The following is a 72,089-nucleotide window of genomic DNA, read 5'->3' on the forward strand; positions in this document are numbered from 1 at the left end:
AATTGTATTTTTTGCACTCAACTTCACACTTAAGCCATATAATTTTTATATGCTTTGAGAGCTCATATAGCAAGGCTTGTGTGTGAAAAAATCCAATTAATTCTACGCAGTAGATTTTGGTTGGTACCCTTTTAAATATGGAAAGGAATAGGCAGCATTTTCGACATATCTCACTGTTTTACTACAGAAAGGGCAAAAATGCTGTTCAAGTCAGAAAGAAATTGACCGATGTGTGTGGAGAAGGTGTGTTAACAGTACTCCAGTGCCAGAACTGGTTAGCTAAATTTTAATCCGGTAATTTTGATGTCGAAGATGCACCACCCTCGGGAAGGCCAGTTGAAGCTGATAAAGGCATTGGTTGATGTTATTAGAGAAACAAGATATGCAGTGTAAAACATAAAATTGTATTCTGTTTAAACAACCGTTACTAAGTAACTGACATTTATTTCTTTTTCGGTATATTAGATTATAAACCTCAATACCGCCCCTTAATCTTATATACGAAACATGTACAATTATTTGGACAACCCTAAGTCCTTAACAAATTTCTCATGTTTAACTATACAGAGAGGCTTAGTTAAAAGATCTGCAATCATTTGGTCCGTTGGCAAGAAATTAATTTTTATATGACCATTTATATGACCATATGTAAACGATTTCTTAGGAAAAGGTAGTTTAGTAGCCTTACCTTCTATACAGGAGATGCATTGTTCATATGACGATACATTATAGTCAATGCCAGTTGCCATACCATTCTTGAGTAAACTCATGCTGCGACTATTTAAATGTCCCAAACGTCGATGCCAGATACCTTGACTTGCTTGGTTTACGTGAGATTGAACTTCATTTTTAATATTTGAAGATTTACTCACAGACATGACTGGACTTTTTACGCGATCAACGGAATTTACAAATGCAGACCCAGTTTGTAATTTATATAAACCAGAATTATCCCGCTTTGCAATCGCTGCTAATATATTATTTTTATATATTTTACATAAATCAAATTCAAAAATTACACGATATTCTCGCTGTGTCAAAACATTGACAGACATTAAATTACATGACAAGTTAGGAATATAAAACACATCACATAGAGTTTTTATACCATCCTTAACTAAAATATCTGTATCACCTCGACCGGCACTATTTATTTTATCTCCGTTCGCTACTGTCACATATAAACTATTGTCCTCGACGTAATTTTTCAAAATTTGCCGATTGTTGCACATGTGACAAGACGCACCAGAATCGACATACCAACCCTCAAACTTCACATCTGCTGATAGGACCGACAGCATTATTGCACTCTTGGCTGCACCAGAGCTGCTGCTCGACTTTGGTTGCTTATCTTTACCTGATATTTTCTTACGGCAGTCCTTGGCATAGTGACCAACCTTCTTACATTTGTAGCATATAGGACGTTTTGAAATTGCCAGAACTTTTTCCTCAGGGCACTCGGAGCTTGTTGTACCATCTCGTCTCTGTGATTCTTGTAGCAATTTATTTTTAACGAGATCACTAGATAGATTTAAGTTTGCATTTTCTAGTGTCATTATGAGTGGGTCGAAATCCTTCGGGAGTCCACTAAGCATTATGACTGCGACAAAATCATCATCGAGAGGAGCATTCATGTCTTGGAGTTGTTGAGCGATATCCATAATTTTTGTGAGATATCTATCCATATCCTGAAATTGTTCAAGCTTCAAAGAGAATAATATTCTAAGAAGACCTAACCTTCTACAGAGACCCTTGTCTTCAAATGCACGTTGCAGATTTCTCCACGCTTCAAATGCTGTTTCACAGTTTCTAACATTTGAATAGACGGCAGGAAGTACGCTTAAGCATATCTTCGCTAATGCTTTTTCTTGCTTTTTCCTATCCATGCATTCGGGTTCTCCATTTTTAGTAGCAACAACGCAATCGTACAAATCTTCATGTATGAGTGTCATTTTCATCTGGAATTTCCAATTGCCGTAATTTGCCATTCCCGACAATTTATCCATAGTTAACGATGAAGAAGTCATTTTGAAGAGTATTTGCGTGTATGAATCGTAATTGTTACCGCTCTGCTACCATATTAGAGAAACAAGATATGCAGTGTAAAACATAAAATTGTATTCTGTTTAAACAACCGTTACTAAGTAACTGACATTTATTTCTTTTTCGGTATATTAGATTATAAACCTCAATAGATGTGAACCAGCGAATAACACAACACAAATTGGATTGAGGTTAAATTTATCAAAACTAACAAGTTACTTAATTTTGATAAATTTAAGTTAGGAAAAAACGAAATTACTTTCCGAACAACCTAATAGATTACTTTTTCTAATCTTCTCTTGTAATTGTTGTACAATATCCTGTCATGTACTTACATGTCTTATCAAAATATATCTTATCAAATATTGATTATATATCTTATCAAATGGTCACAACAATTGCATGTATCTGTATAATTTTAAATTTCTAAACGTTATATAGGTATGTCATTATTTAATACTCATTTTCTCGTGGTTGCAGCTGTACTATAGTAGTAAAATTATAAATATGTTAAAATCTACATTTCTCATAATTTAATAAGCCAAATAGTGGGACTGCTACATTATAAGAACACATTACTTAAAACTGTACTAAGATAAAATTAATACTTTTTTTAATATAAATTAAAATAATAAAATACTCACTACAAAGTGTTCGAACCTGGTTTTGTACTCGGACGGGTGGTTTTTGTAACTTTTATTGAACTTTTCCAGATAATCATTGTACCGAGCCAAAAGAATTTCTTCTTCGTCTCCACTATAGGTGATTAGTATTAAGAGAAATAATAAACATAATGTTGCACCAAACAACCAGGGCCACCATTTACTCATAATTAGTTACAAATCATCAAAAAAGAAGCAAATCAAAACAAACACGAACAAAAAATATATACATAAGAAGTTAAATTACGAGAAGTGAAAGTTCAATAAGTTCATTCATACCTTCATAAGTAAGTGTTCATAAGTTGACGACGAGAAAAATTGACATATAAGCCAGGGTTACCAACCTTAAAAGTTTTGCTTAGGGGGTTCAACAGTTACCAACACAATAGTTATAATATAACACAATAGATGTTAGTCATAAAATCTGTGGTATAACGTTCCCTGGTTTATTATTCTTCTCCTTGATGATTTATCCCCGGATATAAGGGAGGTCAAAAACAGGGCCCGTTCCCGGGGCGGCATGTTCAGGGGGCGACATATTCGAACTTGCAGATGAATACACAACTCATCAATAGAGTACCTTTTGGACAACATGACCTTGATTTGCATTTGAAAATGAAGATGTAAGATGTAACTGTTAAAAATTCACATTAGTTAACAGTAATTGTCAGCAATACTATTTTTACAAATTGTTTGTAATTAAATAATTAAATAAATCATTCTAAAAATGTTGGCCAAACTAATAAATGCCGCCCCTACGGGGAGTAGGGTAGGGTAGTAGTAATTTATTAGTTTTTGTCCCGCGTTGAAAAAAATTAAGATCGGGGCTGATTAGGCGATTTAAAGCGGTCGCCATCATTCAAATTCAAATTCAAATTCAAAATATCTTTATTCATGTAGGTCTATTACAGACTCTTATGATATGTCAAATCTACCGTCAGTTCGGAATGATTTCGAGATGAGAAGAACTGACAAGAAACTCAGCTCGTATTTTTTTTTTAATGTTGTACATATTTATAATAATACTATTTCATTTAAATTCAAATTTGGGAGAATAGAGTTACCACCAGCATATGCTATATAAAAAAAAATCAAAAAATCATTGATCGGCGATATATACCCCGATTGTTCCATATGTAACCGGAATGTTCAATGAACACTATTTAAGTGCCATTTTCTTTTCATTCCATAACTATAGGCCCACACCTTGCAACCAAATGAAATAAATCAAACCAAGTCAAATATATCCAAGGACGGAAAGATCGATATAATATAAAATTTTTTAGTAAAAATTATCTCGTCGCTATTAAACAATAGATGGCGGTTGTTCATAATCAGGTTTCATGTTAGTTTTATAACATGGCATTATTCTAAAAGGAAGTACATTTACGAACTTTTTGCATTGTATGATAATATTATCAGTTCCTAACATATTTACAAAATTGTTAATATAAAAATTTCTAGGAATGGATCGTAAAATCTATTGTTTCAATATAAATATAAAATTACGCTCTATAGGAAATATATTTACAGTTAATAGATAATAAAAATTAAACTAGATGGTGTAATTCCTTAAATTAATTTATGACATTGGATTAAGAATCCGTATAAAGAATAGACTGGAATTTATTTTACAGGAGAAAAACGACTTCCACACTCCAAATACCCCAAATATAACCGAGCAAAATTCGTGAGCGAAGTGAGCAGAGGTAGTTGTGAGTGCTCGCAATGACCTTTGCTCAGTTCACCCATAGATTATTTTTTTTATGTATTATGTTCTGTGCTTTTATTCTGACGTCAACGTGAAGTTGAATGACCACACACTTTAGAGTATGTTTATTTTAACAATAATGTGTTTAAATAATTTTACTATTTCGAAGCTCTAAAGATTCTTGTAAAAATTCTAATTAAAACATAAAACTTTTTATATAAGTGGGTACGTAATTTTCGTAATAGCGCAGGTAATAACCAGTGTACTTCAAACACCTTTTGCTGTAATAAGCGAGCCAGTATTACAAGCTGCTAGAAATACGGAAGGTGGTTTTGGTGTTATCGTAGAGATATGGTCAAAAACTAATTTTACGACTGCATGCAACTGCATGAGAATGTTGAGGTGGATGTGTGGTGTGACAAGAATGGATAAGATAAAGAATGAATACATTAGAGGAAGTATGAAAGTGGCACCGGTGTCAGAGAGGTTGAAGAGTAATCGTCTATCATGGTATGGACATGTACTTAATGCGTAGGAACGAGGATAATATTTTAAGAAAGATGTTACAAATGAATGTGGATGGTTATAAGGGCAGAGGAAGGCCAAAAAAGAGATGGATGAACTGTGTGAAAGATGATATGGTAAGAAAGGAAGTAAATAACGCGATGACTGCGAACAGGGATGAATGGAAACGAAAAACATATTACGCCGACCCCAAATAAATGGGATAAGGATGAAGCAGATGATGATGAACCTTATTACACAGTGTTAGCATACATATTATGTTATCTGTGCTATTTGTTTATCAATAACATAACAACTAAATGGCGCAATTCAATATTAGAATCTCGACAGACATCACAAATCGCAAAATATTTTAATTTTGAATAATCTAATTATCCATTATTGACTGTCTGGCTATATGTATGTTAATATATTTGAATATTGTTTAAAATATATATTAAATTTTAACTATTATTTTGTAACGCTATTAGCAAACATAAAAATCGGTTGTTTAAAATTTTATTTCTTGTACCTAAAATATATTCATCGCCAACATATCTTGACATCCACATTTATGAACATTACTCTTGTTCGACCTATCGTCTTGCAGTAAATCACAGGATACAGATACCGATCGTCTACTCGAAAGTAATTATTGAGACCTCTGTTTAAAAAAATATGAAAAAGATGTCTTTGCTATTTTATATCTATATATTGTAAAAAATAAGATTTTTTACTAAACAGTAATTAGTAATCAATAAAACATAGTAAATACTTTTATTCTAAAACTTACGCAACCCCTTTTGGTATATTTACTCTGACGTAACGTAATTATATCATTAGTACTACTACTCGATACTAGATGGCTCTGTTTCGAATAAAGTATTTTAGATTTCTAAAAAAAACAATACATTATTGGGCGCAGGTCCCCAAGGCATTTGCCTAACCTACCTAATGCTTATCCGACCCTTGAAAGCTGCTGCTGCTTATGTAAAGCATGACATCGTCTTCCACCAAGTATGACCATTTAGAGCATCACGTTGTACGTGGTATTGTTCCCGTATGCAACAGTTACCACTTACCATCAGGTTGGCCGTCAGCTTACTCGTCATTATATGTGTTAAAAATTGTTATCCTTGCTTTTGTCAGTTGTCCATATGATGAACGCAACACTTGAGACATCTCGCTCGGTATATAAGAATACAACGTTGCAGGGGCGAGCGTACGAGTGTGGTGTCCTCTCCGGTCCAAAACTGATCTTTTGTACCGGAGAGTAAATCTATACATATAAATAAAATTGGAGTGTCCGTTTGTAATAATGGTTATTTCTAATAACCATAAATTAATAAAAATTGTTATTTTTAATAACCATTTTTTATTACATGCATATGAATATAAATACGGTACATACACCAAAATAACATTTTTCACAATTTTTGTCTGTTTGTTCCGGTTAAACTCTGAAATGGCTGGACTGATTTTAACGGGACTTTTTTTGGCAGGTAGATGATGTAATGAGGAATAACTTAGGCTACTTTTATTTTAGAAAAATAAAGTTAAATTCCACGCGGATGAAGTCCCGGGAACAGCTATCAGAAATATAAATAATAAATTGACAAAAAGTACTTTTTATGTTGGCTAGATTTCAACACACCTTTTAAGAGTGATTCAGAGTAGTAAACCAATAGGTCTCGACGATCTTTTTGACATATTTTATGTAGGTAAAGAAAACAAATATTTTGACATACACGAAAAAGATTCAAATAAAAAAATGTTTTAATTTAATGTATGATATTCCATTAGTTATTTTTCCTTTTTTATTATATCAAAGGTCACAAAGGTCCATTTTTGTTCAATAGAGGTTCCAATCCCTGAGGTGTTGCAACTGAAGACATCAGGATATTTCTGCAGTGTTTCGTGTACAATTACATGGTTCACGTACGGCAACATGGACCTTAAATATGAGACGATATAATCTAAAGTGGCACCAAGTGGATGTGCTGTAAGAAACATCGTCAACATACTAATTAGTTTCACTTCTGACATTGAAAGTCCAGAGTGCGTCGATGATATCATGTCATCTGGCGTTGGGGGAGGCGGTAATGGTTTATATGTAGCGTTAGGGGTTGGCAGGGGTGGTTGATTATATGAACTGCTCGAGTTCGATGCCGAAGACTGCAGTATGTGCGTTGGAACTACTTGTGCCGGCAGAGGTGGATAGACCTGAGAAAAAATATACAGATTAAAAAATATATTAAATAATAGGGATGTTAAATATAAAAAAAATATCTATGTAAAAGTATCGATGTCAGAATACATTGATGTTAGTACCATAATAAATTTTGGAGTTGTAATCGTAACGATAAATGTATAACCCCTTTTGTTGTTACAAAATGTGTCCTTTTTTATATACGCAAACACTTCTTAGTATTTTTAAAAAAGGAACTGCTTTGTTCACTCTAGATATGGCTATAGTCTGTTTTAGAGGCTTAAGAGGCTTATAACCCAGCTACCCGGGGTTTTCATTTTTAATGGGTAATTATGGAATGTTAGCGCAGGCGAATGCACTCGCCTGCGCTAACGGTTTATGCTGGCGGGGTATCAGTGAAGGATAATAGGATGAGCATGAGGTCAGGTCAGTTGGCCCATCGTGACAAATTCACTAGGAATTTATCACGATTGTTTCCAGGGGGAACCGCGTGGAGGTCATGCTGAGTTAGTTAACATTGCTAACAATCCCTTTCTTCCCCGTTACCCGAGGGTTGTTGGGCTCGGAGTTAATGCTGGGGCAAAGGGATTCACTTTGAGGGACTTTCACCCTCCTAGGAGAGTGCGGATGATCAGCAACAGTAACCTTGGAGCCTATATGGTCAGGTGTAAATGTTAAAATTAAAAATAATGTAGTGTATGCTGTAGCGGGGTAGCATGTAATCTTTTTATTCTTATTTTAGACAATTAGTTTTAAAATTATGTACAAACTGTCTATAAGATATTTTTTTAAAATTACATACGTACACTAGTGTTTACATTATTGTCTTTAAATTAAACAACAAAAAAATACATTTTTGTGATTTCTGATTTCCAAGTTGGCAGAGATAAATGATGATTATTAATTACCGGCTGTTTGTTTTGTAGAGCCTGTTGAGCGATGAAGTGGGCTTTGAACTTCTCGAACTTTCTCTCGGCCTCGTCTTTCGCCAAGTGAGCCTCATTCTTGTAGCCTTCTAACTCAAACATCAGATTTTCATGTTCCAGCTGAAATAGTAATACGTTATTATATACCATACTAGTTGTTAGTACGGACTTTAATCACTTTTTTGAGATAAAAGATACCTTATTCATAGGTCAGCTTCGTGATAATGTATATTCCTGATATTTTTTGCAGCCGGAGTAGCAATCGGACAGAATATTATTATAGATTGCATAAGTACCCCTTACTCATAAAAATCAAACATTACATATCTATTTTAGCAATTAACTTATCCTTTTTTTTGAGATGTTAATTTGAAACAAGAAGTGAAAAAGCAATAAAAATAAAATAATTTATTCTTTTTAATAAAAGGCATTTAAGAGGATTTATCTCTAAAAAACTTTAAAATTAATCGAATAAATTGGAGAAAGATTCTGACTACAAATAATATAAAAACTGTACTGTAGAATACTGTACCTTCAATTTCTCATATTTCTCCAAAGAAACAACGGATTTCCCTATTTTTTCTACTTCTTCCTCGTCGAAGTATAGATTAAATTCGTCCTTCATGTTCTCCACCTCCTGAAAAATAAATCGGTGAAAATAATATTAATAACTATCATTAATCTTTCATAGTCGTTATTTTCGTTTGTTTGTGCATGTTTGTTGTGCACCTTGTGGCATGATTTAGAAGTAAGCAAGCAAACAGTTGCTTACTTCTAAATCATGCCACAAGGTTTGATACAGTTTTCACTATCATTTTGAGAATATCTTCAGAAAAGTTTATGCATATAGGGAGTAGGGGGGTTGTTATTAATCGGGACTGGTAACCCCCTTGCTACTAATGTAATATGTGAGGTTTCCGCGATTTCCCTCTTCAAACCATCGTGGTCAATTCCCGGTAACGCTGTCACAATGGGCTAACCTCATGCTCATTCTATCTATGTATATTATGTACGTATGTATGTATAAATAAAACTATTAAAGTTAATTTAAGTTATCACTTGTTAAGTATAACTAGTACTATAATAGTACTATGGGTACTGAAACAAGTGATAAATAAAACAAGCTTGGGTCTAGATGGCGCTGTATGAATTGCCCAGTATATTATTATTATTACTCTTCTGTATATCTTCGTGAATTCTTAGTTCATTTTAATGATTCTTTATACAATTAATAGGGTTTCCATGTTGGTTTCTTTTGTTTGGTTGGTTTGGTAAAACAATAAAAATAGTTTAATTTAATCAATAAATATTGAAGTATTTTTCAACTCAGAAGCATCTTACAAGATATCTCTGGATATTTGGTTTCCATAACATCATAATATATATAATTTTGTCGGTACATGTATTTATCACCCAACTCCTAAGCGGCTGTAGCAAATGACATAAAATTTGTCTATTACAATTAGTTCCTGGATTGTTTGAAATCATAATTGCATATGAATGACTGACCCATTCTAAACGTCAATTGAATACGACTTGCTACATTAAATCACAACCGACATACGCTAGAGACAAACCTCGTATTGGAAACTTACTACATCACTTGTGACATCCAATTCTATGATCATCTGCAAAATGTATCTATTACTTTGTCACATTAACAACCAGTTAAAAAGTGTATGCAAATAGTTAGTGTGACAAAGTAGTATACTCATCGCATATTCGCAACGCGAAGACACGAAAGATTGATGGTAGCATTATACTCGACGCCTTGCACCCTGCACCTCAGTACCTCCATATATCCTATTGCTGTGATCATGTATTCGCTGTACCTGTGTATTTTTCCTGTTGCTTTAGTGAGCACATCTCCAACAGCGTGGTTTCGTAGTTTTCATCTTGACACGAAGACAGTTGGTAGCTGCATCATTCTGCTACTCGAGACGATGCCGATGTAATGGGATCCTACAGATTTGTTCCTATATTTGCCGTACCTGTTTAGTTGCCACGTTGCCTTGCGAGCATAGCTGACGTATTCACCGTTGACCTTCATCACACAGTGTTATGAAGTATAAGCTAAAATATCTTACCTGGCGACGTGTTCCGTTTGATTAAACAGTAGGAATGTGAAAGTGAAATGTTTTTCATGTTCTTGTCATTTTATTACTATATGTAACCCTACCGTTCACTTCTGCCGGTTGCTTTAGTAATGAAAAACTGGCAAGCAAATTGTGTGCTATTGTTTATTTTTAATAAGACTTTACTACCGGTTTTGCCGGAGAATATAACACACTTCTCATCTTCAGTGATTCATACGATTATAATAACCCCTAGCGGATTGAATTCAGGTAAGGCTGAAGTTGATCTTCAGCTGCTCGATAAGTCCTTAATGAAGCTGTGCCAGCTACGACTAACACTATTATTATTATTATAACATTAGAATAGTTTGAAAAAAGTGTTAAAAGTATCGGCCAGCTTCGACTTTTCGGCTTAAATCGGGGTAGTAACCACTAGGTCACTACGCTCTCATGAATCGGGCGACATCATGAATGTTCTTCATTCATTTCATACCCGATTTTACCCTTTCTTTCTTTCGCAATCGGGTGAATAGAGAATACTAGCTATGCTCCAGTACGCACCTCTGTAATTTTGAGCCACATCTCAATATTCCGGCGTTGCTGCTTACTGAAGTGATCGGAGACACGCTGGTGCCTCGCCGCCGCCATTATACTTGCAATCTGCTCGACTGTTGTTCACACATTCGTTACAATAGGACGGACTTTATATTTCTTTTATATATATGTATGTGTATAACAGATAGCAGTCTGTATATTGAAGTTATAGTTAATATGAGAAATAACTGTTATTGCGGTTTTATCGATATTATGGAACATAAAACTTATCTGAATTTTTGTCTGTTTGTCTGTACGTTTGTTGTTTGAGATTATCTCAGATGCCGGTTAACCGATTTGGTCGAGGTTTTTCCTGATGTATTGTGTAAGTAAAGTAGTTATATGGGTACAAACTCGCACGTACAGATAAATGAATTATCAATAATTTTGTTACAAATTGTTAAATGGAATATAAAGTCTCGCCATCTTGCAAAAGAATATTTTATATCTTATTGCTACGCATGGGTGCAATTAATGTAGGAATATCATCTTTTTTGCAAATATAATACAATCCATGTTGATAATAATGTAAATTATACATTGAAATTAATTATACGTGAAAGAATCTTTTAAATTGGTCAAGTATTTTTTGTGTATCACAATTAAAATATTAAATCTTTCTTCTTTATATTCCTTTCATAGGAAATCTTGCTCTATTATTGTGAAGTCACAGATTGTCTTGGTATTGGTAACATAACCATTATGTGGAGGAGTGAGGCCCATGTCTTTAAGAAAGTCATTAACATGAAAGTGGATGGATGCAAAGAGAGAGCGACCGAAAAAATATGGATGGTTTGTATGAAAGATGATATGTATAAAAGGTGGTAACATGATCATTGTTATGCGGAACGAGGACCATGTTTTAAATAAACTATTTATCATGAACGAGAGACAGCGACCCAAAAAAAGATTGATGGATTATGTGAAAATAAGGCCGATAAGGATTCAATGGAAAATTATATACTGCGCAGACTCCAAATAATGGAATGAAGGCAAGGCAATTAATGAAGATGAATGAAATGATCTTGCTATAATTTAATATTTCTTTATAGAATTTACTACGAATTTCATTTTCTATAAAAACGTGTGTATGTGTACTTGTGTATTTTTTTATTTCAATTCCCATATACGACTAAATTTTACTTAAAATTATCGTCGAGTCACTTATTGCCATCTATTAATTAATCGATTTTAAAACATAAGAACTGCTCAATCTCAATTGATTTTCTGTGCATTTTTAAAATCGCCCAATTATAAAGCGACTATTTTAATGTAATTAAATTCAAATTTGTTTTAATGAAATATAAACCTTAATCTGTGTTTATAGCTATTTTTATTATGACTAAGTACATGGATTGTATTACATACTTATCGTTATGTACGTCACACACTGCTTCAATAATTTTTTTGTTCGTGTATTAAATAATGACTCTAGGTAGACAAAAAGACCCGTTTGCCTATGTTTATATAAAAGTATATAAACCAGTATCACACGATGCTCTCTGTCTACCCCGTAAAATGTAGCGTGAAGTTAAATGAATTGTACGGATATCTTCCAAGCATTAATAACCAGAAATAGCCTCGACTGCTTTTTGTATAATGACGTTGGGATATCGACATAGCTTAATTCTGCTCTGATGATGGGGCTGATGCTCTAGGATATGCTGACAGCTGCTGACGACTGGTGAAGGCAACACGGTGGACGAGACCAGCAGAAACCGTACCTCATTATATCATAACGCACTTAAAACGATTTTGATAAGAAAATTGGTTTCATAATATTTATCTTGAGCGACTCGCTTCAGTATGATTTAGATTTAGAAGCAATTATTGTTTGAATTTTTTTCAATAATCATTAATAGCTGCTTTTATTACTTGCTGATATTAATCCTAATATTATTAACGAGTGGACGATAGATTTTTTATATATCGGTTATTATTTTTCCCGGAATAGAAAATAAGCTGACTACACACTCAAAAGTAAGTGGTAACCGTCGTCTATATAACTGAAGAGCGGCTATCATGTCTTCATATGACATCAGTACCACACTTTATTGCTATTCCGGATGACTATTACATGACTATGTCAAGCTTCAATAATTTCACAGGTAAATCTCATCCAATCAAACCCTTCTTACAAAGCAGTTTCTTTTCGACTCTTTATTAATAGACAATATAAGTTTTAGGTACAACTCTATTTGAAAATTATTCAAAATCAATAATTGCATGGCATTCCGCGGGAAAACATATTGTACAGAATAATTGACATCATGACATCGTCTAAGTGCATAAATGTACCTGATAAAAGCAATCGACAACGTTTCTGTTATATATTTAGTGAAATAAATTATATACTTGGAAAATATCTGCCAATGAAAACTGTACGGCGATGTTCAACCTTAAAACAAAATACATAGTAAGTACTTAAAACATTGACTGTATTTAAATATATAAAATATTCAATTTTAAATTACTTTATTTCAATAATTGTAAAACATCGTCTACTGTTTCCACATTATACTTACTAAACTCGTAGTTTTGCAGAAAAATGACAGCAACAGAAATGGACCCCCTACTTTCATAATTCAGAGCAAATCGAATTGACTGTGGCATATCATCAGATCAATGCATACCATTAGTAGCAATATAGAAAATTATTCACTGATGTCTGCTGAAGACTGCTAAAGCGTGCTGAAGTCTGCAAATACGCGCTGAAGTCTGCTGAAGCATACGAACACCTGCGGCAGCTCCATGGTCACACCAGCACCTTTGACGATCGGGCTATATAACTTTAGCCACTGTGTAAGGTATGCACTGACATGCGATTTAAAAAAAAAATTAAATATAACTGAATTTAATTAATAAAATTAGTTTATTATTGTCACACTTGCATTCGTTTTGCAAAGAAATTCAGTATTGCCACTCACTTTCTTCTATAACATTACTATTAAATATTCGTTTTTTAGAAACACTAATTCGAAAATGTAAAATCTTACTTAATGCTAAACACGAATAAATGCACCGTATTAAGTTAATTTTGTTTTTTAAACGTTTATTTAGGAACAATCATGGAATCTTACCAAATTTTATTTATATTCATTGACTTAATAACCGCATCAAAAGTCTATTTTCTATTCTATTATATTTATGATCTACCTATGGGTGCCCCAATCGTATGTGCAGTTAAAAAACTCGCCGTCTGCTCCTATCCTTACGTAAACCTAATAATTACTACAACTAAGTGAATGGCAACCCTGAATGAAATGTTACCTATAGAAACCAATGACTAACCATAACCAATCGGCTGTTTCGAGCCTCCAATCTGCTTGCGAAGCAGCGTCTCTCAGCGCGTCGCTTGATAGAACAATTACTGTTAAAATAATTACTTACATTGCACCAACACACTAGAGAATTTATCCTTTACGGTAGTCTTTAGGTTCTGAAACTCATCATCAAGCAGCATCTTCTCATTTAAAAGTCGCCGTATCTGATTGTTGCTCGCTTGTATCATGGAGTAAAAGGAACCGACATTTTTCTTGTTGCACTCGCCACGTTCCAACCAGCTGAGAAGGGTCTGTGGACGGAAATAGGAATGTTCTAGAAATTTCAGATGATTTCAGATTTATACAAACGACTAAATTGCCCTGGACAATTCACACAGCGCCATCTAGTCCCACGGTAAGGAGAGGTTGCGTTATGAGTACTAGACTACTGATTTAAATACTTAGATATATTTCTTTTGTAAATACATGCATAATATAGATAGAAAACACTCCAATACAAACAATCATACTCATGAATACAAAAGTTTGCACCGTGCAAATGTGGAATCCGTGGAATCGAACCCGCGACCATCGGAAGCAAAGAGAGGTCATCAAATCATTGGAAAAAAAAATCAATGTCATTTACGATAAAACTTAGTTTGAATTTATAACTGTACTTCTAATTTGATTGTCAAGTCATTGTATTTATTCATATATAATATTTATCTGTGTATTTATATATGTATTATTTTTTATAAAAATGTATATATTTTACACCATTCATGGTTCACTGGTAGATTACTCCGCAAAGTAATTATTAAATAAATAAAAACCATTTTAAGAAAGAAGCCGAATAAGAAAGCCGAAGTAAAACTTACTGGGGCTGCTTCAGCAAACTGATCATCACTCTTGATCTTGTTCACAACGCTGGCAAGGTTGGTTGCATTGAAAGCCTCGATACGAACCGGAGCTGTATGCTTATACTTATTTCTTTCACTCTCAATCTGATCTTCACGATTCTGTTAGACAATTACATTATTTTAATGTATTTTAACTTGAATCGCAAACGAGCTAGCGTCGTATCCAAATACTTATTATATACCGCCTTAAAATTTGAATTTTCAACATTTATAACTATCCTTGCCATATTCTTCATTATGGGGTCAATGTGTCCGAGTGAATAAGTAGTACTCTACTTATTCACTCGGATAAGACTTCATACACCACAACAACAAATACAGCGATACACAAGTAGCTGCAGCCGCAATTTCCGAAGGTCTGTAATGAGCCATTGAGTTGACTCTAGAAGAGACAAGTCAACAAAATATTTCGCTAAGTCGTGATTCTTCGAGGTCCCATGCGCGGCTTTGACGAATCTCCTTAGGAAGCTAAGTGGAATACGTCTAGTTAAACATATGATGGTCCACCTGATGGTAACTGGTAATAGTCGACTTACACAGAAACAGCACCATCACGTCATCATATGCGTTGCGTGTTTTTTTTAATTTATTCATGACTATGCTTACAAGTTCTATACCTATGTGCGCTGAAGCATGGTGACAGTTACTAATTTTACATTTAACAATTGTTACATTTAAGTTATTAATGACATTATTATTAATACAGTTATTAATGGTTTAATAAATTACGAATGTGGTACAGCTGAAATACTAAGACATCCTTACTAATATTATAAATGCGAAACTAACTCTGTCTGTCTGTCTCGCTTTCACGCCAAAACTACTGAACCGATTTAAATGAAATTTGGAACGCAGATAGTCTAGATGCCGAGGAAGGACATAGGCTACTTTTTAATGCGAAAATATGGTTGTAAGGGGTTGAAAATGGAAATGCAAGGTTATCTTTATGCGGTTGAATACATTGCACACTTATTATAATACTGGCTTAACTCAAAAATTACAAATTTTGGAAAAACCACTTTATAACTGTGGTATTAAAGAATAATTTAAAAAAATTTTAATTTCTGAATTACACCAGTATTGTACTATTATAGATATGCGACATATAAACGCTAATATATCATAAATAAACATATATGTTATTTGTATAAGCAGCGCGCATGCGAAGTTGCGCGCGCAAATGATTATGGTCAATCCGTTGTCTCCTTATAAATTCAAATATATTTTGTAGGCTGTTGGTTGAATTGTATAGAATTCTGTATGGAAATTTTCTTTTAGAAGCTAGAACGATGAAACGTTTTTATTGGGTTAGATTTCTAAATATTTTCTAATTATTTGGTCAGTCATTATTTTACGCGGACGAAGTCGCGGGTATAGCTAGTAATTTATAAATCGCGGCAACTTTTAAGTGTGAAACGAAACGTTAATCAAATAGTCACCCGAACCATGCTACAGCGCACATGGTATAGTCTGTCGTACCTAGTTTATCAAGCACATGTTTTATGTTCTATGATACTATTCATTTGTTCCTAACGATTAACATATCAATCTGTAATTTCAGTCCCTTATCTCACCCTTCAAGAGAAACACATATCTTGCAAAGCAATCTCTTTGGCTACTGAAATACCAATGATTTTGTACAAAAGTCTATCCTGATACAATGTAAAACTATACTTATTGTAATGTACTATGTGCTATTTTGTCTTTTTTCATAACATTCACACAGAAAGTTATTATTTTTTACAATAATTTTTCATTATCATAAGAATTAAATAATTAACTTATTTTGCTTTTTACATGAAAAGTTTTAATTTCCTAGCTGTTTAAACTTTAAATTGAATGGCAAAAATAGTAATTACTATCTTTTGACATACATTATTTTTTACATACTTGAATTCATTTACATCTTTATAAATTTTAATAAATGATAAACATCATATCAGCAATACGTACCAATGCATAATCAACAAAAATAGTCGTTGCTTCATTATCCACCTGGTGATTGAATTTGAACCTGTATCCTGACATATAGAATGCCTGCTCCACACTCTCTGCCTTTGCAAAACGCAAGTGACAGACACCTTGCCTGTGTATTTTTATGTCAGAAATATCTCCGAAACGCTGGAATATCTCAGTTACTGTGTCCTTTGTGACTTCTGGTTGTAGTCCTCCTACGAATATGGTACGGCAGCCAGGAGGCTTTTCTCTACGTGGTGGAATGGTAACATTAGGAAGGGGTGCCAGCAAGCTACCACTGGATATTGGTATTGGCTGGCAATTCAGCATCTGTTGTTGCATTAATATCATGTTGTGCTCCATCATGTTGGGCATCATATTCATGCCAGTCATCATGCCTGGCATGGTCTGCATGTTCACATCCATTGTAGACTGCGTCATCATGTTGTTATAAGGAATCATTCCTATAAAAGTATATTAATAATGATTATAATAATGTGTGTTAAACATACCATTAAATGTGTGGCAAACATACTTTCCCATTAATAATGGGAAAGTATGTTTGCCTGCCTGTCTGTTTGTAAGACTTCAAAACTAAATGCGCGAATTAATCTTATTTTGTCATACAGATAGCTTGTACCAAGAAGTACATAGGCTGTTGTTTTAAAAAAAAATTATCCATCCAGCAATCAGTCAAAGAATATGAACAGATGTGGTAAAAGTTATATCACTGGTGGAGTGTGATTCCTATCAGAATTACTTTTTAGGTGATTCTGATTAGTAAATGGCTTCAGATATATTATATAACTTGTACTTTAGATAAAGCAAAGCATGTATCACATGCTGCTTCATGATGGTAATCCCAGCCAAATGTGGATATAGGAGTGGTGAGAGTTATTGTACTTACCTTGAATCATCATATTTGAATAATCAGGCATGGTAGCATTTTGGTTCAATCCTTGATTGCTTGCATCATTGTCCCATTTGGATGACCTTTGTCGACTTCTATCCCTTCTGCTTGTACGGTCATTCCTTCTTCTGCTGTTCCTGTCACTTCGATCGTGAGACCTTGATCTTCGTCTTGATCTCCCTTGATCTAAGACAATGATACAATTTTGTTTATACATCTCACAGTATTCATAACCCAATCCTTTTTAAAGTTACGAGCAGGTGAAGTGTTTTTACTTCTTTACCTTTTATTTAATTATGTAAGTGCACTACTACAGAAGCATTAAGCCTAATGCATTTTTTTCAGATAATAGTGGAATTGTCCACTCGCTTGCACACAGTACACAGGTGGGGCACCGGTAAAGGATGATTGGAGGAGTGTGAAGTTTGCCCATCGTGGCGAAATCAGCTGAAATTGATCACAATGTTTTACCATGTACCATGTCAGGATGACCTCCACATGGTTCATCATAAAAATCATCATGTTAAATTTCTGGTGAATATGCCAATGCCAATGGACTAACTGACCTGACCTCATGCTCATCTTATCATCTTCCACTGGTGGCCCGCCAGAGTAAACCGTTAGCCCAGGCAGCTGTACCATTCCATTATCATCCATAGGAAAAAAAAGGGTGAGTCTCGCCGTTTACCATACTTAAACAAATAAATTTATTAACACGTTACCTCTGTCACGATCCCTTCTATCATTTCTACTGGATCTATCATTCCTACGACTTTTTTGTGTATCGTTTCCATTGTTAGCGGAATCTGTTGGTACATCTTGAGACAATTCTGTGGCGTCAGTACTATTGTTAGAAGTAAGAAAGCCTTCAGGTAACACAGGGCCGATGAGAGGAGCAGGTGCTGCGCTGGTTGATACACTTGTGTTGTTGGTTTGGTTATTTGCATCAGGAATTGTGCACATTTGAGATGCCATTTGTGGAATCATGTTGGATATGGGTATTCCGTATTGATTCATCATAGCGTATTCGTTATTCCAAGAATTCATTTTAGTTGTTTCTGTGGTTAATTAACTTAAATTATTTTAATTACGTATAAAATGAAATTATACCATAACGTATTTTATAGCTAATAAAAAACTTGGAAAAATCCTAACGTAGATATTAGATCAAGGAACATAATACTCTAAAGAGAAGAAGGGTAACCTAGTACAAAAAAAATGGTAGATATAGTCTGTTAGACATAGAATATATTTCTATATTACTCCAACTCTTCTTCTTCTTCTTTTCTTCTATGGCAATCGGTCGTTATTTTTACGACCATTTATGCCAGCGCCATGTATCAGAGGCACGCACTGGAGACAAAAAGTATATCCTCTCCAACTCTTGTCTGGACTACAAGAATCGTCGCAGTTACTTAACTGTCAACGAACTGTCATTGACAAAATTTAGTAAAGAACCCATTTTGCCTTTCCCTATAAGGGAAAAACCGAACCCAAAAAAAATAAATAAAGAACCCTAAATAAAAGTATAATATATATAATATATAAATATATAAACCTAATAAAAGTTTAGAACCAAAAATCGTATTCTGAAATATACGATTTGGGGTTATCGATATAGTTACATAGGAACGTATTATTATATAATATTATGTTATCTGTGGTATTATCAACTATTGAAGAGTTATGATTTGTAAAGACAATAAATTGTAGAATATGTAACAAGAAAATATTACCGAAGACAATGGTTGTATGGACTGAATTCTTTTGTCTTTCCCTGAGATGAAACAAAGCCTTTGATGAATAGATTCTTCATGTAAGGTTCAAAAGGAACCAAAAAAAGAACCCTAAATAAAAAAAATAACATTGTTTGCATCTTTAATAACTAATCATAATAAATAAAACTTGAAAATGACAACATGCATAAAATATTATTTATGGTATTAAGTTGGCCGCAATTTAACGCATACATCCTAAAAATTTTAAAGTGACTGAATGAACATTATTTTTAACCTAACATTCTTATGCGTAAGTAAGTTCACTTCCAATGCATTAGAATTTCTAAAAGCCAAAATACGATAAAGAATTTGTTTTAATCAGAATTCTAGTCAGTACATGGAGATTAGTTTTTGTTTTTATGAAAAAACCTTTTAAAAAAAAGTCACTTAAAGCTTTTTCATTTTAAGTTCTGTACGCATAGTGATTACAGTATTATGTTTAGTTTTTACTACTCTGTGGTATTACTCGCTTAGTTGACCTGTGCTTACGATTGAATTTCTTATTGATTTATTCATGTTTTATTTAGGAAATGGTATTAACGCTTAAGATTGTATAATTTAATTCGTAATTTAAATTACTAACAATGTGGTAAGTCTTGACTTTTAACTATTATTTTATATAATACCAAAACTTAGTGTGTGTATAACTAATGAATAAGCAAATTTCTTTATTGTGCTGACTAGATTGATTTACCATTACATTGAAGTAGTAATAGGTGTTTATCTCAAATTGCATAAATGAAACAGTCAAGCGGTAGTTGCTCATACTATGTTTTCGTGTATGAAATTTATTATTAACATAATTTTATATTTATTCTAAAATGAAACAAAAATGTTCTAATTTTAATTATTAATAATGTTTATTAGTTGAATTTTTTTTAAAAAAGTTGCTGCCCAATTTGTTGTACTTAGCTGAATTTGCATTCCAAATAACCAATAAAATAAAAAAAATACACTTTTGTATACTGTTGAGTTTATTTGAATATAGACTATTTATATTTTTATTAGTTCCGAATCAATGCCCAAAGAATTTGAAAAAGCTACCGAAGTATTACCTATAGTTACATATGGTATATCAACAATTGAAGACCTTAGAAGGGCTGAGGCAGAAATCCATTTGTTAGAAAAACTAAGACGAGCAGGCCTCACTGCTTATGAAGTGAAACTGTATCAAGAAAACGAAGCCGGAATTGTCGACCAGCGCACTAAGATAGAGTCATCAGTATTAAAAGCACAGCTGGAAGCTATTTATGAAAAAATCAGTGATTATGAACAGTCTGAGAGGTAAAGTATTAAAAATATATTAATTAATTATTAACAATCTTTTGAGAATGAACAATATAAATTTTATTTTTATTAATTTTAATTTGATTGTTTTGAGAATGTACCAAGATAAGCACGCTTCATACTTCTTTGTTTGTACTATGATTATGTGTAGTCCAAAATTTAAAAAATCAATATAAAGCACTGCCGGAAGTATATATATATATGTATATAAAATAATTTTCAAATACATAATTTAGTAAGGTGCCTTAGGTAATGTGATCAGTGTTAGGCACATAGGTTATTTTATATAATATTAAACAAAGAGACTGAGTACATTGTAAGGACAAATTTAAGTGCTGACTCTATGCTAGTGTAGTTGTTATTAGTCAGCTGTAATTACTCAGTGTAACTATGTCACAATATATTCTATGATTCTACTGTAACATGTGCATGTAATTAAAATGAATTTGCAGTGTAGTTGATTTTCTTGATTAGGTGTCTATTTTCAAAACTTTCAATACAATTTTTATTTTGTGTGATAAAAGTTATTACTATAATTATATGTAAAATATAGTTTTGAGTCTACTATGACTGAAGTTATCACCACAATTACTAGTTTTTTGTTCATTAAACCATTTAAGACATCAACAAACTGAAAGGCAAATCAGAAATATAAATTTTGATGGTTACAAAATATTACAAATTCTTTTCAGTTTAAAACAATCTAAAGAACAACCGAGTGCCTCGAAAAATACACCTGAAGATGTTTTTGAGAGGCTCAAAGATAAGCCCATTACTATTTACCCTGATCCCCATCCTAATAAGAACAATAAGAAAGCCAATGGAGACATCTATACCCCTGAGATAATTCCTATTACAAAGAGGCGAAAATCATTGCGACGTTTTGAAAGAAACAAGGAGAAAGTGTTGTCCCAAGATGGGCAAATAAATATACCTGTACATGACACACCTGTTGTAAACAGGCCGGGAAGCCTATGGGATGTCAAAGAGTTACCAAAGAAACAGCAGAACGTAGAGGCTACCAACAACTGTGATACAAGTCCAAAGAAAAATACAATGTATACAATAAGAAATAATAAGATTGTGAGGCTGGAACCACTGCCAGGTGACCAGGGTGTCCTGGAGGATGAATACCAAGCTGTTGATATAGTTCTGCCCACAAATTCTGCTGAACAACAGCTGCTAGAAGGCACCAAGATGGCTGTGGATGATATACGGAAAATTGAAAGATTCAAAGATTATGAACCTGGGATACCATCTAAGGTGATCATAAAACACTTATTAAAATATGCAACTAGGAACAGATATCTTATAATTTATACTGACACAGTAGTTTACTGTAGGAAGCTAACTGAGTGTGTGTGGGTACTGCTGTCTAAGTTATTACAGTTGCCAACCAGCATTTTTTGTAATGTGTATTTTGGTTGAAGGGTGAAAATAGTCACTAAAGCAGAGTAATTACATGGTGTGGTAAGAGAGTACCACAGAAAATGATCTCTGTGGTACTACTCACGTATATAGGCGACAGTTACCAGATATCAAAGTAGGCCATCAGCACATTCTCTGTTCAAATTACATAAAAAAAGAGGGATTGGACCTTCCAAATTGTCTCAGTGTCCTGGACAAATCTATTGGTAACATTATCATAACAATCTTCAATTAGTACTAAAGTACTTATAACTTTCAGGTGTTGTATTTAAAGAATATTGCGCCATCTGTGAGTGAGGAGCAACTTTCGCTGCTGTTCAATCAGTTTATGTTAGAGAATGGTGGACCTGTGGAGGTGACACTCATGACTGGACGTATGAGAGGGCAGGCATTCGCTTCTTTGCAAAGTGAGTTCAGAATTACCACCAGGGGTGTTTTTTTTTCTAATTATGGTAATGCAGTTAGCCACAGGTTGCTTTACAGTTTCATAAACAAAACTGGGGCCAAGTGCAGAGGACATGCCAAACCTGCGGAAGGAGTTATGCAGTGTCTTGAGGCTAACTCCCGCCTGACAGATACGACTTTCCGATCGACCTCCCGTCCGATACAAACAGGGATCGAAATTAAGACTTCCTTGGATGAGGATCGAACCCCTAGCGGTGCTTTCAGACTAAAGTCGTATCCATTAGGCAGGAGTAGGCCTTCAGCCGCTCCACAAGTGCCTCCTGCACTTTGCCCCTATTGTTCGGCGAAGCTGTATAGGCCTATTAAACATACAGATATATTTTCTAGGTGAGGACTTGGCAATCCGAGCGTTGGACGAGGTAAATGGAACCATCCTGAGTGGTCGACCGATCATCGTGCAGTTTGGGCGAAACAACACTAACATGGAAGATGAGAATAGATAAGCTGCATGCTATCATATTTACTTGGTTTCCTAATATAAGGATAGTTAAATTGCTACCTTACCAGTTTGTATTTTATGTGCAAGCACTTTGGTGAAAGCGTGCTTTTATGGGTCAAACGAATCTCATGTCAACACTTATTTATTGAAATTATTTTAATGCACAATTATATAAATATGACGACCAAGAGCATGATCCTAGATACTATCGGGTATCAGTCTCACAATGTCATTGACAGACTGAGGTCAGTCAGTGGCATTATTGTTCCTTTTATTATTACTATATAATAATATTATGTAAAATTATTGAATACAATTGTTATATTTCTTCAGGCATGCATGCAGTCTATGCTTGCTTGCCAGTGTTAAGTTTTTTGTTTTATATTTATACTTAATTTTATAAAGTTTAAGTTTGTTTGGTTGATTGCATTTAATATCAGCAACTACTGGTTTGAATTGAAAATTTATTTTAATATTGGAAGCCATTTAGGAAGTCCCTAGGCAGAGCTGGGCAAAATACATGTTTTGTTTAAATTTAAATGAGATTACAAAATACTATCTCTTGTGTATTTAATATACTATAGATGATAATGGAATGAAGCACTTGCCAATGCATGGTTAACGCTGCTGGGCACCAGTGGATGATGATAATATGAGCATCAGTTAGCTCATCGTGGCAAATTCACCACACAAATGGTTTCCATGGACTGCATCAAGCCAACCATGATGACATGGTAAACGTATTTAACAAAGAGGATTTATTAGTCCAAATAATCATCCCCTTCACCTTGTATGATCGGATGGCAGGCATTTACAAGTAATCAAATATGCCCAGCCCTGCCTTGTAGGCTCTGTCATACTACGACCAATAGGAACGGAGCATCAGTAAAAAATGTAAGAATGGATTTAATTTAATCTTTTTGAGAGAGCATATTATGTGACACAGACGAATAACAAATTTATTTTTAATGTAAGAAATGAAATTTTATTCGTTTGGCACGTACAAGTGCGCGCTCACTTTTAATGTTCTATATGTAGGCTTATTTATTGATTCCTATTACGACAGTCATTTAATGATACTAGTTACATTATGTAAATGTTTTTTCAATTTAATCAATATCAATGTTCCGAATTATAGACTTTATGTGGACTGTGTTTTTATTCTTGTAGTATAGTACCATCCTAAAAGCAGTCAGAAAATAATCAAGGACCGATGTTACAAAATTTGCGGTTGGTTAAGATAATTTAATTTTAACTGTTGCAATTGGGAATTCTAGAACTTAGCTTGCACAAGCTACTCTCAAATGGTTCATAGAAAATCTCAAACTCATGAATTGAATAACTATTATATATATATAATAATTTCAAGCAATAACTATTGAACGGATTTTGATGAAACTTTACAATAATATAGCTTATGCATCAGAAAAACAGGCAAATTTTTGAATTTTATTGAAATTTAACGAGGGTGAAACCGCGGATTCAACTAGTGTTATAAATTAAGCCTGCGTCTGTGCAGATGTCTTGGGTAAGCAGAGAGCAAATACTATTTTAATAACTGACAATATGGAATTATTATCAATTCTCTTTATATGTTAACGATAAGAAGTAGACTCTGCAAACTTTGATATTATTTATAGAATTTTAGTACAATCAATACAAAAAGTAAAAATACATTTGGCGGATTTAATGCCATTCGGTATTTCATCAGGCATCTAGGTGCACTATGTTTAAAAAAATATAATATTGATTGGATTTAACTTAAAATTACCACAGAACAGTAAGTCGTATGGTTGCAAAAATTTCACTGTCTTATTACGACATATTTCCTCATAATTATGGATATGATGAAAAAAAAAGATCCTTGTCACCCACATGCAGGCAGAGGGATAGATAATTAAAAGGAGGAATAAAATTAAATCTGTAGCATTTTGATTATTTATTATTCTTACCATACATAAAAGACACCATTTTGCAATAGCATATAGTACTTATTCTACAATATTTTCATTACTAAACTACAAATTACAAGGCCTAGTTTGGCTCAAAAGAAATTGTATTCAATAAGGGATTTTATACTTTACCAATCGCCAAAATCAGCCGAAAACGCATGGGTTTTTGCACAATACCATTTGCGATTGAAGATAATTAAGTCTTATTATAACTGCATACATTTTACATCCCTATAAGTACCACATCGATAATATTCGATTTCGTGTCGCTTGACGGTAAATTATACAAGTATGGCGCCTTTCTGACCAGCAAGTCTACTCTGGAATCTGTTCTTTTGAGACGTAATCAAGACAAAAACTGAACGAATCCATAATCATGTCAGTTTTCTTATATAACACGAATACGGAATAAATACATTGCTATTGTTTATTTAAAAGCACCACCTATTTTTATACACAAGGTGCGAAATTGCTCAATCCAATATCATTGCATCGGAATTATAATAGTTTCCAGAGTAAATCGTCAAGTTGGCGCGTTTTCGTTTCTGTACCGAATGTGTGCAGGTTTTTACCAAGTAATTATTAACATTCGGAGTTCGTAGATTAGGCACAGATGCCTTTGTTTATTAAATGCATACACGCGTGTCTGCATAGAAGTTAAAACACGCTGGGTGGTCGGAAAGGCGCCTAACTAACACATATTTGATGATTTTTTTGTGGCAATAGAGCCACTAATTATAATTAAGCTGGTCTTCACAATCATCAATTAAATATAACATTGTATTCTTAGTCTATTTCGCACGACATTTATCAGAAAAATATACTGTAATTTTTATACATTTGTCTCTATAACACTAATTTATCATTTACTAGTATATTTATTACTTATTATGTTCGACTACAATTATTATAACTCTAAGCATACTCAGATTTTGAGGATAACACCACCGAAATCCATTCAGCACTGGTGAAGATTAATATTACATAAATATAGACCATACAGTTAAATAGAGTACCCTATTGCGTCTTTTGTTTGGTTTGGTTGAGAAAAAACTATTCACTGAACCATTTTTTTATCGTTTCCACATACACATATAACCTATAGCACATCACGTAGCCACAGTTTATTCTCACTGCTCACATTTGTATGTCTTAATTCTGGTATACAAGTGCTTTATATTCTACACTTGTATGTCTTTTCACTGATTATCCTTTGAGGATGATTTGCGACGCCGTTTAACGACGCGCTTCGGTGACAATCATTCACTCTCCTTCTTAGCCGGTGGCTCCTCAGCTGTAAAAGAAAAAAAAATTTTCAATCAAAAATATATCAAAATTTAAAATTTCAGTTATGAATTAATCATTCATCATCATCATCATCGCAACCCGGAAGACGTCCACTGCTGGACATAGGCCTCCCCCAAAGATCTCCACGACGATCGGTCCTGCGCTGTTCGCATCCAATGCCTTCCAGCGATCTTGACCAGATCGTCGGTCCACCTTGCTGGAGGCCTTCCCACGCTGCGTCTTCCGGTCCGTGGTCGCCACTCGAGGACTTTACTGCCCCAACGGCCATCTGTCCTACGAGCTATGTGCCCTGCCCATTGTCACTTCAGAGCCGCAATTCTTCGGGCTATGTCGGTCACTCTGGTTCATCATTAATTCATTACCAAAAAACATTTAAGGTCAATTATATTACTTATGAACTTATTATTACATTATAAGGTAGGTATATAAATAATTGTTTAAGAAGCAGAAACATTCAGAGTGACCTGATATTTAATTTATTAATCAATTTTTGTAATGAAAGCTCCATTTAGTATATCGTTAGGTATTTTATTATAATTTTTTATCACTATGTTTCCTTATATAAATCTTTGACTTTTGACTAGTATCTTTATTTTAGGAAATATATCTGGATTTTGAGTTCCAAATATTACTAATCGTTTAACACAGTTAATGTCATTTATCTGTGTTTTTGAAATAGTGATTTGCATGATTTCCTGTAATGGAGACCCCATTACTAATCCCTGCCGTAGAGATTGGCCTCAATTGCAAGCAATATGTAAACAGTTCACAACTATGTAAAACAACAAAAATTTCCGCAGCAGCGGTTGAAAATTCACATAGCGCTATTTAGGGCCAAGCTAATCAAAATTAGTCTTAGACAAATGATAAATACTTTACTTTTGTCTGTATACAGAAAACCCTCATGAAATATTTGCATTGTATTGATCCCCAGATCGATTCTATGCGCATGTCTGTATCATGCGAGGAATCGAATCCACGACCATCAAAAAATGCGGCGTGCCACGAAAACACTAGACCATCTTATAAAAATGTACAACATTTGAAATGAAACTTCATAAATATTTCTGTCTGTATATGATACTTACGCTTAACATCATGATGGGGCGGGAGATGCGGCACGTGGTGTGCATAGTGTTCTGGCGGCGCGGGGTGCGTGGGATGCGAGGGGTGCGGGTGCGGCGGATGTGACGGATGCGGCGGATGTGAGGGATGCGGCGGATGCGCCGGATGCGGCGGCGGGTGCGCGGGCGGGTAGTACGCGTGCGGCGGGTAGTTGCCCGGGAAGCCGCCCGCGTATCCCGGGTAGTAACGCCCGCCGTATGGAGCGCCGTAGTTGCCTGCAAACATGAGTACAATAATTATAATGCTACTATATATTACGATGTAACTACGTTATGATGGTTATAACACGAGGCGGAATTTCAGCACGAGCTGAAGGCGATGTATATCGTACGTCATTTTTTATCATACTTTTTTTGTTGAGTGTTTTGGGCTATTGTCAGGTGTTTTTTTTTATGGATGATAATGGAATGCACCCGTCTGCGCTAACGATTTTCGCTGGCGGGGCGCCAGTGGAGGAGTATTGTCAGGCGTTAAGATCTGTAGCACTGCAACCTACATAGATCTATTGTACTCGCCCCTTTTTTTTTTCGAAGTTTGTTACCTAGGCCCACCAGGGACAAGAATTGAAAGATCTTCTTAGGATCGATGATCGATGACGATTTTTATCTCCTCAGGGTAATAAGTGTATACTTTCCAAAGGAGATATTTCGCTTATGCATGAGTGGATTACAACCATATAGGATGTGTAGTGGCGTTTACTCTTCTGTTTGGCAGAATTTGCAGATTATAACAACATTAAGCTGAGACCTAATTTTGCCATGTGTTTGTGTTTATTAAATTTGCAGTGTCCAGTTGTTAACACACTTGCGAGGAAACAACAAAACATGATATTATACTTTCATCCTTTTTAGTGATTGAAACAGTGAAAATACAATCGCAGCTAAAACACGCACATATAAGTACGTTTTTCCCCGACACCTAAGTCAGCATTTGTATTTGTTTATTTCCAAAACAATGTATGGAATGTATATCAAGAATTGAACAGCATGTATGATGTACCTGGTGGCGGCGGTGGTCCAGCATGAGGCGGTCCAGGATGAGCGGGGGCGTTAGGATTCGGAGGCATCATCATTGCTGTAAAAATATGCACAGTTAACTTTAAATTTACATTACGAATAAAAATTGTGATTGTGGTTACTGATGCGATAAAAAAAAGTACTGTATATTTATCTGAATATATTATCTATATAGTTAAGTCCTATTAAGTTAAATGTCAGTCATATGTCATAGTTATATTCTGGTAGCATAGTTTTTATTGTTGAAAAAAAAAGAAGAGAAAAATAGTTTTCAACCTCTTATGTATCACGAAGCACAAATTATAGAGCACAAAACATAGAAAAAATGAACAGGTGCTCTACAAACTCTATAGACTACAGACTATAATGTATAGAAAATATAATGCTTCAGATAAACAAAGTTATTATTGCATCAACAAAGTGGGGTAAAAAAATTTACAAAGTTATAATTATGTATCTGTCTCAGTTATAACTGCCCTGCTTGGCAACAGAAACTGTAGCTCGCTATATATGCTGTTTTGGTTGAAAAGTGATATATAACACTATTAGGTCATCCTAACTTATAAGTTAGGATGTTGAATATGTTATAACATCTATTTGATGCGATTTCAATTATCGTGATATTTTTTATCGATATTGAAATGGACAGGCGGGTGCCTGCGCTAGCAGTATACGCTGGCGCAGGCGGGTACAAACTTAATATATAACAAAGGCGGTGTCAGGTGTTGATTTGTGTGTGTGTACGTACGGTGGTGCGGGGGTGAGGTGACGTGTGCGGGGTGCGCGGGGGCGGCGGGGGAGGCCGCGGGCTCCTTCGGCTCCATCTTCTCCAATTTCAATTCTTTACGGTCTACTGAAAATAAACATGGACTACAACATTCAAATCAAATTAAAAATCATTATTCATGTAGGATACTTTAGCCGCGTATGAACGCCAAATTTTTGTATTCTTTTTTTTACCCTTAGATCTTAGAAAACACTTAGATTTGAACTTAATCTTTGGGGACAAAGTCAAGTAGTAAATGACTAGACCACTATGCTTTCTAGACAATAACATAATAAAAACATATAACATAGAATGATAATATTCAATACATGCGTGGCGATGTCATGCCTCTTATCCTGTAATTTCACAGCCTTTGCTGTACCCTAAAACCGAAACAGCTAGCTGTTTGACGGCTTAAATAGGCCCCTGGTTTAATTTTACCTTCACTTTCCTGTGAATTTCCAACATTCTCTTCTTTCACAGGAACCTGCTCAGGCTTGTTCAGCTCCGTAGTTACGTTCCCGTCAGGTTTATTCACTTCTGTGGTGGAAACTTTGTCCACTTGAGTGGGTGGATTGGGTCCGTTTGCTTCATTTTTAATATTAGCTTGATCTTGGTCCATGGGCTGTGAAGTAAATGAATTATTTAGGTATAAAACATACATTGCTAATATATTGCTTTATAAGCTCTTTCAATTCGAAAGGTGATATGACAGTCAAATTACAGGGTATAGACACATTACAACAGAAAGAAGAATAGTAATGTATAGAGATGTATCATGGGTTTTGAAATGTATCTTATGACGTCTATAATGTTGTTTATGGTATATAGACGTTTACAATGTTCCATAAGGTAGGCAGACCGTTTGTTATTTTTAGTTACTTAGTTGATGTAGTTAACTAGTTACTGGAGGTACCTGATAATTGTAGTTACAAATATTAAGTTAAAATAATTTATTCATATAGAACTTTTTTTCCACTTATTAACTGTAAAATGCTGATTACAAAGAGAAAGTATGTCACGCTCTTAAAAAAGGGTAAATATTTTTTACATAAAACATGTAATACCTATCTCGAGTGTGTCTTAAAAATATGGGGCACTGTCGATCGTATCTAATAACTAGTACTGAATACTGTAGAGAGTACAATCATGACCAGTAACCAGAATGTAGGGGACTACATTGGTCAGTGTAGCGGTGTGCGGTTCTGACCTCGTCCTTCCGTTCCGCGAGGGCGGGGTGCGCGGGGTGTGCGGGGTGCGCGGGGAGCGGGGCGGCGGGGTGCGCGGGGGCGGCGGGGGGCGCGGGGGCGGCGGCTGGCCCGCGCCGCATCTGCTCCAGCGCGCGCTCCACCATCCGCTGGAACGTCTCCTCGTCCACCGCCGGCTTGCAGTGCTACGATCATTATTCATCATTCTAATATCTACTGACCGGGGAAAGGGGATCGGTAGTTGTGTGGACCAGTAACCCCATTGCTAGCAATGTTTGACACAGTTTTCAAGGTTCAGGTCTGGTCGAGATCCCCTGGAATCTATAGTGTACATCGACCAAGATAGGCTAATTGACCTGACTTTGTGCTCATTTTATTACACCGTATTTATATCAAGACATAGCAGTAACATAATACCCGTCATACTAATTTATGAAATGATTCTACTTTTAATTAGAGGCAATGATAGTAAAATTTAATTGTTTTTAATGAAATACACATGAGTTTTTTACTGATAAAGATTGTATAAGAGAAAACATTTTTAAAATAATAATTTAAAAAAATTGGAGTTATCCATAAAGAGATAGAATATTAAATGTCACATTTCTCTAACATTAGTATACTTTTATGTATAAACAACAACTATTATAAATACCTTCTTGAGCTCTTCCTGGAAAGATTCACTACTTTCGATGAATTTACGTTTCTTCGCTTCAAACTTCTCTTCAATCTGCTGCAGTTCATCTTCCAACTTCTTTTGGTGCATCGTCAATGACTGCACTTGCTTCTTCAGAATCTATAAGAAGAATAAGTTGTTGTTTTGTGATTACAATGGCAAACAAGCGGATGGTGTACTTGATAACAGTTTCTAATATACATGAATAGAGGGATTGTTAGTCATATGGTTGTGATGACCCCACTGTCAGGTTGTTCATATTCAGCTTGATAAAATACTGATGAATTTGATTTCACCATGAACTAACTGACCAACATCATGTTCATCTTATTAACCTCCACTGGCGTCCTACTAGCGTAAACATTTAGCGCAGATGTGTGTAGCATTTCATTAACATCCATTGCTTACTTTAAACTGAAATACTTTACAACTAGACAGATGTATCTTTAAGTGAAAACATCTCGGCCACTAGGTTTTCTACCGCGAATTATAGACCTCAAAGGTCATGAGTTCGATTTAGTAAAACAATACTTTTGCAAATAATAATTAAAAAGTTTCCAGTGTACAAACGATAAAATAGAGGCGATGGAACATACAAATCTGGTTGTGTCAAGTGTTACATTCAATACATGAATTTTTCTCGGTACGCATTTTGTTGTTTACGTTTTGTATGTTTGTAGGTATATAGTAATAACACATAGATGAAGTAGTTAGTACAGCCATTTCGATGAATATAAAAAATGACATTTAGGCATTAATATCAGGACAGATTACCTGCATCCTTGCTGTGGTGACCACAGACCTCACGTCGGGTACAACAGTGTCCGAAAATATTTCGTTAATAAGCCGATGGTTCCGTAGATATCTCGCATACGCCACGTGCTTCACCGATAGCCCTTCGTCTTGATCTGTAAACATGTAAAATTCTGAGTCAGTTAAATCATGACTTTTATTGACTGGAAGAAATCTCTTTCAGGCATAACTTTCATCTTTTGTTAAATCCAGTAATAAAATTCTGTATTTGAGGTTACAATAAACGAATTTCGCAGAGTAATAGCCGCTTATAGACGTATATTTTGTTTTAATATTGTTTTCCTAAACGAACACATATTACGTAAAAATAGCTGTTTATGGGAATAGAAAATAAATTTTGTAATACTGAGAATATTTAATGTTTACTACTTTTCAATTACTTAAAGAAACGCTAACTGAATAAGTAATAACTCATTTTTAAGTAACTACACTTTTTTTTTAACATAAATCATGAAACACATGAATAATAAATGAAATTTAAATACCACCAATTAGTATGAAAATAATAGATACTCAATACTTGTTACCACCTCGTATAGTTTTCAAATCACACAGACATTTTTTTTATGTAATTGTAATGGCAAACATACAGACGGCACACCTGATGGTAACCGTCGCGTATACATGAACAGCACCGCATCATCACGTTACACTGTGACGCCCGAGATACCACTCATGCTTTACCTTCTAGAGGACTATGATGTCGTGCGTCTTCTTTCTGTAATTTCATTGCCTAATCTGCACCCCTCATCCGACCTTTTCTATCTTAGTTTGTAGCGTGACATAATTATAAGATAAATAAAACTACACACCCTCTTAACAAAGTCTACCTCGGTCAGCCGCGTGACAATTGGTGGATGAATATCATATACTCACCCTCTTCATCCTCAGCCGGTTGAATGTCTATCCTCCTGTCCTGCTGCTGCTGATCCTTCTGCGAGCTGCCCTTCTTGTTGGAACTCTCCTCCTCAAGGTTACCTACTACTGACGCGGATAATTCATGTACTAATGTATATAAATATATATAAATACTATTCCATGCATTTATTTCATACATCAAACAGATAAGTCCATACAAGTGTTTGTTGGCACTTATGACTTCAAATATAGACATAAAATTACAGTTCACATATGAGTTTCTCTCTTTTTGAAATCACTTAGATAAACAATGAGTACTGTGATAGTTTATTTAATAATAGTAATAATAACCCTGGACAATTCACAAGAGGCCATGTAGTCCCTATCTAAGCAGAGCTTGTGTTATCGGTGCTAGAAAATTAATGTAATTAATTCCATTTATTTTGTAAATACATACATAATATACAATAAACCCAGGATAATATAAATAATCATACTCATGAATACAAATGTTTGTACTGTGCGAGGAATCGAACACACGACAATCAGAAAGGCCGTCAAATGTTTGCAACGTTAAATAAATTACCACAATACTTAAATTACCATATTTTGTTAGAAAAAACACTATTAGTTTATGGGCCCAGGTTATTGTTATTGTTGAATATCTTCGTGGTATCTCTTATTTCTAACATTTGCGGGATAAAATGTTCAACCATCAAGTTTCTTATGAATATTGGGTGCATTGTGAAATAGCAATAATAAAATAGCAAGCAACATGGCTCATAACATTAATGCGAGCTTCCACTTTAGAACCAAGTACAAAAATAAGAATAATAACACTAACTGTAGTGATAAAAATGAAAGATTTTTTTTTCAGACTACTTTGGCCGCAGCTGGCCTTTACAGCTTCGCCGGACGATAGGGGAGCGAGTACAAATGGCACTCTAAACCCGCGGGAGGACTTATCCTCCCGCGGGTTTAGGGAGCGGCTGAAGGCCCACTCCCGCCTGACGGATATGACTGTGTAGTCTGAGGCCACCGCTAGGGGTTCGAATCTCAGCTCAGACCGTCGTTATTTCGATCCCCGCTTGAATTGGAAGGTATCGATCGTAGGGGAATGAAAGGATATACTTGACTATAAACTTTGAATAAATGTTATTGTGTTTTACAGGTACAATCAAATAAAATTTATATGAAATATCTAAAAAGAAACTCGCATTATCCAATGTGTGTACAATCAATAAAAAATAGCAATTTATAAAAAAATATTAATATATCTATGAAATTATAACATTACGTGTATATTTTAGGCTTTTAATTTATTTTTTTTACCACTATCTATATATGATTTTTTACTGATTGTACATATTATTTCCCATGAGTAAACGATCACAATGCAATTATGAACCAAAGGCCTACGATACAGTAAAAGTAGTGGTTACAAAAAATTATGTATGGACATTTATACGACATACAGACAGATTTAAATAAATATAGCAAGTTTACGTTACAATGATTGTTTACTCAAGATTTACAGTTCCGCTAAAGATATGCTCTGGCTAAATATCTCGATCGAAATGTGATGAATGTCTCGATGAAAAAAGTCCAGGCCAGGGAGCACCAGCAGTGCCTATGAGCGATACCTGTGAAGTGCATTCTTGGCGTGTTGTTTCAACATGAATATTTTTATTATTTTTTCTTGATTAAGTACATATTTAGAAACAATGAAATCGTTAATATTGTTATTTTTAAAAATACACTTCATCATTTATAAGAATTATATCTTTAGCTGTTTTAGTCTGTGCCTTGGTATTTCGGTAAATTAAATCTGCCTGCAATGGTTGTATCGTGGACCTTTTCAGCGTACAAGTGAAGCGTTTCTCTCCTCCCTTACCTACAGCCTTATTTTTCGCCGCTATATACGCCAGGTAAGCGGGCGAGTTGTGGTACGCCTTTAAAGTCTTTTCGTACTCGGACTATGGGCCGCCCGTGCATATATGTACATGAGGTGCATGTGGAGGACAAAATATGGTGTTATTCCGATGTTAGTCACAACTGTGTAGAAATGCGATTACACGTGTTGTTGTTCTATGTATTACTTTCTTTATGAAGTGATAATTGTTCAATGGATTTACAAAATTTCACTACACTAAAAAAAAAAAAATTCCCCCCCCCCCCCCCCCCCCCCCTCGATGCCCCACCGTAATACATAGTAAAACCCGCCTCTTCTCCATCTAATTTATGTATTCATTATTCATAAAGAAAGTGGTTATATAAAATTCGCTAGAAGACATCGACTGTGTGATTAATGTAAGGATGCATGTACTTAGTACGTTATTAAGCTTTAATATAAGGGTGGTCTCTCAATACCACTCTTATATTAAAACTTAATAAGAATGAAAAATATTACTTGTACATTAAAAACCATCCTCCCGATTTCTGGATCTCAACGTAAATACTCAAAGCCTGTCAACTTCATAGCCCCTTTAATAGAGTTCGCTCTTATATGTGCAACAAGGGATAAAAATATCTAGGAATAAGTATTAACGCCGCATTGATATAAGAAATATTTCCGAAAGAGCGGTGCGGTGCAATCGACTAGTCGACAGGTCGCAGTATAGCGACTACCGTTCTATAAACGCGAGTTTGTTTCTAAACACTTCATTAACGGTTACTAACTCTATATCTACAAATCGCGAGTGTTGGTGCGAATTACAAGTGCTGAGTTCATCATTAAACTTTAATAATTAAGGTCAACTATTGCATGTCTTATGTACACATCTGCAGTGTGAAATCTGTCTCTTGAGCCCATACCAGGTGAAAACAACTTACCGCTAGCAATGGAATAGCGGACAAACCCCCTGTGTTAACAAGCTAGTGATGTGAAGGCGTGGTTATACACAAAAACTGTTCCCATGTGTGACATAAGGTTCGAATATACCTCTGGTTTTGTGCGCCAGCCACTGTATGTACGCAGGCGAGGCTTGGTATGCCTTCAACATTTCTGTATACTGCGCCTGGCGCCGAAATAATCTAGTTACATTTTATTCGAGAACCTATTTCACATTTTCCATGTCTATGGATCTAACTGCTTTTTAAAGTGATGTTTATTTTAACTTATGAGTTATATTGATTGACTAGCACACTTAGACAACAATGGTCAGCTTTTAATTCATAGGTAAATCAGTAAATGGGCGTTTGATGTACCTTCATTCAACTAAGTCCTTTTATTTCTCACTGACGTCTCATCTGGGAAATTATTATATGCTTCAGGCAGGACCATCTTTTGTAAAGGTTATAAATGCCACATGTGTGCCAGTTCTTATAAAAAGTTATAAATTATTGCGTACCATACAAGCTTAGTCATAAAAGGTATATAAAAACTCGCAAGTCAATTACAGAATCTGAATACCTCTAAAGTAAAGCAGAAAATTTGAAATTAATTTTTATAACTAAAAACTATCAATTCAGTATTAAGAGTAAAAAAAATATTTTCAATTTTTTCCTTTGCTTTAAATGCATCACTAGGTATACCCTTTACAACTAATCATTTCTAAGTATCCTGATATTAATAATTATTAAATGTACACTGTAACGAATATTACCTTCTCAGCTTCATACTCTTCGACAAACCCAGCTTTATCTGACTCAGGTAGGTCCCTCCACATGCCACCAATGATCCTTCCAATTTCCCATAGCTTTAAGTCGGGATGTGCAGCTTTGACACTGTCCCATACTCGGCGAGAGTACCTCATGTACGGCATTAATGGCTTTTCTGGTGGTTTCGGAGGTTTTGGGAGGCCAGCACCCTGAAATTTCATTATTTCAACTATAGAAATTATGTAACGTTGTCTCCAAATATCGACATCTAAAAGAAGCCAAGAACCATAGACAACTATGTAACGTAGCGTAGGTATGTAGCGTAGTATCGCGTTGGATATCATGAGAGGACGATAGCCGGCGATAGCAGATGGCACTCTAAACCGAAAGGACTGAAGGCTATCTCCCGCCTGACAGATAAGACTTTAGTCTGAGGACACTGCTAGGGGTTCAAACCTTTGCTCAGGGCGTCGCAATTTCAATCCCGTTTGAATTGAACGATTGGAGGGGATGACTTGATATCTGTGGTGATGTTCATGTATATGGGCAACGGTAACCACTTACCATCAGGTGGGCACTAAGCTTTTGGCATTTAATTATAAAAAAAAAATATTTAAGTTATTGCAAGTAGTCACTAGGGGAAAATGTCTAAAAATTTATTGATACCACAAATGGAAAACTAAAAATGACTATACAAAACCTGTGCTTAGCACTAGGATGTTAGCAGGGTCATTGTGGTAATGTGGATTATTGGGTGAATGATGTCAGTATGGTAAAATATTTGTTAAGGAAAAAAATGTTTTGTTAAATTTGTGTGTAATATATGCATTGTATTCTATACATATATTATAAAACAAAATACATGGGGTATTTTACACTTTATACATAAGTTTGTGATAAACTAATAATGTATTGTCATGTGGTTTTCATAAACAAAGTGATTCCTCAGAAAGGTTTAGGTAGGTGTACAATTCATTAAAGTTTTATGTCCTATTTAATTAATTAAATACCCATGCTTAACTATAAATTATAGTAAAACTTATTGATAACTCACCGCACCGGCGCCTTTTCCAATTTTCTGCGGCTGAAATCCAGGATGTGAATGCAACGTGGATATGAAAGGGCTAGTCTTATCGTCTTTGCCGGCTTGCGAGCCTTGGCCTGCGCCCCCGGACGCGGCGCGGCGCGCGCCCTCTGCACCGAAACGTGGCTGCTGTTGGCTCGGGGGCTGCCACCCCCCGTACCCCCCGGGGTGCCCCATCGGGGGACCACCTTGGTATTGCGGGTGGTACTGGTATTGGTTATGGTGCGGCGGCGGTGCATTCATACCGCCTTCAAGCCAAGCAGCGGGCGGCAATACAATGAAAGAAAAAAAAACAAAAAGCATAAGGGAAAGGACAGGATAGGGCGTGGGCAAATAAAAGATAATCAAATATGCACTAGGTAACTATAAATTCAATGGTTAACTTGATTAGTTGGAGCGAGCGTCAGTACTAGCTTAAAGAAGTATTTAGTAGGCTTTAATAAGGCAAACAGTGGATCGGTAGAGAAACAAAGAGTAAGAGTAATGATGGCTTGTGATGTGGAAACGAAATTTTGTGCGATTACAAATTAAAAATCCCCACAGAGTACCTAAATCCAGATGAATGTGAGAGAACGATATAATTTTGAAAAAATAAAAAAAAAATAAGTACATAAATATGTTTATATAATCAGATTGTCTTATTACCTTTCATCATACCGAAACTCATGGGGGGCCCAGCGACCATGTAGTCTGTTTCAACATAACAAAACATGAAACAAAACCAACATAAGAGAACAATGTAAGTTAAAATGTGTGGAAAATTCAAAATTAACGGAAATCAAAGTCAGTTACTGAATGCAAAACTTCGAAAAAAAAAGCATAGAATTGGAGCCATGCTTCACAAGATCAACAGCAGTTAGATACCGGCAATACCAAGAGTATATCTCAGCCCTGCTAAGCTTGCAATGGCATCAATTGGCCGATATTTTTATGTTAAATAGTTAGTTCAACAATAAACATTAAATCATAGACAATTATGTTTTGGTAAAAACTATTTAAGTAACACTGGCAAGTTATAATACATATAGACTCCCTATAAGGTCTATGTTTACAATCTATAGTCTACAGGCTCTATTTCTAAATGAATGCAACTACATAAATGTTTCTAAATAATAAATTAGAAGGAATACAAACGCGGATTGTTTTGTGGACTTGGCATCGACATTGATGTGTTTTGTTTGTAACCACTCGGTGTAGCCATCACCAACTGGAGATCCTGAAAAAAACAGGTGTGTTGGTGTTCTATTAATAGAAAATTATAAATATAGCAATGCAACTTATTATCTACATGACAAATAAGATCCAAAGGTAGACTAACTAAAAAGTTCTCTACAGCCACCATGCAGTTTGCATTGTAAGCTGTTTCGGTTGTAGCATCCATGAAATTATAGAATAAGAGGCATTACATTTTAGTCTTCTACAATGTTTTTATATTGATTCAATATGTGTATAGTTAGCTTTGCTTTTACTTTAATAAATAAATAAATGTTAATGTGATGTTCATGTAAACAGGGGATGGTTACCGCTTACAATTAGTTGGTCATACACTATTATTTACAATTGTATGTTTTTAAAATAACTAACATAGGTTCAAATTTTAGCCTCTGTACGTAGCTATCACACTGAACTAAAAATTTAAAAAGAGTTCGATTTAAAAAAAAATTAAAACACTGGACCATATCATAGGCGAGAAAGGCGTCGGAAATATGTAAATTACACTTAATTTACACTTACATTTAATTCATTACATTAACTAATTAGACTGGCAAAAACACGTTATAAGTAACAATTTAGGAAAATCACTAAATAAGAACATGAAAGTTTGAGTTTTCGTTCCAAACAGCGTAATTAATATAAAATAAAAGGAAAGAATCATAATGCTAAGTACTGGGAAGGTGTACCAATCCAATACCGGTTCACAAAACGGATATCTACAGTAATTTATGGATTGATTTTCAAAAGCTAACTTACCTATAAAATTAAAATAATAATGTCAATACCTGTTCTCCTTATATCAACACACATTCATTAAAATAATACGTTAGAAACTTTAGGAGTCACTTTCGAAGAGACGCCATATTTTCCGACATTTTATTCTGGTTGGCAGTTTGGATTTGGCAGAATTGGCAGTTGGCAGTGGCACTTGGTGATTGAGTTCTTTGACAGTACTGATTTTTTGACAGATAAGGCAATTTTAAAATTTAGACTCGTGTAAAGTTTATAAAACAATAAATGTGATTAGGTGGTTTAATTTTAATTTTTCATCCATATACTAATAGTTCACTAATAGACATCAGATACCTATAACATATCGGTCACCTATTGGCTAAATAGAGGTATGAGATAGTGGAGTGGATATATAACTGGCCGCCAAAAAAGCGAATATATTCTTAAACAAAAAAAGAAACTGAATATTCTCTTCATTACGCCGTCTTTTGTTATTAATTTAAAAAAATCTTAAAAATAGACGGTATGCGTTTACGTTTTTTCATTAAATAATTATTTCTTTCTACACGTTATAGGACAGTATTAAAAAATTAAACTAGTTCGTCAAGAAACGTTACGTTTTCTCGCTATTCGAACATCTTCTGCTCGAACTCGGTGGGCGTGTTGGTTTTAGCATTTCTCTGGTTTGGATTTCAGGTAAGTGTAGACTGTTATTTTATAGGTATTTGTTGTCGCGAAGTCAGACCATATAAGTTTGTTGAAGAACACTGTAAATCTGGTTAAGTTACTACGTGTAATAGTAATTTACACGGCGCTTCAACATAATGAATTAAATATTGTTTTGAGACTGTAATAATATTCAACAGCAATTACTTCTGATCCGGAAATAGTATATTTAATATACACTAGTTCCGGACATAATAATATTATATGAGTATCAAATAAGTTTTAAATAGTATATTATGATCAGTGCTAGACTCAATTTCTATATAATTATAACAACATTTTTGACTTTGATGATTGCATTATAACATGGTGGCGCCATCTACTCTTTTGTAATCTTCTCTATTTAATGAATCGAACAATCAAAAATATGGCAGTACCTGCTGTACTAAATTTTGATTGAATAAGTCCATTAGTTTTTACATGAATGAATACTATATATCCCTCCATTTTAAACTTCTATTATAATATATTTATGAAGTATTATAGATATAGTGAAGTATAAATGTATACAAATAAATAAAAATGAAGTTTCTGTTCGTAATTTCAAATTAACATCTTTTCGCTATATGCATAATAAAGTATATATGTACGGTATTTGGTACATAAAATATTTAATTAAATGTTTGTCCATCTGTCTATTGTTCTCTGTTAATTTCTGAAATGGCTGAAATGATTTTGATAGGACTTTCACTCGGAGATGTCGTAAGGAGGAATACATGCTAAAATACATTTGGAAATTTTATAAATTTAAAAGAAAAGACAGTTAAGTTCCACGCGGACGAAATCGCGGGTAAAAGTTAGTTTATTATAATTTTAATAGGTTATGCGGGTAGTAGTAGGTAGTTTATTCTAATACGTATATTAGTAGGATATACTTACGCTGAAAGCGCATTATCTCAAATCAAATTAAAAATAATTTATTCATGTAGGACATTTTAGCCACTTATGAACGTCAATTTTTTTTCCTAGCGTCCAGTCCAGACTTGGCGACGGCCGGCATCATTCAATAACTTTAATGCTATTTATCATCAATCGATGTATTCTTACTTCATACTAGATGCTGCAATTAGTAATGCAATCACACCGCGCACGGAAGTTGGCACGTGTCGGACTATTGTCGTCTCTGCCAAGTGACCGCACCACGCGCCATTTACTATCAAAATGTCGTACTCTATATCTCGATAGTTGTCTGACCGAGTGGCATTTCACTTTAGCTCACTAGAATAGACTAGAATAAAATAGAAGTCATCTTTTCATTATTATTTTTTTTCGGACTACTAACAGCATTATGTAGGTTGTTGGCCGCAGCTGGCTGTTACAGCTTTACAGGACAGTGGAGATGGCACTCCAAACCCGCGGAAGGACTTATGGAGCGGCTGAAGGCCAATTCGGCCTGACGGATACGACTTTAGTCTGAGGGCACCGCTAGGAATTCGACCACAGCTCAGACCGTAATTTCGATCCCCGTTTGAATTGGACGGGGAATCGATCGAAAGGGAAGTCATCTTTATTCAAATTTGTTATATCAAAAAAAGACTAGCAAAACCTATTAAGCAGATACTTCCATTACATATAATGATGTATAATTGATTGCCAAAAGAAATAGCCGATTTGTAAAAAATATGGTAAATTTTTGTACTAACTACTATTGTAAATTGTACTGTAAAGTTCTTCTACTTTAAAGTACAGTTTTTAAATATAATGCATGTTGTTACATTGATAAATACATGTCAATGTCAAATTAAAATGTATCTAAATGTTAATGTTCACTATTAAGTTAATTTATAATTTTGTAACTGACGGGCTAAATGTATCTTGTTTTATATGGCAAGTAAATAAAACTGAAATCTGAATAAATTAATTGTAATCACTTTAATATTGACAATTACTATTCCTGAGCTACATTTGAAATGCGGTTTCTATTTATTTTGTATTCCGAATGTGTTAGTCTGCTGAAAAGAATGCGTAAAAAATCATCAGGCGCTCTTTTCAGATAACTATTAAAATATTTTGTTTCTGAATGTCTAATGCAAAAGTTAATCCTCATTACATCAGCTAACTGCCAAAAAAAGTTCCGTCAAAAGTCAGAGATTAGCTGGAACAAACAGACAGACAAAAATTGTAAAAAATGTTGTTTTGGTGTATGTACCGTATTTATATTTATATGAATGTAGTAAAAAACGATTATTTCGATTTTACAATCAGACCCTCCAATTTTATTTATATGTATAGATGTATAGATTTTACATAAATAAATATATTTACCATTTAAAACCAGTTTAAAAAATTAATATTTGTATATACCTACTTGATTTCTTAAATTTTATTTTTAAGTATGGTGGGCCGTCCACTAGTGATAAAGGTATAGGCTGGCGGGACACCAGTGGAGAATGATAGGATGAACATCAAGTCAGGTTATTTAGCCCAACCTGTCGAATTCTTAAGGAATGTACGATGATTGTTTCAAATTCTCCTCCTATATATTGGTCTAAGTGTTTTCTATGTTTCTTACGTACCAATAGTACATGTTACAAAATTAAACAACATCAAAAGATGTTACATCTATATCGTCTCTAATAATTTCACTAGAATATTCCTTTTTACTAAGCAAAACTCAAACAGGTACACAGCTTACGAAGCAATTTGCTTAGCGGCAGGATTTATGTGAGACACCCACGCTCACGACTTAGTACAATCTTTACAATCACCCTCTGGTCCGGTATTTTTAGAGTCAAAGGTAGGTATGTAATTAAAATTTATAAGTAACATTTTCTAAATTATTATATAGTAAAGAAAAATATCTGAAATGAATTATGTAAGTTTTCAATTTTTTATCACATTTCAAACATAAGTCATATAACATTGAGCAAGGTACTAGTTTGTCCGGTCCGGTGGTATAGTCTTACCTAACATTTTTATTTATACACATAACTTCTAGGAAGGGTCGTGTTGACGTAGACCTAACTCAGTACATTGCTAGCAATGCTATTCTTATTACAAAATATCCCCCATCTCCTCCGCTCAGCTAACGATTGAAGCTGGTGTACCTTAGGGTACAATCAAAAACTTATCTTCGGAGATTTGGGAACTGAGAATACTTTCCCTCAACTGTTTATCGTAGACTGTGTGTTTCAGTTTAATTAAGCCAATTCTTCTTTAAGGTTTATATAGTTTTGTATTAGAATGTGAATGAAAACTACTACCCCGGTATTTTTTATTGATGCTAATGGAATGATGCACCCGCAATTGCTAACGGTTTGCGCTGGCAGGGCACCAGTGAAGAATGATAAGATGAGAATATTTATCGTGGTAAATTCAATTCAAATTAATGGGAACCACGTTGAGATCGAGCTGGTACATGGATAGAAATAGGGTCCTAGTCCAATTATTTTTACTATATATACCTAATTACTAACAATCCCCTTCCCTCGGCTCCGTTATTATGGCGGACGATAGGGAACAACAGTATAGAATATGTACTAAATAATAGGTTTTTTGTAAGTAAGAGTAAGTAAGCGTTATAGGCGCCTACTAATTTATTTTTTCTAAATACTCTCAACTTCCAATAGTTTTCTGCAAGATATTGTATTAGCGATAAGACCGCCTTTTATACTTAGTTTTATTTTCAACCTAATAATTTTGTTCACTGATTTAAATAAATATATAATAGCTCTTCCCCATATAAAAAAGGCTAGCTTGGTGTACCTTATTACGGGCCGTTGATATCGGGTACAATCACGAAATTACCACGTGAAATAAACAGTGTACAGATACCGTTGATAATTCGGACTACTGTAATGATTCATACGGGAGTCATGTTTCCTGTTATTGTTCATTATTATGATGGACGCGGGCCTGTCAATAATGGGGCCAGTTTCACTTGCTTGGTCTACTGACATAGCGCTTCATTGTAGCAGATTCTAGGGATTTTATAATAAAAATGATTTTTATAATTGGGAGCCTTTGAGGGAAGGCTTGCTAGTGATATCTTATAGCCCTGAATAACTGCAATAAAGATGGCTTTCTTATAGTTTAAAGATGCAATATTTATACACAACGCTTCATTTATATCACCAGCATTGCAACTCGTATGTCAAGATATTAGTTAAAAAAAAGAAGAACATTAGAAACCCTAATAAATTTTTTTTTCAAAATGCTACAACCCATTTCCTTGATATTACTATGTAATATTATCTTATCTGTGATATTAGGTACTACAGGCCGGCAAATAAATAGAGCACGATTTTAAAACAAATCTACGTAGTGGTAGATGTAATAATTTACTCTATACGTTTAATTGTTTATCTACGGAGGTAGACTTTATGCAAAGTTACGTGGGTCCCTATTTTATCTTATCGTATCTTACCTAGCCACCAAGCAGCTTGCTTTGTTGTATTTTAGTTGAAAGGTGGGATAAAGCGTGGAAATTACAGGGTACGACACCTTAGTCCATGGAGTCCTACAATCGCAATGCATAAGGCGTATAACAGAGACTACATGATGACGTTGTCTGTGGTACAGACGATCATTCAATCAGGTGGCCTGTCAGCTTGTTTGCCGTTCCCCAAAATATAGATTTGTTTAAGATGTGACCTGTAAAACCATAATAAACACTACGGTTATTTGTTCAATATATTCTATTTTCCAAGAATTCAGATATGTGAAGAAATATGGTGCATTATAAGAACTGTTCTATTTATGAATTAAAATTATTTTTTATTTTTAAAATTTCATAGAACAAAGGAAAGCATGCGCCAATATGTCAAGGAGACGAGCGCCAACAATATTACTTTACAGCAATGAATATACGCTTAATTTCTTCTCTGTTTTCTATTTCCTTGAAATCACAGTCCCAAATCCATTTGGCACACTACAGTGTTTACTAAGCGGCCGTTACTATACCCACTCCGTTTTGTTTTCATATGCAAGGCATTTAATCTAAAAATAATTCATCATGCACACAACAACACATACCGTTAGTTGGCTGACGTCGCTCGGGCCGATCGCGTGTGTTACCAATTAAAATGTTAGTGAAACTCGCTTTTCCCATACAACCCGCTTCTTATCCTGACGTGGATATGTTGAGGTGTAAAGAACTCAACCACTACGCCACCGAGTATGTGGTGCCGCGGCGTCCTAAGAGGAGTCTGCCCCCGCTGCCTGAAGACAAAGAATGCAGTAACATAGAGCTGAGGAAGTGCAATAAGAAGCGTAGAAGCAGAAGGCGGTGTATGAGTCTGCCAACTCTTCCAGAGCATGCTGAGTCTTGAAAGTATTTGTGGTGAAGTGACGTATTTACATAACCATTGCAACTGCGTGTGCATTTCTCATCGATGAAGAACTATCAATCGGTGTCACGATTGTTCAATGAGTTCGAGCGTCGAAATCGAAATTATTTTCAATTTTATTGTGTGCACAATATGTATGGGTACAGTAGACGTGTGTAAATGACGTAATTGTAGAACACATCTCAATTTCAGTAATGTAAGGTGGTAGTGACTTTATAGAATATACGTTATGATATATTTAAGTTGGAGTAAGTTTATAATAATCGTATTATTCTACAAATATTATAAATATGGAAGTTTGTAAATTTGTTTGGCCAGTTATATGTTTGAACATCACTTGATTTGTATAAATTTTGGTAGAATGATAGACACACACCGGATACATTATTTAAGAATTATACATACAAAATTATTCTAATTCAAGCAAGCCAAGCCGGAAGTTTAATGCTTGTGAAGTGCTTCTTTCCACACCTGGGTTTACTAAACGACAATTATAGTAGAGTTTAGCGAAGCCTTTTGTTTACCTTTTATCAATTCAGTAACATCTTATGTATGTATAACATTATATAAATAAATCCTATTTATAAAGAAATATATCAATACCAAATAAAATAGTTATATATATTAATTAATGTATAAAGAAAGTTGATTGTTACTAGTCATGTTATATGAATAGTAAGACTTAATGGACAACATATCTACAGATAACATTTGGGTTTTTATTTATCAAATTATAATTAGTATGACGTCATATGTAATTAATAAAAATGCATGAACATTACGAGAATAATAATCCGCATATATGATTATTTAGTGAAGAAAATTAAGTGGGTATTTATCTAGATAATTTGTTATTGATACGATCAATAACAAATTTGATGTCGCTATTTATATATTTTTTATTATTATTGATTGAATACACTATTTTGTCATTATCAGTTTTGTATATTAAGTACCTGCTTATGTTATATAAATATTACGTCATACAATACCAATATGAATGTGAGATTATAAGGCACAATAGAAATTATAGTAATTTTTGAATGTAATTCTCTGTAGTTTTCCTTTTATTTCTAATTTAATAAATACCTGTTGACAGAACTGTACTTTAGAATATAAATGAAATTTCAATTTTTGATACTAGTTTCATGATAAAATTTGTATATTAAATCATAGACTTGGTAAATATGAATTCTATGTTACAAATAAATAAAAGCTCTATGAAAATAATGCAATTGAGCTACTAGTACAGAATAGCCACAAATTATACTTTCGATGAATTTACTTAACAGTATATTTGGCAGACAGGACATTTGCAAACAGCATAATATATCACCTGTGACTACAGTTTAAAATAATTTTTAAAAACCATGTAGCAATATCGTGTCTTAAGTAATGATGTAATATTTTTCTTCTTAAGACATTCTCTCATTCAAAAGTTCTAATATCGATTCCCAACTAAAAGAATGTCGTTTAGTTGGGAATCGATATTACGACTTTTTTGGAGAAAGGTTCGCTGTTATTGTACCTACTTTTTATATACATAGAGTTTTTCTTTTTATTACTTTTTTAAATCACCTTTTTAGACAGTATTATGGTACTCTACTATAACTCAGGCAGTAAACATTTGTAGCTGCCAATTCATGATGGTAATAATAATAGTTTATGTTTTTTTTTTGATTGTCACATGGTCAATAAAATACATAATTGTAAGTAATTACATATACAGGATTCACGTGTTAGAATTTGTTGCCCATAACGCACAAGGGTAACTTTTACTTAATTGAAATTTCTGCCACTGTTTTATTGTTGTAGAGTTTTTATTTTAAATACATTGTGAACAATATTAAATATTATTTTATTTTATATTAATGTTAGCAGAAGTAGCATAGATGTTTATCTTGTTGTTCATTCATGTTCTATCTGTTTGTTGATAAGGCATTCGTAGATTAAATGAGTGTCCATTGATAGATGTCGTGTTATGTGTGACGAGTGTAATTTATCAATATTATATGATAAATTATAATTTATGAATATTTTTGTCCCTCACATGCTCTCTTTGTCTATAACTTTTATTATTTCAAAGAACTACGTAGTTTATTAGCCCCAAAATAGCTGTAGAAGGCATAACAAAATGAAATACACTCGTATTTTTTATTATTAAATAATATTATACTATTTGCCATGAAAAACGCATGTAGTACGAGTATTTTAAATTTACTTTTCAATTGGTTTGTTACAAATTTTGTAAATAAGGAACTTGAAAATTCAGAGAGAAAACTATACTGAGCAAATTGCAAAATATACATTTTTCTCAGCTTTCAAATATAAAAAATATGAATTCTTTTATATTTAAAGATTATATTATTTATATTGTATGTAGTGCAATGATTCAAAGTTCAATATTAATATATAGGTACTTGGAGATGCACAATTGTATAATATAAAAATGTTTAAATGTACGTGTCGATGTGTACTCTTTAATTACGACGTTGTAGTTTTTGATCTGTGATAATGTCGTTCTATATCATGTTTTTGAAATAAAGTTATTAGATGATATAATATATTTTTCTTTTCTATATTAATATATAGTTTATAGTGTCCAATATTAAATAAGCTAGCCATCCTAGCTATTGGTATCTAGGAGGTTTTTCTATCATCAGAGGATCAACTCTATAAAGGAGGAAATCTCACACATCATTAAAAATATAATATCTAACGCGACGGATATCCGAATAAGCTTGCTATTCAACTGACATTGCCTGATTATATGGCACGCCTTAAGAGACGTATCCCTGCATTTAATAACCTTATGTTAGAATATCTACCTAGTTGTATTGTCAACAGAAAATCAACTAGCTCTAAATTTTACAACTCGACGAATTTACTTACACTTCTTCACGGACTGTTTGCTTGACATGAAGAAAAAAACCTTACCTACAGATATAGACTACATTTCAAATGTTGGTTAATATTTTTCACTACAAAAAATGAGCATATGCATGGGCTGACAGAATACAAGTAGAGACAGAAAAGATAGAGATGAAATCAGATCATCTTTATAAAGGCAGAGAGAAACCTTAATACTGATTCGTGATTCGTTACTAGTATTATGGTACTTCTATGTCTTCTTTTATTCTATGAAGTTCTTAAAGTCCTTATCCTTTCATTATTATTATTATATTAATTAATGTTTATTATTACTGTGAATTGTTGTCGATTTAACATACAGCCCTCTGTCTAATAGTTGCAAATTCTCTTCCCGAACAATAAAAACATTTAGGTACATTAATGATTTATTGTATTTTTATTGGTTTATCTTATCAGTATTTTAATATGTAATGTCAAACAAGCTGACCGTTTACCTACAGATGGGCTACCTGATGGTAAGCGGTAACCGTCGCGTCGTCTAAATACATAACCAGCATTTTTTTTATTAGGGGGTTTGGTCTATTGTCAGGTGATAGACTTGTTACCAGGTATTACCAGCATTACGAATAGAACATTATCCTGTGACACCTAGATACCACTCATTCGTCGCCATTTTAGAAGACTAAGATGTCATGCCATTTATCCTGCAATTATTCTAACGCATAAAACCTATCTGATGTCTAGTACCTAAGCTTTGCTGCTTTTGTTATAACAAACAGATGGCACTATGTTACAGTTAAATATATATAATGCCCCATTTTAATTATAAATGTATGTAGTAGAAACGTTCTAGTTTCATAGGGAAATATTTCATTTTCTAAAACGATAATTTATTTTCTGAGACAACACTAATTTACCACACAATTATAAATGCATAAACTATTTACGTCAGTATTGGATAAGTGGCTTCAATTTATCTTATCGAAAAGATAAAAGTTGGCTGATAGCATACAGCCACTTTATAGTGCAGACGAAAATACATATAAATCTTACAAAATATAGGTTTTGAAACGATAACGTTGTGTTGGCAACAAAGATGAACTACAATTCTACTTTCTTAAAACTGTAAAGTAAAATCAATCTGTCAATCTTCATGTACAATAAGGTTTAATGCTTTTAATCTAACGTAGATCAAAGTAAAGAAAGAAATTAGTGCATTTATTTTTGTGTTTTCAATCATCAATTAGTGTATATCAATCAGATTGACATTTCCATTAGTTTGCTCGCCATTTTAATGGCCTACAAATAATGTTATCCTGATGTTTTTGTACAAATCTAGATGATTCTTTTTGAAATCATCTATTACCTTGTTAGACAGGTAATATTTCAAGTGATAGAAGCCGTTTTTGATGTTCATAATCATAGACATATAAGTTGGACATCCATTTTCCGCAATTGACCTCCCATCTGGGCCATTGTGCGTGTACCTAGTGAACATACATATGTCATAAATATATATATATCTACTACCTCTGTAAATTCTCTTGATTATCCTAAATACGAAATTTTCATATTGTTCAAAATGGTCACGTACAAACTAATGATTGTCAGCAGTTTACAGCAACTTAAACGATTTAAGGAAGGCAGCATTTCTGCCCAATATTATAAATTCGTTACTTTATTTAAGTTTTAAGTCAGGCAATGGATATTTTTAAACTAATAATAAAATACATTTATATATTTTTATGTAAAGCTCCCATTCTAACCATCTTCAACAATTCGTGAGTATATTTTTGTATTGTAAATTGCCGTGTATAAATAAAAAAATAAGTGATAATGTGTATAGATTATTGACCGTATATGCTAACACGCCATATGTCTATGCTTGATTTATATATTTAGACTCCGTAAGCCTCTGGTTAACGAGGTTGTGTTAAATATTTAACCCATGTTCAATTATATTTTTTTGAGTGTACGAAAAGAGATATTTTTCTCAACTTAATTTGATATACTGTAATTGATGAAGAGTGTCGTGACTTGCTAGTTGCTACCAACCTGAATTACACTCAAGAGATCGTGAGTTCAAATCTGTTAGACTACAAAATTTTTTGATAAATTTCATGGTTTCTAATTGAATTTCTGGTGAAGGGTCTGTATCCTACTGACATCAAACTAAAAATGTATCCAAGAGATAGCCGTTGGCTCGCCTTTTGCCACTTTAGATTTATATTAACACAGCGAAATGTTACATAAGACCAACAGTTAACTATGTCTCAGGCCTCTGTCTATCCCATTTGAAATAACAGTTGGGATGCTATATTCTTCCAATTAATAATAATAATAATAATCTCAAGACAAATTACACAGCGCCATCTAGACACAAGTTAAGCTAGCTAAAGCTTGTGTTATGGGTACTAAATAACTAATACAAGTACATAGATATATTTTTTCGTAAATATATACGTATTATATACAAATATAAAAGATAGAAAACAGCCAGACCGATACAAACAATCATACTCAGGAATATAAATGTTTGAACTGTGTAAGGAATCGAACCCGCGACCATCGGAAATAAAGCGATGTGACCAACCACTAGACCACCGAGGCCGTCAAACACTTATTAGATATATCTATTATTATTATTATTATATCTATTTTTACCGCTTTGGTAGTTGTCTTATTTATTTTATAAAACGTAAGTCTATGTATATAATTATTGTACTTTGTAATAGATGAACTATTCATTGATTTTACTGTTCAATTAGTTACGTAAATGTTTGTACTACATTGGGTTTGTTTATTTGATATCGATCTCGTGGCTCCGGGAATTAATTAACAAGTATCAACTAATTAGATGGTTTATTTATCAATATGTACTTTAATTGACTGATATAACGTTACGAAAGTTTTACAGGACTTTTCCAATAATATTTTTATATGTATGTGTTAAATTTTTTGTTTAATCAATATTACTAGAGCATATTCTCATTAATACATCATAAAATCTAGGAAATTTTTTAAGTCGTATAATTTCACTGCCTTATCAGCGAAACACATCTTATAAAGCAAGCTGCTTGACGGCGGCGGCGAAACTCTACTTACAAAATGGTGTTGCATATTTTTTCAATACACTTGTAATATCTACTTAAAATGCTATTAAACCAAATATAACTCGAGATCAAAATAACATAATGTAAACATGAGGGTTAAACAGTACTATGCTATTATAAGCCATGTACTAGAACTACTGCGAGTACTAGAATCATTAACGTACATCAAACAATGTTATTTAGGTCAGTTGTGGTCACTCAGGCCGGACACGATCGTAAACTTGCAATTAACTAAACCCTAAAATTGTCGATACTTATTATATACATGTTTTGTAACATATATAAATACTAACAACGTACCTTGGATATAGGATATATATAAATATATCCTTACTTATAAATGCGAAAGAAACTCTGTCTGTATGTCCCGTTTTCACGACAAAACTACTGAACTGATCGTCTAGAACTTGAGAAAGGACATAGGCTACATTTTAATGCGAAAATAGGGTGTAAGGCGTTGGCTAAGGTTGGATCGAAGTCGGACGAGAGGGCCCAAGGAAGAGAGCCCTCCGGAGTGGAACTCGGGGAACGGAGATCCCACCTCCGACGTGTCCTCAGGGAGAAATGGGAAGAAAGGCTGGCCAACCCTACGGCCGGCCTGAGGACCGTCGAGGCTGTCCGTCCAGTTCTCAAAGATTGGATGGGCAGGCGACGATGGGCGCTGACCTATCGACTTACGCAGGTGCTGTCCGGACATGGGTGTTTCGGGCGGTACCTGTGTAACGTCGCACGGAGTGAGCCGACGACAATGTGCCACCAGTGCGGATGCGACCAAGACACGGCGCAGCACGTTCTGGAGGAGTGCCCTGCATTCGCAAAGGAGCGCCGCGTCTTGGTCGCGGAAGTAGGGGCCGACCTCTCGCTGCCGAATTTAGTTCGGATAATGGTTAGGAGCGAGGGGTCGTGGCTGGCAGTACTCACCTTCTGCGAAGAAGTCATTTCGCAGAAGGAGGCGGCGGAGAAGGACCGGGAGTATGATCCGCCCCAATGATCCGCCGCCGGAGGACCAGGCGTAGACGTCGGGACGAACCCAACTCCGTCCCGAGTCTACCCCCCACGGAGGCCGGGGTGCATGCCTTGAGGGAGGCATCACCCCACAACCAGGCCCCTGGAGGCGCGCGCGTGTACCCACGCGCCTTTACGAGAAGGTAGGGTGCAAGTCACATCACCCTAACCAGAGAGAGGGGGCCTGTCCTACAACATCTACAGGACAGGCCAAGCCGCCGAAGTCTGGGTTGAGTGCCAAGTGCGAACCCCGGACTTCGGCCCACGGCACCTCGAGGTATACCGTGTGGTTTTTTAGTGGGTACGAGTCCCACACACCACCTCGCCATCCCTCCGGCGGGGTGATGGTCTTGTTGAAGATTTATTTAAATTATTAACCGGGTCTTAACACGAATAATTTTATGGCAAATAACGGTATTTACCTCTCTCGACGTTTCGACTAGGTTGCACTAGCCGTGGTCACGAGCTGACTGGAGTAACAGCGATGTCAATGTAGATAGGTGACAGCAGTTTTTTCTTCATCTACCGTCACTAGATTGTTTAACGAAAGTTCGCGACACAAAGCACTCACGGTATCCGTACATTTATTGACTATTGATGATATTGAACTTTGCTTGAATTTATTTATGACTGGATTCCACGCAGATGATAATTTTAAGCCATCCTCTCTGTTGAAATTGGGATGTTTTTTAATTTCAATTGCCTCCCGGACCATTCGTGGGTAATAGTGGCGATCAGTAGAGAGGACCTTAGGCGCATGTAGTTCAATACAGTGATTTGTTCCTGCGTTCAGTAGATGATCGGCAATCGCTGATTTGTGTGGTTGTCGATTTTTAACCGCTGCGATGTGCTCTTTGACTCTCTCGGCTATTGATCGTTTTGTTTGGCCAATATAAGAGCTACCACAACTACAGTCAATTTTGTAGACACCTGGAGCTTCGTAAGGTAGCTTATCCTTTGGTGAACGTAAATTGTTCGTTACTTTTGAGGGCGGATAATATACAGTCTTAATGGAGTATTTATTCAGTGCTGTTCCAATTTTGTCCGTTATTCCTCTTAAGTAAGTCATGTACGCTGGTTGTCTGTTCACTTCCGGTTTTTTAGCTTTTGTTACGCGCTTATTTTGCCTTCTACTCTTTATGTAACCATTTTTCTTGAGTACTTCTTGAACGTGGGATAGTTCTTGTTCCACAAATTCAGGGGCACAGAGATCTTGCGCTCTGTTTGTGAGAGTGGTGACGACTGATTGTAAATGTCGTGGGTGATGATGTGAGGAGGCATTTACACAAGGTATTTACACCTTTATTTGCCATAAAATTATTCGTGTTAAGACCCGGTTAATAATTTAAATAATGTATATTAAACACGAAAGTTTAAAATTAACTATTGTTGAAGATTTTTCCACACGTTAAAAAATAAAAAGGTTGAATCGAAGTATCGTTATTTTTAAAGCTGGAAGTTTGAAATTTATAAGAGCGTCAGAGGAAGATCAAGTCACAGCTATATCAAGCAAATGAAAATCAGAATTGGAGTTGTGTTGTAGGAAGGTTTAAAGAATATGATGGAAGATCGTGGAAAGTGGCAAGAGCTCCACTGACAAGAGATTTAACACCTTAGACGCCATGTGTATCTTTTTCTCACACAGTGTCTGGAACACTGTGTATTCAAAAGTATACACATTTTTCTACTTAGTAAACGCGCCGTGTATCCTTTAGGAACACGTTCTCTATAGATCTATTACACATACTGGTCACTGGTCGCATTTTTCCGTTTGTAAATCGTCTGGTGATATTATAAAATTTTTGTTTTTTTAAACGGTCTGGCGCTGAGGGTGTTAAGAGCGACGGCTCTTAAATTATGAATGAATTAGATTAACTAAGTGGAAAAGATTTTTTTAATATATCAGAACTGACTATCTTAAAACATTAGTGTAATGAGTAAAACATAGCCTGGCCTATGTATTGTGATTACTATGGGTGTCTTAGTAGGTGATATCAATGTAAAACCGAAAACAATGTTTGTTAATAATGCTTATGTCGTTCTGATGTGATACATTGCTAACATAAAGGTATTTTATAGTCCCCTTTACTTTCAATCACTCATACGAACAGGATTAATAATGCTTTTTTATTTAATCCTACTCCAATTTACGTTTAATATTTTAATATTAAACGTAAATTGGATTTGAATTTACCTATATTACTTGATGGTCTACACGTGTTATCGTATTGGCTTAATGATAATTTTTATAGACATTGATAATATTTAATGGTTCAAACATTGATGCGTAACTAGGTTCTTGGAAATTAAAAAGAACGGCGCCAACTTTACCTATCTGATAACGTAATGTTACGCTTTACGGAAAACAGTAAAATACTTACGCGAATTCTTAATATTAAATGATAATAATAACCCTAGATAATTTACACAGCACCATCTATCGTGTGTTATGGATATTAGACATCTGATAGGTATATATTTTTCGTAAATACATACATGGTAAACACCTAGACTAATACAAGCAATCATACTCATGAATATAATGTTTGTACCGTCCGAGGAATCGAACCCACGACCATCGGAAGAAAACGGTGTGCTCAATTGTTAGATCACCGAGGCATTCTCATAATAAAATTCAGCTTAACGTATTCATATTAACTCTCTTCTTACATGTAATTGTTTCAAATATTTATAAAAGCCTTTGAAGAATAGAATAAGAATAGAAATCATTTATTCAAATAAACTTACATTTTTGAATAATTATTAGATTTTTTTAATCTACCGCTCATTCGGAAAGCTGTCTCATCACAAGAAGAACGAGCAAGAAACTTACGTCTTGCTCTTTTAAATAATTTTATTATTACTTTACATTTTTAAGTTTAAGTGTGTGAATACAAGCTCTCAAAGCCGCGGAATGGTGCACTCGACTGCACTAACAGTATATGCTGATTCTAACATTCTCCACTATAGTACCTTACCAAGGTATAAGTGAAGATAGGATGAGCATGCAACTAACTGATCTGTTAATCCATCATGGATAATTCATCAATAATTAGCTACGATAGTTTCCAGGGATTACCGCTTTTAGGTCGAACTGACAAGTTAAGGTATACTGCTAGCAATGGGTCCCTCCACATAGAGCTAGTGTGTACCTTTCTATTATCATCATAAAAGAAATCAATTTGCAAAATACTGGTCGTAGAGTCCAATATATCCCAATTGGCAATATCGCATTTGTGAAACGATAAGCGCTGTTCTCATAACAACGATATGTTTTATAAACAAAAGTACAATATCATCCACACTAGTACCTACTCAACTCTATTGTTTCGTGAAAGATGTTCTATTGTTAGGAAATTGATTGTGGCACTATTGTTAATATTTTGGTTATTAGATAGCAGAGTTTGCTAGCAACATCATACGGCTCGCTTTCGTTTAAACGAAGAAATTAAAAACAGACTTACAATCCGCCTAGACTTTGTACGGGTATTTAATAAACATTAAAAAAGGTACGAATAATGGCAATAGTAGCTTTGTACCGACACCGCGGCAATACCATTGCATATCTAAATATATATAACTCAAAGGTGACTGACTGACATAGTGATCTATCAACGCACAGCCCAAACCACTGGACGGATCGGGCTGAATTTGGCATGCAAGTAGATGTTATGACGAATGCATCCGAAGGAAGGATTTTGATTAATTCTACCCCCAAGGGGATAAAATAGGGGATGACAGTTTTTATGAAACTTTTTCAATTTTAAACGGATCGGGCTGAGACTTTGCATGCATAAAGCTACTATGACGTAGGCATCCCCTAAGAAAGGATTTTGATAAATGCCACCCCTAAGGGAATATAATAACGCGAGCGAATCGCGTGCAAAAGCTAGTTTTAGCATAAAAAAGTTAGTTAACAGTTATTCTGACATATTCATTGGAAACAAACAATCAAATCTTTCCTCTTGATAATATTAGTATAGAAAAGTGTTACTTCTAGTCCTGATTTCAGGAATTTGGCCGTGATTGACAAAAATTTACAGGAACGCCAAATTTAATAATGATTCTTTTTTTAACGGAGCAGTACAAATGAAGACTAGTCGAATTGACCAGGAATTTATAATATCTGGCGTGATTCCCACTATGTGGAATCAGAAACCGATAATGCGGATTGTTGATTTTAATTCGTTAGTAATATTTTGAACACCCGTACCGATCCATAGTTTATTTCTGTCTTAACAAAATCCGTTCTCTATGTCTATAATCTATTCATATTATGAAAATCTTCGTCACGTATGTCTATATGTTCGATATAATCTCAAAAATTACTGAACGAATTTTGATGTTATTTTCATACACCAACAGAGTGATTTCGAAGGAAGCTTTTGGTATATATTTTAGGTTTTGTAAAAATTATGTAGTAGTATTACAGTATAAGTAGATCAATGAAAATATATTCCCTTAAAACCTTAAAACTACGAGTATAACCATGAGGTTGTCTATTAATATAGTATCTATATTTATTAATATAACACATGTCTCATAAAATTAACTTGTAATCGATGCGTGATACCCGTGCAGTAATAATGTTTTTATGATCTAAAATTTGTAAGTAAATATACGTTACAGTAAATTAAAAAGCATTAAAACGTCAGGTATGACGTAATGTGACGATCCGACTGATATTGTAGCTAAAGGTACGATTTGTGCTCAATATTTACAAAAAGCTTTGCGGTTTCACCCGAATATTGTCTTACTAGCTACTCGCCTCGGCTTCGGCCGGGTGTATATAATTATTATATGTTATACATATATATATATAGTGTATATATTATACATATAAATCTTCCTCTTGAATCACTCTATCTATTTAAAAAAACCCGCCTCATAGTCCGTTGCGTAGTTTTAATGATTTAACCATACATAAGGTCGAACAGATATTTTTATATTAATTCACAGATGGAAATAGGGGAAGCATATAGCCAAATACAGGATAATTGGAAAGCAAAAACAATAACATTTCAGCAGTTTAGGATTGAAGGCAATGACAGACGAACAGACATACTTTCCCATACTATTAGTCAGTATAATAGGAAATTATTTTATACTTGCAAACCGGGTTTATTTAAATATTCTATAAAAGTGATAAAAATCAGCTTTGTAGAGCAATAGTTTTTGGCCAACGATACAAACTGTCATACTTATGGTAGTTTGTAAAATGTTTGTTTCGTGTGAAATGAAACCGGAAGATAGTGTGTTATACCAAGGTTATCAAATAATGCCTATTATGTACATTTAAAAAATTGTCGAGCTCCCGTCCAATTTAAACGGAGATCGAAATTTAGACGGCCTGACCCGAGGTTCGATCCTCTAGAGGTGCCCTCGACTAAAGTCCTATTCGTCAGGCTGGAGTTGGCCTTCTGCCTCCCCATAAGTTTGTTTGTTTGTTTGTAACACTTTATTGTACAGTAAATACATTTAATTTTATTAAAGAGACAACAATCTTAAAAAAATAAGTTGTACAATGGCGGACTTATCCTAAATGAGGAATTTCTTCCAGTCAACCTTTGAATGACTGAAAGGAATTGTGGAGTGGTGGAAATATACATAAGTCCTTCTGAGGGTTTGGAGTGCCATCTGCACTCACCCCCTATCGTCCGGTGAAACTGTAAAGGCCAGCTGCGACCAAACGGCATTAATGTAGACCGAAAAATCCTAGTTTTTAGCTTTCTTCGTACGGAACTAGATGGCGCTGTACGAGTATGATTGGTTCATGAGTATTTATAATTTATATATGTAAAGTTATTCTTTTTCTATTATTACTTTACTCTTTATTTATATTAAGGTATACATATATTTTTTTACCCAGATAGATTTTGTAAAAAGTCATCAGTGTGGAGCTAAAAGACAGACTTATTCGTAGATACGAATAAGTCTGTCTTTTAGCTGCCATGCATCTTGCTTGATAAGCTGTGGTTAACCCTAATCGGTTAATAGCCTAAAACATGATAACGTTATGCCCGAGGTGGTGTTCATCATTTGTCTAATCATTAGGAATTTCAAGTATAAACTCCCTTTCAATAGGAATGCCGAGGATCAGTAAACAAGAATAATCACTAGGATTTCATTTGTATATTGAACAATAACAAGTAGGTATATTGGCGGATATAATAGGTAAGTGCATGAAATATTCATAGAAATTATAATAATAATATCCATTCAAGAGCGCGTGCACTTGAGTAAATAGTAAATATTTTGAATATCACTCGTAACTAGGGTTGTCAATTCTAATATTACCCTTATGTTCTAATTTGGTGTGGACGGGGATTATTAGTAATGGAAACTTGTTGTTACATTGTTAACAATACACTCTCTGAGATAAACCTTTACGCTATCCGTCTGCAAACCAACGTGGATAATTCCTAGTGATGTTGTCGCGTTAATTGACTTATTTGCTTATTTTTTCATCACTTACTGGTGCCCCGCTAGCGTATAAAATTAGTGTAGCCAAGTACTATAGTAGCATCTGGCTGAACCATCTATGTCTATATCTATATCTACTAATTACTACTACTATATATATATCTACCAATTAAAGACAAGTTGTGGTTAAGTAACAGATTGAGCTGGTATATGGAGCCATATCAGCTCGGTATTAACATGCCTGGAACGGGCATGTTATGCGGAGTAGCGAGGATAATGTCTTAAAGAAATATGAACTCTCTTTCCATTCATCAAGGATGGAAAGAGAGTGGACGCCCTAAAAAAAGATGGATGTATTGTGTGAAAGATGATTTGAATAAAAGGAGAGTATACTCAGATATTACCGCGCTAGAGATCAGTGGAAGAGACTGACATATAGCTCCGACCCCCCAAATAATGTGATACAGCAAGACAATAATGATCATAACATAACGATTTATTATACGTTAAATATAACGTAATATACGTTACGTATAAAAAATACGTTACCACACTATATTGTTTTTAGCGTAGGTACTTCGCCTGTGGTGTAGGTTCTTCGTTTCCGATGCATTCCGAAGTCTGGTAATTCTGGCAATAGCAGCGCCTTTATGCTAAAACGAGACTTGTTTTTCTTTTTCATGGGCAATGGGACAGTCAGCCAGAAAGTGGGACAGATAGCTGCGATAGAGTATTTCATAAATTATTCTATGTATTAAAGATTTAAATAAATATAAAAAATGAAAGTACTTTTATATAAAGGGCACTCGTAACAACCTATTAATAAAACGCTTTTCCATTATCTCTGTCCACAGTGATGACATTTAATGAAATAAATAACAAAATAAACCAGCCGACGCCTACGCCTCCATGATCTGCAAAGATTAACCGCTTTGTTTTTATTTTGTGTGATTTATTGTTAAATGTTTTCGGAATGCGACACTCGCTTTTATAATTTTATACCATTTTTTAGTAATGAATGATAATTACATGGCATACCCACTGCGATAACAGTGTAGGTACTTCATGTGTATACATTACCCAAAGCTAACTAACTTAAACCTGTGCTTAGGTAGGTATAACAGCCGTGTATGCAGAGTGTCAGCTGATGATATTATACCTACATTGAATTTTCAATCGTACTTAATCAGGTATACGATACGTATGTATCCATTATGTACCCATCTCTGCAAAATAGCTGTCATGTAGATCGAATTGCCTGCCATCTATTTTCATGCTTTATTACTAAGCACTCACTAGTAATCCGAACTGCTTCATATCTAGTGACAACCCTACACTTAACTGTACGTCATTCAATTCAGGTTGACATTGAAGGTACTTATTAATTTGTAGACTGGCAACAGACATGTTTATACACATATTATGTTATGGTATTATCATTATTATCACTTTCATCATCATGATGCAAGAACGTGTACTTATCCTATTGTTTTACGGCTGGGGGTACAAAAGTACTCTCTAATTCAAATAAACATAATGTAACTGTTGTTATCTTTTATTCTATTTTTGAGTATTTATTTTTTATTTATTAATAATGTATATAATACTTTTTGTTTTTAATTGTCTAAAACTGTACAACGTAAACCATAATATATTACTTTTCTAAGTTAATTTTATTATAGTATACTACCGGGTACAATTTTGTTTTCACCTTAGTTTAAAAGACCGATTAATTTAAGGTTAACATGAAACAAAGACAGTAGTAGGGCCCTATTAATTTCATATAGGATCATTTAAACATCACGCATTAAAAAGTAAATCTGTACAGATGAATTATAGAGCATATGATAATGTATCTGATTACGTACTTAAAAAAATAAGTACCTGGGTGACTAATGAGTAGCTAGCTACTCATTACTCTTTCTAAAAAGATTAAAAGTTTAGTAACACTGTTTTGCGAACATCATATCTAGCTATTATACAAGTGGCGCAGAAGTACCCTTCATTTCAACCTCGGGTGCATTTGTAAATGCTTTTGACAATGATCAAACGAAGAAAATTAAATGTGTTATATGGAACCATCTATCATTTTATAAATAGAGTAATTAAGAATACAGGACATCTTTCAACTCATTAATGTATTATACTATTATACATATTAATTCACCCCTTTGAGGGGTTTATTTTTCCAAGATTTCTTTTTTTTTTATAGCACAGGGGCCATACGAGTTGCGACTCACCTGATGGTAAGTGATTACCGCCGCCTATTAGCATCCGCAACACCAAAGGAATTGCAAGCGCGTTGCCGGCCTTTAAAGATATCTATCTATTTAAAGATATCTTCGTTTAATTTTGTGCAAATTTCGTCTTAATTTCTCCAGTCATTTTATGTTAAACTTTAACACAAATACGTACAGACAGACTAACAGACGGTTTTCGCCTCGTCATGATTTGATTACATGTAATGATTTAAAATAATATTTAATATTTAACCAGTTCATTCATCCTTTTAACTGATATTTCACGGTTGTGGGTGAGCTCATATGAATCTGAAAATAACCGCGTACAAAAGAAGGCGATAAAAAATCTCATTATACCATTGACGTTGCTCGGTAGGTACGAGTATGAGGGTATAATGAAAAATTGTTTATCGTCCATCGTGACGTGGAGCGCCACGTGCTCAGGGTTGCCAACCCTATGAGGATCCTCGTACAGATATGAGTTTCTTAGCATTTGGTACAAGGACATTTTCGTCGTTATACAGATTTGTACGATGTACTATATTACTACTATGCTGTATTATGCTAGGGAACCAATAATTGGGCTAATGTATAAGATTTTAACAGTTTATTTTTTTCTCGTATGATGTTAAGTGTTTTAGTTTGGCAACCCTGCACGTGCTATAGTAGTATGCTGGATTTAGCTACACTGGCGATTTTATATTGCAACTGGCTATTACCTGTGGCATTGACTACTTTTTTTGATATACAAAATAAACTATGTCCGTGTAGTGATATAGTAAAATTAAATAGATATAATCTATTTGATTCTATATTAATGTAATATTTAATTAAGATTTGTTCAGTCATAGTCGTGAAAATGCAACTAACAGAGTGACAGACATACTTTTACATTACAGGTATTTATAATGTATATTAGTATGGATTTTGGTTTTAAATTTTATTTGTACAGCCTGGTTTATTTTCACGTAATACCCCATAATTTTAATGCAAAAAGTTTTACCTACAACATTTATTTGAAGAGAGTGACAATCAAATTTCTTACCATCTTCTTGGATAAATGTGAATTCCGAATAAGAGGTTAAAATTAAAACATTACTATTTTTTTATTGCTAGTGCAGGTATAAAGATTTCTGTTCTATTTTATTTTATTATGTTCCCCTGATGGTAGAGTCACCGCAGCGCTGTACAATGACCGTTGACAATATGCTAGGAATATTATTATTCGCACAACACTCTTGGCATCATGCCAGTGATAATTTGCTTGGAGCGACACAATTAAATGTGAAAAAATGATTAGGTGTCATAATACTTCTCCGGTGAGGTATTATGAACTTCAACTGTGTTTCGAGGATTGTATTGTTTTAAATAATGACAGTTGATTAGTGCGTCCGCCTGTGCTAATGGTATACGCTACGGGGCAGCAGTGGAGGTTGATAAGATGAACATGAGGTCAGGTTAGTTAGCGCATTGTAGCAAATTACCATCAATTCATCACAATGGCTTACAGATTAACCTGACATGGAACATTGCTAGCAATGGGTTTATCGGTCGACATTACTAGCAGTCCCTTTACCTACCCTCTCCGAGGGTTGGTTGAGTAGCGTCCTACTTAGGACAACTCTCTTATACATTTTAGAAGGGTTCGTCCGAGAGAAGCCTGCGCAATTTGGGCAATAAACCGTCCATCATTGGACGGAATATAGCCCAGGCTTGAGATCCTTAGGCGGGAGCGCTACCGCGCTATTATTACCTACAACATCATTGAATTTAAATTTAATTAAATTTTATGAATTTATAGCGAATATGATGACGTGATATTCTTGAATGATCTCTTTCAAGAATATCACGTCATCATATTCGCTACGTCATTCTAGGGGAGTCATAAAATTTCATTAAAGTAACGGTTACCACTTACCATCCCCATGATGGCTCACTAAATAGGTTGTTTGACATTTTACTTATATAAAAAAGTCGCAATCGTGAATTCGCCACAAATCGTTCGACTGTTAAAAATATTTTAGTACCTATGTACTTATATCAGTTTAGCGCTATTGAGATGGTAATGAAGTACTAACATATAATGTATACAGTTCATGTTCAATTATAATAAGTGATTGCTATTCTGAAAAACATTTACGCCCTTATTCAGAAACTCATTAAATATATAATAATGTTTATACTATAGCCATAATTTTTTTAGTTTATTATTATTTATGACTATACAAAAGTGCTTGTAATGAGTTTATTTGAATAAAGATTATTTCTATTTCTATTTCTATTTGCATGAAAGTGAAAAAATATTGTAATAGTGAAAATGAGAATTGAAAATAGGTTTAGGTATTAGTACTTTCAATTCTAGTTATTTATTTTATTATCCTCATGAGAATATTACTGTATTTAGTTAATTGACACGACTATTATTATATAAATATAATATTAGGTCTTACTACATTTTATATAATTTATAATTTCAAAAATATAACCATAACATTATCAGCTAGTGCCGCACATAGACTAATTATTATATTAGTATACCACACAGTATCGCGGCATATATTTAAGTTTATGATAACGTAATGCTCCTCTTATACTAGTTTCATTTTATTATTCGTAGGTAATGTCTCGGTTGATCCAGAGTACACTGGTTTAAGCTAACAATGCGATCACGAGTGCTCTCGTGGACGAGATCAATTTGCGACCATTAAAAATGGTTTGTACAACGCGTTATAAATTTAATACTAATTAGTTCAGAGGGTATTAGAAAGAATTAGAATCTATATTGATTTTGTACGATATGTATCGTTAATACAAGGTACTACCTCTTTTACTTAGAGAAAATCCTCATGAGGTCATGGTATCTACCTGGTTTCTTTTTATATAAATCTTTACCTATAAATGTAAAGTTGTACGACATTTATCAGCCAAGTTTCCGTTATTCTTCTAAGCTGAATCTGCATTGTAAATTGAACGGTAAAAAAAGAAATACTATAATATAATTTGAATACATCAAAATACCTTAAAATTAAATCTACTTAAATGATCTACTGAAATGTAGCAGTATTAATATTTACAATACACTCGTTATTTTATTGTTAAAAGAACAACAATTATTAAAATAACGTTTTCTATGATATCTTACAAGAATATCTTAATTTGAATTTTTGAGTTTATGCTTTTTGGCTATTGTTACATGTATAAGGTTGTAAATCGCTTGTTAGAAAAGAGAGACCGTGTTTCTTGTTTAGTCTTCTTCGGGTTTGAATCTACCAGATTGAATCCTATATAAGGCAAAAAAGAATCATCATATTTCATTAATTTAAATATGTGCCACATAACATTACACACACTCTCTACTATGTTGAACACGTGTCCGATAAGTATAGATACGTAGATCACGTGATCTTACGTAAGAGTGTGGTATGGTGTATATAGAAATGTTTCCATCACAATCCGCATTTGTACGTAAACACTCCAAGAAACTCTTGGGATTCATTAGCAAGTTCATAACTTTATTTACGCTTACCCTTTCCAAAGGTTATATAAATTTAGTGCGACGTTTAAAAATAGAATAATCTTCATTTTCTGTTATATTTGTTAAGAGAAAATTTAAGTTGTGATTGTTATAAGAGGACATTTAATTTCGTTTCGTTTGCCCTTTACCCTTGTCTATGTACCTACTTAAATACTAGAATATTTACCACGTGGTATCGGCAAAGATGCATGAGGGTTCAAAAAATTACTGCCCTACGACATCGTCGTGTAATCGGGACAGTTTTTTTTTTGTAAAATGCCCTGTTTCTTTTTTTCTATACAATATGAACGTTGTAACTGATATTACCTCAGTAATACAATTTTGAATCCTGATTTAATATTTTTACAAATAGTTCATCATATCTATGTACCATCTCGCTACGATCAATAGGAGCGGAGCTGCAATGGAAAATATAAAAACTGGGAAAATGTGACGCAGACGAAGTTTCACGGGTCAGCTATTAATTTATAAAGATATTGTTTTGTTACCGTTTACTAATGCATGAATGGTCGTCCCTTCAGCCGTGGACTCATTACAAGCTACATGTAGGTCGATCGATTGTAATCAGAGATTCATTGCGTGTACCAATGGGTAGCCAAATTGAATTGTTACCACTTTATGCATAAAAAACGTCAGTCGTCTCTAATATACCCAATTTAGTTATGGAATTGTGGTTTTTTTTTTCAAATTTAAAGAATGTGACATAACACTCTAATAATTAGCATGTATTTAAAGGTTTTAGTATTTATACATAAATATGTGTGCTTGGATTTGTTTTATTATAAAACAGCTGACGGTACACGTAGTGGTATATAGATATTTATTGTCCGATGTAAAGGACATAAAAAGGAAAATTAAAATAAAATATGGGCATGAAATACTCTTTTATGCATACAGAAATCTACATTAACATCTCTACTTTATGTCTGTCTGTCTAGTGCCAAGCTAAGTAGAGCTTGTATTGTGGGTACTAGGTAACTGATGAAATACTAAAATACATATATAATATACATTAGAGCTTAGCGGAATGTAGCTATTTTCTTATAAACTAGAATAGAATATAAGGAGGTATTATTAAGTACAATTCCACGCTGCTAACAAGAAGTAATGACAAGGCCTAAAAATTTCCGCAATCAAACCGCGTCAGTGCCAGATTATTAGATGATCATGCCCCCTAAATAGGACAATTGGATCCCTACGGTGCGTAGGAACTGGAATAGGTACGGCCGACAAACCTGGTGGTAGACTAGTGAACTTTACTCGGTTAAAATAAGGTCTATAATTGAACTAAAGTCTGAATTAATCATACTTGTCGGAAGTTCAGGAAATTTGTGTTCATTGATTGCGTATTTTCAACCCACTTCCAAAAGGAAAATGTTCTCAATTAGATTATTATTTTTTGTGTATAGTAACATATACACATACATTTGCTGAAATTGAATGATTTTTTACCTTTATTTTTGTTATTAACCGTCTTACATGGGAATTTACCTAGCAATCTGGAATCTTGCTAATATTATAAACGCGGAAGTTTGTGTTGTTCACGCAAAAACTACTGAATAAATTTTAATTAAACTTTGTAATAATATGGTTTGTACATCAGAATCTTCTTCAGCAAAACTTCCTTTAATATGTAAACGAACTACAAAGGGCGAATTATATGAAATTTCACAATATGACAGCGATTTCATCCGGTTGACAGCTGTTTACAAGTAGAGTATTTTTTATATGGGTAATAATGGAATGGAGCACCCGCCTGCGCTAACGGTTTACGCTGGCGGGGCACCAGTGGAGGATCATAAGATGAGCATGGGGTCAGGTCTGTTAGCCCATCGTGACAAATTCACCAAGAATTTATCACGATGGTTTCCAGGGGGAACCGCGTGGAGGTCAACCTGACATGGTGCATTGCTAGCAATGGGATTATTAGTCCACATTACTAACAATTCCCTTCCCCCCCACAAGTAGAGTATTAATAAATAAGATAGGTTGTGTACCTCGTGAAGAAAAGGATATTTGCCTGTTCCATCATTGAAAAAGAGATGCACGAATATGGGATTAAAATGATTAAGATCTTATTAATGTCACTGCTAATGTCTACCCTTCAAATGTAGATTATTATAGCCTGGTATAAATGTCACTCGTTAACTCCACCCCTGGACGCTATGTGAATATCAAACATATTTTTATAAAGCCAGTGAGCAAAGCATTGTACTCGTAGTATGAAATACAATATTTATTTAATTCAATACTTTTTGTTTATATTGTAACTAAAAAAAAAGCACTGAGTAAATATTTCTTTGTTTCAGTAACTGATAAATAAACCCTGATCTGTTTGTAGTGTTATATAAATCTTACTTTTAAATTATTATTTATTTTCTTTTTATTATTATTATTATTATTTTATTTTATTGTTATTTTGTTGTTCTTTTTTTATATATAATGATTTCATTTCTAATTTAATGCATCGTTTTTATTGTGTTGTGACGTGATTTAATAAATGTTATTCTATTCTATTCTATAGTAAATGTATTATTTTTTTATGATACAAGAATTATTTCTCCATTTTATTACTGTTTACACATGTTATAAAAAATAAAACAGTAATAACATGTAGAGAAGATACCCAGAGTCCGAAACCAATACAAATATTCATATTCATAAATTCAAAGGTATAATTTTAGAATTGAATTAGTGAACATTAAAAGTGAGTTGTGCCAAACCACTAGACCACCGAGACTTCATATAATATTATAAAGAGGCCAACCTAGTACTTTTTCATGGAAACTGCGTGTTATAATTTTTTAATTCAGGTCAATCGATAGCCATGTATGTGAAACATTTTATGGTAAATTAAACATCCATCCAATGTACCATCCTTTCATGGCCAGAAATAAAAGCCTAGCCTGGAAAGCGGTTGAATGAATCTAGATTATGCTATGCTATAAAAATGATACATTTTGACTTATTTAACCGCTTCCAACATTTAAATATATACATAGGTAGGTAATAAATAATTTATAGTTATAAATGCTAGTGGCCCCTTTGCTAGCAGTTTCCACCGCCCTGGTAACCATAGGGATTAATTACTGGTGATTTAACCACGATTGGCTTACTGACCTGATTTCTTCATCCTTCAATAGTGAACCGCCAGCATACAGAGTTAGCGCAAAACGGGTGCACCATAACAATCCATAACTCTTGGACATTTCAACATAGTAGTGTTAATTGCACAGGTGTTACCTACTCACTACTAGCTATGCCACATTGTTGGGTTGACTGGTAGAGATCTCTCTTAGAGATTAGTCCACCTTTGCTCACTCTGTAAATATTTAAGTTTAGAACTGTATTTAAAAGTGCAATAAAGAATATATATAAACAAGGTTATTTTTTCTTTATTTGTTTTCTTGACATTATTATTTTATATTTACATATTGACTTCAGCTGTGTTTTGATAATCCATAACAAGGTTTTTGTTTGGACTAATCTAATGCTGTTGGCTGCATTCACCGGATGATAATATCCTAATATATTGTATTAGTCGAGTTTGTTTAGGGTGGGTGGTTGAGAGGATGGAATTGTTATTAATGGGTGCTTGTGGCCGCATTGGTTTCAATGTAACTGTGTCAGATAGATTTGTTTCTATAGAACAATGTCTTAAAAGACCAGTAGATTAATTGATAAGATACATTATGTTCTATAACATTCCGTTGTAGCACCGTAGGTCGTACCGACAATGTCAAGATCAAAGGCACTGCGACCCTTGAACCCTTTACAGTGTAGGTACTATGAGATAAAGGGTCAAAATCTTGTTATTAAATTCCAGGACAATTATTAAATTCCAGGGCAATTTGATTGAAACAAATAGGGTGTAGTGTACACATTTATAAATACCTAAGATTATGATTGAAATTGAACTATTTATAAACAGAAAAAATGTAGAGACAAACTTCACCACACACGCACCTATTAAAATATGTTTTCTTCTTTACATAGTATAAAATGAAGTCGCTTTCGCTGTCTTTTCGCTTAGATCTATTAAACTACGCAACGGATTATAGTGCAGTTTTTTAGCAATGGACAGAGTGATTCAAGAGGAAAGTTTATATATATATATATATATACATATATAACGTGACCATTTATTCTTTCACTCAAAACGGGATATTAGTTTATTTATGTCAATTAATAGACAAGCAATGAAAAAACAATTTCTTAAAGCTATTTATTTTATTTATAAAAAGTTAAGTATTATCCGATGAACAAATATACCACTTAATACCGTTTCTGAAACACGCACAGTCAAACATTTTAGAAATAATTATTTCTATGATAATATTTCCCATATATCTTTAATGTATAGACAGCAATTACTCTTTATTGTAGATTTTACTATACTTCAGTATAGATAGGTACGCGGTAAGGAAATGAAAATTGACACAACTAGTTTTGTTGGCGGCCGAGATCGAGCTCACGACCGTAATTTTGTGATTCGGAGTAGTAACCTCCACTGTGTCTGCTCAATTTGTTATCAGACTATATCTATTTATAACGAGACAAGTCCTGACCGATCTAATCAATACGGAAACCAAACGTTAGGGATAGGAACCTGATTTTTTATTAATAATAATAAATCTGGATATTTCATACTGCGGCATCTAGTCTCATACTAATACTTAGATATATTTTTTGTAAATACATACATAATATACACAGAAATCACCCAACCGATACAAACAATCATACACATGGATACAAATGTTTCATGATCTTATCGAATGTTTGATTTGAATCGAACCCGCGTACTGACTAAGTTCCGTGTGACTGAAGCCAATGTATACAGCTAGTCTAAACATTAGTTAATGATAAGTAGAAAGTGTGAATAGTAAGCATCGAGCGCAATATAGCTAATAAATATACATATTTGTTATGTATACATAATTATGTAGTACCTACTGAAGCGGAGATCAGATACCTATCTGATGTACCTGATGAGTAAAAGGTATTTATAGCTTTATGAAAAATACTGAGATAAAAGAAAATGTGATTAATACGACAGCGATATATAATAGAATGTTACAAGAATAATATGTCAAAAAAAATTCATAAATCAAAGAAAAACCTATCAAGGAGTTTGCTACACCTACCTACACTAGTATAGTAATTGAGTAGTACCTGGTACACAGTTATGTATGTAAATTGCATGTTATATAGGCAACAGGGAAGGTTAGAACCCTGTCAGTTTAACTTAGACGCTATCTTCCGCATATAGTGGGAGATAGCGTCACTCATGATTAATTCTTTGTGTTCTCATCACAATTAGCTCATTGATTAAATTATAACGCTGTTATAATTAATGTTTAATTTAACAACAGCAAATTACCATCACGAATTTTATCATAGATGTGGTAGTCAGAAGCATTGTCAATTGTCGATGTTGTGCTGAAAGTAATACATGAAATGCTCACACTTCGCTTGGTATATTCAAATCCAACGTGGCAGGAGATCAATATGCCAGCGTCTCTCGGATTAATATTTGGTTTGATAGCGATACCTTCACTGAAGAGTGAGTAAGAATATAAATAAACACAAATCTTTTTTGATGTCCGCCAGATTTGAACTCACGACCTCTTGGACGAAATTTAGGGCACCGTAGCCTAGTGGTTTAATAACCACTAGGCTACGATGCTCTTTAATTTTTATTTCAATTTTACTAGATTGAAATACAAGTATATTATTAAATATTTCTTTCATTTTTTGATGGCCTTGGTGATGTGACGGTGTAGCACACCGCTTTAATTCCGATGGTCGCGGGTTCGATTCCTCGCACGGTGTATGCATTCGTTATTTGTAGTATTATTTGTATCGGTCTGGATGTTTTCTATGTACATATATTATGTATTTACCAAAAAAGGTATTTTTATCAGTTGTCTAGTACCCATAACCAAGCTCTGTTTACCGTGGGACTAGATGGCGCTGTGTTAATTGTTCAGGGTTATTTATTTATTTATTTCTATTGAACAATGCAATTTATTAATACAACTGTCAAATGGTTATAAATACATACATATGAAGGTACTAATTTCATCTTTATCTTTCCATTATTCACAGTTGCTTCGTCAGTTCACATGGTATAAGCGCATGCGAGACTTCTATTTATATATATATACTATTTATTTACTTAAATAACTATACATGTACCTACTATGCAAATAATTAGCAAGATAATACCGCAAACGTGCCATTGTGAATCATCAGTAATATGTTTTACGGTTGAATTTGCTATTCAATAGCCTAAGTTGACATGATTTCAAGTCAGTTGATAAGTGGAAAATTAAGATTTAATTCCTAAATATGTTTATGATATCGTAAGATAATGAAAACAATGAAAACGATAACATATGTTGAGTTTCAGTAAATTGATATAACTAAGTAGTTGATTCCGTTTTTATCTGACATGAAATAAAGATAAATGTTATTAGTAGCTAGGGTTGCGAGCATTTTCTCAGCAATAACATATTATTAACTATACTTAACAATAAGTTTAGTTATATGTCATTTAATTAAATGATGATGTGTAGTCAAGAATTCACCTGGAATTAACCACAATGCAATTCAAATTCAATGAAACCATTACAACATATATTATTATAAGGTATCTTTAAAAAACGGATTATCGAAATCATACAACCTAATAAATATAAAGGCGTTGGATATATTATACTTTAGATTAATAAACAATATTATAAATACGAAATATTTTTGTTGGTTACGCTTTCACCGTTGACACTTTAACAAATATAACCGATAATTTATACTAATATTGCAAAGTTAAAGAGTATCATTTACTAAACAAAGACGCACTAAATCTCAGGATGGATCTAAATTGAAAAGTTCCGTTAGTGATGGATAACCAATTTGTTACTATATAAAATTTCATCAACATAAAGTAATTGGAGTACTTACGCCCCATTCTCAACTCTATTTTATGTAACGAGCATGAACATACAGAGAGAACATAAATATACATAGAGGCTACAGCCTGGAGTTTAAAGAAATCTCTGGTGGTACCGGCCTTCCATTGACTTCGGTTACAACCAGTTACAACCAGATGTCCAGTATTTTTGTTTAATTCATCATAGAAAAAAATGAACTCAATGTCAAAAGTTACTGTACAAATAAATGTACTGAACTAAAAGTACTGAAACACATTCAGCTGAAAGCGTGAAAGTACCTTTGGCTCACTATCGTGTCCCTAATAAAATATTTATGGCTCGATAGCCGATGAAATGAGTCCATTGATCTTCTAACCTCTACAAGAAAACTTTAGAAATGTAGGGGCAGAATAATGGCGAGTATTTATTC

At 34.1% G+C, this 72,089-nt stretch overlaps 4 protein-coding genes across 8 annotated transcripts in view; 1 reads left to right on the forward strand and 3 right to left on the reverse strand.

Moving 5' to 3' along the window:
* The window catches only part of LOC131853908 (cathepsin O-like), a 10,362-nt gene extending 7,350 nt beyond the window's left edge, over positions 1-3,012 (reverse strand). The window contains exon 1 of the mRNA XM_059204996.1: positions 2,688-3,012. Coding sequence (XP_059060979.1) covers positions 2,688-2,873 — 186 coding nt within the window. The 5' untranslated portion in view covers positions 2,874-3,012. The remainder of the gene's footprint in view (positions 1-2,687) is intronic.
* Positions 3,013-6,471: 3,459 nt separating this feature from the next.
* On the reverse strand, positions 6,472-19,651 carry LOC131853904 (ecto-NOX disulfide-thiol exchanger 2-like). 2 transcript variants are annotated; one of them, XM_059204990.1, is made up of 10 exons: positions 19,510-19,651; positions 18,496-18,831; positions 17,771-17,959; positions 16,861-17,327; positions 14,866-15,006; positions 14,115-14,298; positions 10,692-10,798; positions 8,588-8,692; positions 8,038-8,175; positions 6,472-7,143 (listed from the first exon to the last, which is right to left on the reverse strand). In XM_059204990.1, the coding sequence occupies exons 2-10, from the start codon at positions 18,818-18,820 to the stop codon at positions 6,724-6,726; spliced, it is 2,076 nt and encodes a 691-aa protein (XP_059060973.1). In that variant the 5' UTR covers positions 18,821-18,831; positions 19,510-19,651; the 3' UTR covers positions 6,472-6,723. The 2 variants fall into 2 exon arrangements, with proteins under 2 accessions (XP_059060973.1, XP_059060972.1); XM_059204989.1 differs by lacking the exon at positions 19,510-19,651 and having other exon boundaries at positions 18,496-18,985.
* A 371-nt stretch (positions 19,652-20,022) lies between these two features.
* Positions 20,023-23,646, forward strand: LOC131853907 (RNA-binding protein 41-like). The gene is made up of 5 exons (XM_059204995.1): positions 20,023-20,140; positions 20,560-20,835; positions 21,531-22,101; positions 22,526-22,673; positions 23,059-23,646. Exons 1-5 carry the CDS (start codon positions 20,136-20,138, stop codon positions 23,172-23,174), a joined length of 1,116 nt encoding a protein of 371 aa, XP_059060978.1. The 5' UTR covers positions 20,023-20,135; the 3' UTR covers positions 23,175-23,646.
* A 1,884-nt stretch (positions 23,647-25,530) lies between these two features.
* LOC131853905 (SWI/SNF-related matrix-associated actin-dependent regulator of chromatin subfamily E member 1-like) lies at positions 25,531-39,691 on the reverse strand. 4 transcript variants are annotated; one of them, XM_059204993.1, is made up of 15 exons: positions 39,548-39,691; positions 38,711-38,792; positions 38,222-38,266; positions 37,547-37,824; positions 36,498-36,701; positions 35,834-35,909; positions 32,911-33,015; positions 31,996-32,129; positions 31,201-31,341; positions 30,548-30,730; positions 29,779-29,962; positions 29,320-29,424; positions 28,555-28,629; positions 27,519-27,770; positions 25,531-26,416 (listed from the first exon to the last, which is right to left on the reverse strand). In XM_059204993.1, exons 2-15 carry the CDS (start codon positions 38,775-38,777, stop codon positions 26,382-26,384), a joined length of 1,884 nt encoding a protein of 627 aa, XP_059060976.1. In that variant the 5' UTR covers positions 38,778-38,792; positions 39,548-39,691; the 3' UTR covers positions 25,531-26,381. The 4 variants fall into 4 exon arrangements, with proteins under 4 accessions (XP_059060976.1, XP_059060975.1, XP_059060974.1 ...); XM_059204992.1 differs by lacking the exon at positions 35,834-35,909 and adding an exon at positions 34,787-34,868 and having other exon boundaries at positions 29,320-29,421; positions 39,548-39,690; XM_059204991.1 differs by lacking the exon at positions 35,834-35,909 and adding an exon at positions 34,787-34,868 and having other exon boundaries at positions 39,548-39,690.
* Between the last annotated feature and the right edge of the window lie 32,398 nt (positions 39,692-72,089).

Source organism: Achroia grisella, unplaced genomic scaffold (assembly GCF_030625045.1).
Source record: "Achroia grisella isolate CSIRO2021 unplaced genomic scaffold, CSIRO_AGI_Agris_v1 utg918, whole genome shotgun sequence".
Classification (NCBI taxonomy): Eukaryota; Metazoa; Arthropoda; class Insecta; order Lepidoptera; family Pyralidae; genus Achroia; species Achroia grisella.

Bases quoted from the DNA above. Each gene is read 5' to 3' on its own strand.
- LOC131853904 (XM_059204990.1), bottom strand. From the start codon at position 18,820: ATGAATTCTTGGAATAACGAATACGCTATGATGAATCAATACGGAATA. The intron at 17,960-18,495 runs GTAACGTGTTAA...TCATTGTCTTAG, and splicing joins TAGAAGGGATCGTGACAGAG to ATCAAGGGAGATCAAGACGA. The intron at 8,693-10,691 runs GTGCGTACTGGA...TTTATTTTTCAG, and splicing joins TGTGGCTCAAAATTACAGAG to GAGGTGGAGAACATGAAGGA.
- LOC131853907 (XM_059204995.1), top strand. The intron at 20,836-21,530 runs GTAAAGTATTAA...AATTCTTTTCAG, and splicing joins GATTATGAACAGTCTGAGAG to TTTAAAACAATCTAAAGAAC. The intron at 22,102-22,525 runs GTGATCATAAAA...TATAACTTTCAG, and splicing joins AACCTGGGATACCATCTAAG to GTGTTGTATTTAAAGAATAT.
- LOC131853905 (XM_059204991.1), bottom strand. From the start codon at position 38,777: ATGGCTACACCGAGTGGTTACAAACAAAACACATCAATGTCGATGCCA. The intron at 30,731-31,200 runs GTATTTATAATA...TAATGATCGTAG, and splicing joins TCCAGGAAGAGCTCAAGAAG to CACTGCAAGCCGGCGGTGGA. The intron at 26,417-27,518 runs GTAAGTATCATA...TTTCTTTTACAG, and splicing joins GCCCCATCATGATGTTAAGC to CTGAGGAGCCACCGGCTAAG.